At 39.2% G+C, this 72089-nt stretch overlaps 3 long non-coding RNA genes across 8 annotated transcripts; all 3 read right to left on the bottom strand.

The window, feature by feature from the left end:
* Window positions 1–13865: 13865 nt before the first annotated feature.
* LOC124850527 lies at window positions 13866–14851 on the bottom strand. Its single transcript, XR_007031479.1, has 3 exons — window positions 14790–14851; window positions 14313–14441; window positions 13866–14115 (listed from the first exon to the last, which is right to left on the bottom strand). It is a non-coding gene; the product is annotated as an uncharacterized LOC124850527 (long non-coding RNA).
* Window positions 14852–15064: 213 nt separating this feature from the next.
* LOC124850551 lies at window positions 15065–64004 on the bottom strand. The gene is made up of 3 exons (XR_007031502.1): window positions 63787–64004; window positions 15640–15808; window positions 15065–15384 (listed from the first exon to the last, which is right to left on the bottom strand). It is a non-coding gene; the product is annotated as an uncharacterized LOC124850551 (long non-coding RNA).
* Window positions 30311–35351, bottom strand: LOC118319869. Of its 6 annotated transcripts, none has more exons than XR_004796133.2 (7): window positions 34219–35351; window positions 33693–33752; window positions 33538–33613; window positions 33364–33440; window positions 32893–33263; window positions 32599–32695; window positions 30311–32504 (listed from the first exon to the last, which is right to left on the bottom strand). It is a non-coding gene; the product is annotated as an uncharacterized LOC118319869 (long non-coding RNA). The 6 variants fall into 6 exon arrangements; XR_007031501.1 differs by having other exon boundaries at window positions 30311–33263; window positions 34219–34695; window positions 34929–34990; window positions 35222–35343; XR_004796131.2 differs by having other exon boundaries at window positions 32599–33263.
* Window positions 64005–72089: the final 8085 nt, after the last annotated feature.

The raw sequence follows: 72089 nt of genomic DNA, 5'->3' as shown, positions 1-72089 counted from the left end.
GGGCAAAATGCAGGAACAGACCGGGGGAAAATAACAGTAACAGACTGAGGGAAAATAACAGGAACAGACATCTCAGGAACAGACTTGGGAAAAACAACAGGGACAGACTAGGAGTATAACAGATGAACCAACACCGACAAAGGGAAGCACAGAGACTTAATACACACAAGAAGGGCAGGGCAAATTGAACACAGGTGAGACACATTAGGAACAGGTGCGGACAATCCCAGGGGCAGGAGACACAGGAAAAACAAGACACCAGAAAACAAGACACAGGAAAGGAAGTGAAGCAACACAAGGAAAAAAATGAAAAAGGAAACAACAAGGGATCAAGAAAGCAATACAACCGACACAAGGAAAAGTACAACAAGGGGAACAACAAAACAAACCATAGAGTCCTCCACAACTCAACAGTCCATGATCCCTGCGGATCATGACAGTACCCCCCTCTTAAGGGCCTACTTCCAGACGGCCTAACAAAACAAACAGGTTACACTGAGCATGGTGGGCTGAGGGGATCCGGAGGAGGGATCCATGAGCCAATACCAACAAAAAAACAAAAACCTCTGGAAAACTGGGCATGGGCTTTGCTCGGGGGTTCAGGGCGACCTGGAGGGGCCCGCCAGGTAGGCAGGCGTATCAGTTCTGGGGGAAGGCCCGGAGGCCGGGTAGGCAGGCAAGGCAGTTCTGGAGGAGGCCCGGAGGCCGGTTAGGCAGGCAAGGCAGTTCTGGAGGAGGCCCGGAGGCCTTGCAGGCAGGCATAACAGTTGTGGGGGAAGGCGAGGAGATCTTGCAGGCAGGTATAACAGTTCTGGGGGAACACCCCAGAGGAACGCGTCGATCGGCCCGCCGACTGGCGATGAGGAGCAGGCGTTGGTCGGATCAGCGATGAGGAACGTGTCGATCGGCCCACCGACTGGCGACGAGGAGGGGGGGATCGGCCAGACCACTGACGAGGAACGTGTTGATCGGCCAACCGACTGGCGACGAGAAGGGCTCGGCCAGACCACTGACGAGCAACATGACGATCGGCCCACCGACTGGAGACGAGGAGCAGGTGTCGGCAGGAACACCCACGAGGGACGTGTCAATCGGCCCACCAACTGGCGACAAGGAGGGGGTATAAGGCCCATTGAATTCGCGAGACTCCGGCTCAACAGGTAGATCACAAGATATAACACGAAGGTCCACCTTGAGGTCATGAGTGGAATTGCACATTTAATCTACAGAGCAAGAAAACACAGTTACAGAGGGGGATCGGTCAGACCACCGACTGGTGAGGAGGAGCAGGCGTAGGCAGGACCACCGACGAGGAACGTGTCGATTGGTCCTCCAACTGGAGACGTGGAGCAGGTGTCGGCCGGACAACCGACGAGGGATGTGTCGATTGGCCCACCGACTGGCAACGTGGAGCAGGTGTCGGCTGGACCACCGACGAGGGACGTGTCGATCGGCCCATGTACTGGAGATGAGGAGGGTTCGGCCGGACCACTGACGGGGAACGTGTCGATCGGCCCTCAGATTGGCAGTGTGGAGCAGGCGTCAGCAAGGACCTCCGACGCAGGAACAGGGGTTGGCAGGAGGTTAGCAGGCCCGATGCTAGCCAACGTGGAGGACAGCTGGAGGCAAGCAAGCCGCAGGCCTGCCGACGTGGAGACCAGCTGCACACTAGGAACCCTGATGCTAGCCGACGTGGAGGTCGACTGGAGGCTACCAGCAGCAGAGGTCTCCCAACTCCTTAATTGATGGTACCACTCCAATAGCCAAGGTTTTGACTGGACCATACACTGCATCAAAGTCCTTATGGTGACTTTCTGTTCAATGCTTTTGGCCAGCTGTAGATATTTAAAAAGTCCCTCTACCTGTCCTGCTACCTCGAAAAACTCCTTCACCAGAATGCCACTCTCTGCTTGGTCCATCCTTTTGGTTTGTTCGTTCTGTCACGTTTTGCAGGAAGCAGGACCCAAATGCAGGTGGTGAAAAAGGATATTTAATAATAAAACGAAAAGTCAAAATCCAAACAAGGGTGTCCACAACATGAAACTTGAAAGCCCTCTTAAAAAACTGACTGAATTTGAGAACGAGTTAAGTGAAAAAAAATCCCAGAGAAAATTTCAGCTACCATGGATGAATAATAATATTAGAAGGCCCGGAGGTCTTGCAGGCAGGCATAACAGTTCTGGGGGAAGACCCGGAGGTGTTACAGACAGGCATAACAGTTCTGGGGGAACAGCCCAGAGGAACGCGTCGATCGGCCCGCCGACTGGCGATGAGTAGGGGGGATCGGAACAAATTAATGAAAAGGAGGGACCATGCCCTGAAATTTTTTATCAAGACTCACAGGTACATTGCTTTGAAACTATTTAAAGGTTTGTGTAACCAAGTCGTTATAGAACCCAAATCAAATTATTATATTCAAGCTCTATCAGAGGCCAAACGGAATGGCAAAATTATTTGGAACCAACTAAACAGCCTATTAAATCCAAAGGTTAACGCTACACAAAACAAATATGAACTTAAAATGGGTGAAAACATCATCACTGATAGTGCAGAAAAATTCAATAACTTCTTCATTCAATCTTTTAACAACCTTGCATCCAGCTTTCCAAGCAGGAACAATATAGGCCTAATAACAATAGACCTGCTTGAAGATCAAGACAACTCATTTCAGCTCAGGGAGGTTTGTCAGACAGCAGTTCTGAAAGCTATACAGGACTTAAACACCACCTTCTCAAAAGATATTTATAATTTAGACACAGCTCTTCTTAAAAAATATAGTAGCATTCTGGTCCAGCCTCTCACCAATCTTATTAATATTTTCATTAAACCCGGGCAATTCCCAGATGGGTGGAAAAATGCTCTGGTAATACCTCTTTTTAAATCTGGAGATGATAAAATGTCTTGTAATTATAGACCTATTAGTCTTCTTCCAGTTTTGTCTAAAGTCCTGGAGAAGATCGTCTCAGAACAACTGATGCACTACCTTGAGACAAACCATTATCTGAGTCCTCTGCAATTTGGATTCAGGCACAATCATTCCACAGAATCCGCTACTTGTTTATTAACCCACAAGGGAAAGGTAGTTGGTGCAGTTTTTCTAGATCTAAAAAAAGCATTTGATACAGTAAATCACAACACCTTAATTTCAAAATTAGCTAAATTCAATTTAGCCAAACCTTCTTTGTCCTGGTTTGAATCATATTTAAAAAGCCGTGAACAGTGTGTTATAATTAATAATGTGAGATCAACCTCAAAATTGAAACAGGGATCCCTCAGGGCACTGTCTTGGGACCCATACTCTTCAGCCTCTACATTAATGATTTGCCAGATGTATGTCCAGATATAGGTGTACAGATGTATGCAGATGACACAGTGGTATATGCATCTGGTAAAACCTGTACTTCTGTGGCTGACAAACTAAATGCCAACCTAGACAAAATATCATCTTGGCTGGCCTCATCTTGTTTACTTTAAACGCTAAAAAAAACAAACTCCGTCTGCTTTTCCATTAAAAAACTACCTCTAACACAATTGTTGAATGTACAAATTAATGGGGAGCTTATTGAAGTACCTGAAGTGAAGTATCTGGGAATAATTACAGATTATCAGTTGAATTTTAAAAGTCATATCAAGAAAATCTGTAAAACCATTAAGGCCAACTTGGGCTGTTTTATGATGATAAGAAACTGCCTGACTCTTGACTGTGCTTTTATTTTTATAAATTCTATGATTCTCTCACACATATCGTATGGCTTAACCACATGGTCCCAAGCTCACCAGTCATCAGTTAAGACCATAGAGTATCTTTATAACCAAGCCTTGAAAGTCCTGGACAAGAAGAGAATAAGGTACCATCACTGCCAAACATAAGTTTTTAAGTTTTGCTAATTTTATCTTATTTTTAATAATGTTAATCTGTATTTCTATTTTGAAACAAAAGCCCTACTAGGGACAAATGTCGTGAATTAGCTTCAGCTAAAACACTATGATACATACATCAGATGACTGTTTAAGCTTATCTTTGTTTTTTATATATTTCCCTATCTAAATAAACCTTTAGAACATGTAGCAACAATTAAAACTGAAACACTGGAGCCAGGGGAGAAATCACAGGGACAGACTCGGGCAAAACGCAGGAACAGACCGGGGGGAAAATAGCGGGAACAGACCGAGGGAAAATAACAGGAACAGACGTCTCAGGAACAGACTGGGGAGAAACAGCAGGAACAGACCAGGAGAATAACAGACGATCTGACACAGACAAAGGGAAGCATAGAGACTAAATACACACAAGGAGGGCAGGGCAAATTGAACACAGGTGAGACACATTAGGAACAGGTGCAGGAGACACAGGAAAAACAAGACACCAGAAACAAGACATAGGAAAGGAAGTGAAGAAACACAAGGAAAATGACTTCAAAATAAAAGTGAAAAAGTACAACAACGGGAACAACAAAACAAACCATAGAGTCTTCCACAACTCAACAGTCTATGATCCCCGTGGATCATGACAATATCCAATTAATCATCTATTAGAAAATACTAAAAACTAAGCCACAGTGATGAATACAAAATTAGAATCAGCCCAAATGTTGTTTTTAGCACCTTAAGAAGTACAGGGTAGCAATTTAATTTGACTGAATTATTTAAAACATTATTCAAATGTAACAAATGTGCAGTAACTTTAGCTTGCTAACTTTAGCTTGCTAACTTTAGCTTGCTAACGCTAGTTTGCTTGCTAACATTAGCTATTATGCAAGATTAATGGAGACTGGGCCCTCAACTCCTTAACGGTAAGACATGTGTAAATTAGACACTGCATGAAAGTAGGATTTAAGGAATAGTCGAATTGGGTTAAAGGAAAAAAGGGAGTGACAACTCTGGGCCCAGGGAAAATTTGGCTTGAATAAAAGAGGAAATAAGGAAATAAGGAAAAAAGGAATAGGACGCTGCTGATTTGGACAAAGCCCTCTGGGAGGTGGTTTTAGACCGGCCACAAATCCTGGGAAGTCACTAGGTGAATTTCAGGTCAGTTCAAGGAACTGGAAGGTGTAGAATAAAAATTCAATTGCAAGTTCCCACTCAATACACTAGTTGACGAACGGTGTCTGAAGCAGCCTCTCATTGAATATCTACACCTCAAGGTAGCAAAAATTTAGAAAAAGATAAAGGAAAAAGGAAAAAGGAGCGGTGAAAGCATGCTATAGGAACTGTATGAATGAATTGATTTAGAGTTAAATGCTGTTTGTGCTTTTGGGATGATGTTGTATTGGCTGTGACCTTACTATGCACTTTTCTGCTGCACGCTTGGTTCTTGTGTGTGTGTATGAGAGACAGCTTGTGTGTGTGTGTGAAGCTTATCTCTGATGTGTTCCAGCTGTGTGTGATAGGCTGTGTAGGGGTTGAGAATAGGAGATTTACTTATTTGTACGGAAAGATATTTTGTTTATTACTGTTAAAAACTTGTGAGCTTCCTTGAGAAGACATTTTTAAATAAAAAGAAAATAATAGAAATTAAAATGCTATGAGCCCCTTCTGTTGGACGTTTTTGAGTATGTTAAAAATGTATGAGCTTCTTTGAGAGGACGTTTTCAATAAATGAGTAAAAAATTCATGAGCCCCCAGAAGACGTTATGATAGAGTAGTGAAGATACCAGATAAGACTGAGGAGAGGAGAGTTGCGGCCACAGCTCTGTTCTTTCCACAGCTCTGTTCTTTCCACAGTCACACTGGTAAATGAACTGCGCATGTGTGGTTTTTTTTAGGGGTATAAGATTACACAGATAGTATAGCCACTCTCCTGTCTGCATAGAGGAGCTCCAGCCTGCAGCTTTGGAGTTGCAAGAAGGGGGAGCAGGGTGAAGCCCAATAAAACATTATGTTTGTTAGTGGCCGTTGCTCGATTATAAAATTATTTGATTGAGATCCATTATCTTTATATATAAGAGTTATGTTGACAGATAAAAAGGTAAATGTTATTGTGACAATTACAAGTATTCCTGTATTAAGCTGATTGATTATTCCTTAGCTTGAAAACACAGGTATGCATAAAATAGATATAACGTTTGTATATTGATAAAATTGCAACTTTATACCGCCTGAGGTTGTAATTTGGTACTTAAAGGATGAAAACATTTGTTTTAGATACAAATGACCTATGTGTTGGCAGATAATGTGCGCAGATTATATTAAATTACATATTGTATAGTTGAAATGACCTAGTGGGTACATAAAAAGCTAAATTCTTGTCTGTTTCTTTTGTACTCCTGTGGTCTGTGAGAGACGGAGAAGGAGGAGACGGAGAGAGAGAGGAGGTACTGGCCAGTGCGTCACACGGATTGAGGCTTACTGCAGACAGCGTGTGCAGCTCCTGAATCCAGTCTGATCAAGGCCAGTGTTGTTTTATCCACAAAGTCTTTCTAACAAAAACCTGCATTTTTGACATATATTTGTTCACTCATTCATAGTTATTATTGCATATACATTTAGTTTGCTTTCATTTATAGGTTATTATAAACACATTTCTCAATTTGGGGTTAATAGAGGACATCTATCTGCTTGTGTATGCCTAAAATATTTCATGTTGTGAACATTTAGCAAGAGACTTGGCAACGGACTGATCAATTAATGTATTTGAGTAATTAACGTAGTATGATTACTTGGTTTGAATACTGCCGAGAATTTGCAAATTGTAGTTTTTGCTGGTGCAAAGGTTTGTTTTGATTGGAGTTGCATTGGAGATTTAGTATTGAGATTATTCTGTGAATTAAGGTGATTGGGTGATAATTAGGCGATTGTTTTGCTGCAAATAACACCACACTTGGTGATAGTTGCTTCCTTGTGGTAGTGTGTGATCTTTTGAGTTTCACGTAGGATTGAATTCGAATCTCTAATTTGCAGGATATTTGTGGACATTTTATTCATGGAAGTTGCTAGACTGCTGGTGCATTTGGTCAATAGTATATTACTATAACACCAATATCCACATGGTGTTGTAATTTTGCTGATTGACAAGTACTTTGATTTCTCTGAAGTTGACAAATTTTTTTCGCTTTGTTTTGTTGATTGTGGTATATTGTGGCCTATAAACAATTTGGTTGAAAAAAAAAAGAGGGAAAGATAAGCTAAATAGATTTAAGTGTTCTTAGTTTAAGAATTACTTTTAATCTACCACTAATAATAATAATTTACAATAAGGGAACATAGAAGGGTTGTTATGATGCCGAAAAAGGACAATAAAATTCCAAAAGTAATTACTCCTGTTGATGTAGTAAAAAAGAATAATCCTTTAGTTTGTGATATCACAAAGTTATCGGGAAAATGGCACAAGCGTTGGCCTGACATTGAACAACCATGGCCAGTGGAAGGGACTCTTAACCCAGATGTAATTAAAACAATGCAAGTGCTTGTGTCCACCTATAAGGTGAATCTGTCATGATCTTGTGTTCTCATTTCCTGTTTTATTTTGAATTACTTCATTGTGTTGTTTCACTTCCTGTCCTCTGTCTAGTTTCTGGTGTCTTCTTTTTTCCTGTGTCTCCAGCCCCTGTGATTGTCTGCACCTGTTCCTAATGTGTCTCACCTGTGTTCTAATTGCCCTGTCCTCCTTGTGTGTATTTAGTCTCTGTGCTTCCCTTTGTCTGTTGTTGGATCGTCTGTTTTTTCATGTTGTCTGGCCCGGTCTGTTCTGCAATCTGTTTCTGCATTTTTCCCCCGGTCTGCTTCTGCATTTTTCCCCCTGGCTCCAGTGTTTGGATTGCCTTTGTTTGCTGCATTTTGTGGACACCTTTAGTTGGTTTTCTTTTATTATTAAATTTCTTTTCATCACCCTTGCATTTGGGTCCTGCTTCCTGTTCAGCCGTGACAGATTCAAAAGAAGGGAAAAAAATGGGAAAAACGCAGAGAAAAGAGACAAATAGAGCTTGGCATTCTCCAATTGTTTGACAATGAGGGACAGAAACTGATAAAAATAGCAAAAGATAACAGAGATAGAGGTGCAGAAGAAATAGCAAAAGATGCAAAAATAACAGAAAAACTAATACACCTTTCTCACATACGGATCCAGTGAAGAAACCCCCACCTTATGAGAAGGAGGTGAAGTTTAAGGACATCTATCCTCAGCTTCCAGTGATCAGCCAGGAGGGCGATTACTGCATCAGAGATGAGGATGACCAAATAATAGAAATAGGACAAGCGGAAACAACTATAAAGATGAATCCAAGCTCCAAAAGTAAGAAGAAAATGACACGCCTGGAAACCAAAGGTAGACTGAGGATCAGGAAGATGGAATTCAGAGATGATGATGATCGTGATTCAGAGGAGATCATGGGTGGATATGATCCTGTGGTCAGACGGAAACTGGAAAGAGCAGAAAGGAGAGGTGATGAAATATGGAAGAAAAAGAACAGAGGAGATAATACCTCTGATGAAAGTGAAAATGGAGACGGCGATGGAGATTTGGTGAATAAAGGTGCTTTATGTTCAAGAGGATTTTATCCTGCGACGTACAGTACCAGAATAGAAGAGGTTGAAAGAAGCATAGACCGATGTTGTTTGGATTTGGATAAGTCGACCAAACCAGAAGAAATAAGAGAATTGGTAGACCAGTTGAGAAGCTGAAGAGACAGAAGGAAAAATTGAGGGAAAAAGAGTCCCGAAAGTCGGACAGGAAGTATACATTGCGTCCAAGAAAAGGGGAGACACTCGAGAAGATGCTTCCAGTGATCATCCGAGGACAGAATTTGGAGTACAAACCTTGGCAGAGCACAGATGTTAGATATACTTGAGAAATTGCCTACTCTTCAAGATGGAGCGCATCCTTGGATTTCAAAGTTGGACGAAATTACGGTGGGAACACAGTCTGCCATAGGAGATATTAAGAGACTTTTGGCTAATCTCCTTGGGGTTCCAGCTATGGAAGAGATCCTACAGAAAGCAGGACTTAATCGATATGTGGGGACTGCTGTGAATGATCCTGAGCTGTTTGCCGCAAGTAGAGGTCGAATGTGGAGAGCATTGAGAGAAACGTTTCCAACAAATGTGCATCCTTACAATATTCTTATTGAGTCCCTGGGACAGGACGAAAATCCGAGAGCTTATGTGTCAAGAGTTCATCAGGTGTGGAGAAATGTCACGGGAAATGACCCGGATTTGAGTCAAATGGAGCAGTCAATTTTGCAAGCCAAACTACAGAAGGGGCTGCCCCTACCAGTAAGGAGCAAACTGGCAGAGGTGGTTGGACTTGGAAGAATGGCAAAAGGTGTCTATACGGATCATATAGCCCATCAAGTGGAGCTATATAGCAAAAAGGAGCATGATCAGAAAGTGCAGGACCAAGAGATCCTCAGAAAACTCAATCAAATACAACTGGTGGAGAATAAGAGGAAGAAGGGGTCCTTTGCGTGAGTTGGTTGTGGACTATGTTGACATGATAAAACTAGTTGAAGGCAAGATGCTCAGTCAATTGCCAAGTTTTCAAGTTTTTGTGTAGAGAAGTCATAAGCCGGTGGGGACTTCCAAATCGGATATCCTCAGATAATGGGAAAGAGTTCGTGGATAAGACAGTGAAATTGATTTTGCAAAAATTGGGAATAAAACAACGTCCTGGAGCAGTTTATCACCCGCAAAGTCAAGGGATGTGTGAAAGAATGAATGGTGTTTTGAAAAATCGCATTGTCAAGATTTGCCAGCACACGGGTTTAAACTGGATAGCAGCGCTTCCTTTGGCGCTAATGGTGTGTCGCTCGAGTGAGCTGTGTGATGTGCATATGACACCCCATGAATTGGTCACGGGAAGACTGATGCCTACGCCTTGTTTGCGAACAAGCGGCAAAGATCCAAGTTTGGCCCTTTTGGAGGATGACATGAGAGCATATGTTACATATTATAAGCAATTAAGAGGTGCAGGAGAGGCTCAATGAGCAAACAGTGCAAAAGGGGGGAAATGGAATATGACTCATTATTAAATATAAATTTGTATTTCATATTTTAATTTTCATGTGTTGTTTGCAAAAGATACTTTTTGGTGTTTTCTTTTCTTCCAGAGCATATTGAGGGGGATTCAGATAATCGAATATGGACCATAAGAATGGACTGGAGAACTCTGAACAAGGATCTTGTGATGGAATGTTCAGATTCGACACATCATCGACACTACACTGAGAGTCGACACTGCTGAGGAGCTGCAGTTTGATAAATTCTTATGTCTTTTCTGATATATATAAATGTTTGGATGAGTAATGTTTAAATTTTGATCATTTTGATGGTTTCTGTTATCAAGTAAATGTATGGGACCTCAGATGTTTTCTTTTTGTTCTTGATGCTTAGGGATATTGGGGACTAGGCAGGGACAGGTCCGGAGGAAGGTTCGATGGGTCGACCAGCCTGAATTTGGACATTGTTTTGATTTTATTTCCTGAGGTTTCCACATGTATTTGCTTAATACAAGATTCCTCTTTTCTTTTTTTAATTGGTCTGGAGTACTAAATGTGGTCGCCTGAGGCAGAGGGGCCGTGAGAGAATTTTCCTGTCTAGATTGTTTGAGGGACATTTCCGGAAAGAAAGCTGCCGGACAGGTTTTTCACTCTCACACTTCATGACGTTTGTTGTATGATTGAGGTTATGCTGCAAGAAGCATGTTTTGAAGGAATTGTTATTTTTTGTCATAATTTTCCGAACTATGTATGTTTACTCTTTTGATTTTCGAGACTCTTCTAGTCTCGAAGGGGGGAAATATGTAGTGTCTTTTTGTCCATATATGGAATGAGAGGGGAATATGTGTTTACATCTCTTTCTTTGGAATGTTATGCAAGGGGCCTTTTGAGGACCCTTACCACTCATTTACTTGACCCTTTAAGTTCCACATCTCACATAGCATACCTTGATTCGAACCAGATGTTCCTACTCAAGCCAACAATGGGCCTATAAATGTAACCCCCAAGAAGAGTCGGGAGGGTTGTCTTTTTGGCCAGACACTCTCCAAGCTCTGCAGTGCTTGTAATCGATGCTGGTCTTTTTGTAAAAAAACCTTTATATACAATCAAGACAGTGTTGGCGGACTTCTCTTCAATACATCTTCACATCATCGCTACTTAGTATACAACACCAGTACGTTAGGATTCTTCCAGCCATTGCCCCCAACAACTTTTATAGTGAATAAGGGCCTTTGCCCGTGGTAAGTTCTGGTTCGTGAGTGTTTTTTTTTCTTCTTGCTGGACTTTTTAGAACACACCATGTTGAAAAGTTTAGCTTCCTCAAGATCTCTTTAATACTTCTTAGCAGAGTGCTTCATGTCCATCAAGTCTTTATTAATTTTCTCATGTCATTATATTTTTTTTCTTCAGTGCGGTATGTACCCTTGGAGAACCCTGGGAAAATCTGTGGTTGTCCAACAGAGTCATTGAAGCTCAATACAGGAAAAGAGGTGGCTGTGATCACAATGAATGGTAAAGACGTGAAGAACTTCTTTCCTGTTTGAAAAGTTTATTTGAATAATATCTATCCCTTCTCAAAAACTCCCACATGTCTGTTAGCTTTGTATATGCAATTACTATTAAGTGATGCATACCGCATTCTAAAAAAAAAAAACATGAATATGTGTGGGGTGGGTAAGGGAAATTTTACATTAGTGTTTTTTGTTGTTTGTTTTTCAAGGACGACATGAGCTCAGCATGCCTGAGTTGGCTTGTGAAGCATGCAAAGCCACATGGACTGCTAGAGTGGAGGACCTCCTTCGCAGTGACTACTGGCCAGCTACCCTTCACTTTGCCACTATTTATGCAACGGATGTTTTCTTCTCATTTGAAGAAATTAAAATGGCTGCACCTGGACTGTCCTGTCAATCTTATTAAAGAATGCTAGATCAATGAACTGTCCGCTTAGGCTGTGTGAGTATTGAAGTTATCTGTCCTTTTTTATCTATTTGTATTGTGCCTTGAATAGCTGTGTCCTTATAAGTTTTTTTTAAAAATATAAGTTTCTGTTGATGTCCTTTTTGTGATAAACTGGGAAGATCTCAGCTGACAGCTTCCAAATGTTGATGGTATCATATGCTGTGTGTAGATTCATATGACAATGACATCCTCAAATTGTCTTTCAAACTCCTTATCGGCTGTATGTTATTGACTGATGCAGGTTCATGGCACATTGCATAAGCCTCAAATAGTCAACTTTGTCATATGAGATCACAAAATACATAGTTGGAAAGGTCTCAATCTGGTGAACATAATGTCAGTCAGAAGACTGTAAGTAGCCCTTGCTCTGAACTGCTGACCTTTTTACCTTGACGACAGGGAATTTTTGAATGCTTGTCATTAAGCCACAGAAGGGGCTACATACTTGGGAGCAATTATCATAGAGCTCTAGACGTCAGCTATGTCAGTCATTTAAGAATTAGATATTGAAATTGTTATCATATAGATGTGTTTCCCACTATCTAACCCCCCGACTTTACTCTAAATTCAGTATTTACATATTTTAATTTAAAAAAAAGGGGTTAGGGTAAGGGTTATATGTATATTTTTTTTTTTTAAATATTAGAAACTACAATTCCCATGAGACCAGTGGTGCAGGGTAATACAAAACAAAACCATATTTGTAGTCTTTCATGTATGCAAAGATGCGTGTGATTAGGGTTTTACAAAGAAATATCTACTGAGTTGATCAATAAAATGCACAGCTGATTTTAAATTACCCTGTAAATGAGATGTTTTATCTGAAAAGAAATTAAACATGTTTTATTCCGATATATTTTTAGATTCGTGCCAGCAGTCAATTTCGTAGTAGAAGTTTTCCCGGTTTGTCAAACAAAAGTCGTAATTAGGGTTCAAAAATATAGATCTACGGAACATATAAAATATTTAGTGCAGGCAAAACATTTATAACAATGCATTTAAGTGATAATTATGAAAGAGAAAGGCAAACACGCTGATTAAGGTATGTTTTTTTTTTATAAATATTCTACAAACGTTTTGAGGCTTGCTTTCAATGGCTGCGCGAAATTATGCAACGGATTCAAGTGTTACAAGTACCGGCCTATTTCATAGTTTTCAAATGTCTGTTCAGCTACCTTACCACTTTATTAAAATGCATCAGTGTGATTACAAACGGTAGTATAAGCAAATTAGCTTTAGCTACGCTAGTAAAACAAATTGTTAGGAAAGATGAAGGTCCTATGGGTATGTAGACACACGTCGCTGTTATTTCTGGGCAAGAATGTGAACAGACTAAAAATATGTTATGTCACATGTTATTGTATAAATATGACAATGTATTTAGTCCCTGACAGTTAATATATCAATGTCCCCATATTTACTTTCAAAAACTCCATAGACGGGTTAGCATGTTAACTATTCGTCTTTGATTGATGGCCTACGTTATGATTGGGGATTTACTGAATGTATAAAAGTACAACTGGAGATTAAAACTCTGTTCTTGTGTAAACCAGATACGTCATTTGTTGCCCAACTTCATGATAGAGAAATATAACAATTCAAATATTACACTTACAGAAAAATATAATTTTTTTTCAGGTTATTACTTTTACATGGGGTTACTACTATAACATTTCCGTGCTGTAATGCTAGAAAAAACAATATTTTTCTCACAATGTCCATAGCTGCATGACTGTCTTTGCCCTCTGTCAGAGAGCTCTGTTTCGATCCTGTCAGTAAATAAGGTCTGCTCTGATTGCACGGTGATGGGATTACTCAGATTGGAAGCAATATTATTTGAATAAAGGCCGATTTATACTTTTCTATCAGGTCGCTGGTGTAGCCTTAGTAAAGGGTTAAAAAAAAGGAAGAAACAACAACTTTTTAAAATTTATTTTTTAGAAATTGTTACTCATTTTCAACTCCTGGTGACTCCCTGCAGGCAACCTTGTGTCTGTGTGTGTACTAAAATTTGCGTGATGCCCAATTATAACGGGTTCCCAAGAGGAGGCCTATGTTTCAAAATAACACAAAACACAAATAAATAAAATAATCTTAGCATTTGTAAATAACAAACTGCCATTATTATTTTATTTTATACTTTCCTGTTTAGTTCAGTTCAGTTATTTATTTATAGCAGCTGTACTGTTGGGCTGGCTCCCATGTATCGTCCCACTCCTTGCCACTGCCATGAAATGAAAGAAAAAACATAAACAGGATATAAAGGTTAAAGGATGACCTTGCTTCTTACATATGCATTTTTTTGTCAATAATTTCTATATTACACATGTCTTATATATTAATAAATAATATTCATATTATATTATATTATATATTGTATTCATATGTCATGCTATAGAACTTCTCAAAAGCAACACTTACTCAGACAAAAAAGTGAATTTAAAATTGTAGGGCGACTAATGTATCACTATATAAATCCTTTTCTTTCCAGTCCAACACAGGTTTATATTTGGAGCATGGTGTCCAACTTATTATGCCTTCTTCTTTTCCCTGAATGGCATGACATCACAAGAAATAGACACAAGTAGTTATGAGAGAAACAAGCATTTCTTACTGAGACATATCCTAAATATATGTGCACTATGAAATAGCTGAATATGTATAATTTATCTATTTCTAAAAAGCTACATCTATACATAAGTTTAAAACTCTTGTGTCTACAATGCTTTCAAACAAGAACACCCTCTGGCTCCTGTGTTTTCTGCATTATAAAAAAAAAGATTAATACAAATCAAATTAAGTATTAAGTGTTCTTAAACAGCAACCCTACCAATCTGATTTGAAATATAAAATAATTATAATTTTAATACATTTATGTACAGTAAGAGTAAATCTTACCTTTCATTTTGGGTTTTAATTTTTTTGGTAGAGGAGACTGGAGATGAAGGAGGAGGATGAGAGGAAGAGGAGGAAGATGGAGGATAAGGAATGAGGAGGCTGACAGGAGGAGGAGGAAGATGGAATGAGAAGGAAGGAGGAGAAAGAGGCAGAGAGGAGTAGAAGGAAGGACGGTCTGAGAAGAGATGGAGGAGGATGAAGGAGAAGGCTGAGAGGAGGAGGAAGATGGATGAGGAGGCCGAGAGGAGGAGAAGGATGATGGAGGAGGCTGAGAAGAGATGGAGGAAGACGAAGGAGGAGAAAGAAGGAGAAGGAGGCGGAGAGGAGGAGAAAGGACAAGGAGGCTGAGAAGAGGTGGAGGAAGATGAAGCAGGGGGCTGAGAGAAGGTGGAGGACGATGGAAGAGGCTGAGACGGGGGAGATGGAAAAACAACAGGAAGAAGATGTAGAACAAATTCTTCTTCTGGTTCTGGTCCTGCTTCAGATTGATTGTCCACAGAGGGGGACTGGTGGACAGTTGTTTACCAGGGGCACAGGACCAGCCGGTGTTTCAGCAGCAGCTGTAGGTCCCCAGCTACTTGTGGAACAAACAACTCTGCAAATATTGAAAACAAAATATTGAAAAAAGTTAAAGGAACAGTCACACTCATTTTAAAGAAGACTTTAAGGCTACAACAAATGTACTTTTTAAAAAGGTGGTTGAGGATTCAATGCTGCAATGGGCTGGATGTAAAATGTATATTTACATTTGTGGACTTTTTTTGTAGTGACAGTGTTTTTTAGGCCATGAACAAATAAACTATGGGATGATAAAGTATGATGTATTTATCCTGAACAAGGATGATCTTACTTTTCATGAGGTGCTCATACAGTTTTCTCATTTTTTTTTTTACTATCTCCTGGACAACCCCATCAGTCAGAGAGATGTGGTGGACCATGTCCCTGTAAATCTCCCTGTTCCAGCCCAGATGTCCAAGAAAAAGAATCGGGCAGCAGCCAAGGGCATTTACTTTTAAAACCTGCAAGAAACACAGTGAAGAAAAATGTATACATTTACACCTTGGCTTGACACATTAGCACAACAGGAGTATAGGCATGTACAAACGAGGCTAATCAGCACCAACTCAAGAACTTCAACTGCACTTAATTGGCACATAATGTTAAACTATTTTTTTTTGCTCTGCTCTTAGCAGCTAAGTTGTGTGCCTTCTGTTGCATTATTTAGATATTTCATACATTATGTTATTAAGTGAAAGTGTAACAGGCATATTGATCAATGATAAAAATCATGGTTTGATACAGCCATTAATGGTGGTTTCACATTCACTAAAAGCAAGACAGATTGAGAAATAAGATCATTATGTAATTATCTGAGTGAACAAAACCCCTTGTTAAATTAGAGTGAATAAAACTCACAGATAGCTGGGCCGACTTAATGGTCCTGCTGGAGTTTCTGTGAGACTTCACCAAAGTTGCCCAGCTACAGTCCTTCAGCTTCTATTGTTTTTTTTTTTTTTAATTCTTCAATAATTTGAGGAGAGCAGACACACTAAACACGTCTTCCTCCCAAGGGAATTTCTGGCCTGGCAGGAGGGGCACGGCTTTTTTGGCGGCTTCGTCGTTCTGCAAATGAACGTGAAACATAGAGGGTTTATCTTTGATATGTTTGCTGTCAGTTTAATACAGTATCAAATACACTATGTTGTTTCGCAATGTTTACCTGTTGAGCTGTGATTCTGTCAATGGCACACATTGTCCTATGCTTAGAGTATGATTAGGCTACAGGAAATGAAAAGGGTCAAGGTATAGAGTATGTACAACATACTTTGTCCATGCTGTTCAGTACTATACATTTGTTTCACTATAGCTTGCTTTATACAATCTAAATATATATGGGACTATCAATGATTTGAATGGAAACTGTGGTGTAAATTTCTCATATAATCATGTATTAACATTTCCTCTTTTTAAATTGTGTTTCTGGTATGTGGGAAAGACTGTTTACGAGAGGTAATAATTAGTTGAGCCTGGTGTAGAAATGCAGATGAGGGAAGTGTGGTTTAGAAGGGGTTAATGAACAGCTGGTTTTGTTAGGGGTAGTAAGACATTTGGGGCAGGAAGAAGGATTCAGGGAGATGATAAGGCCAACATTCTTGGTGACCAGGCCGCCTTGGCCTGGCTATTTAAGATATCTTTTCCGTGTGATCTGGGTCAGACCTCTGAACCATTCCATGGTGAAGGAACCAGCTGAACATACTCTGTTGTACTCTTGACTTTGATTCAATTAAATATGACTTGTATTCAAACTTGTTATATTTGAATGATTATTTGTTAATTTCTCGAGGAAATCAAGATTTCCGCCACAAAAACCAGGAGAATATTTTATTAAACGGTTACTTTTTGCTAAATTCACATGCAATGCTGCAATGGGCCGAAACAGACAATAAAAGCAGCAGAAAATCAGCAAGAAATCATCAGATGCTAGTATTACGTGTACTGTAGACAAACTGCAATGCGTGCAATCCTCTCTGGATGTACTGTAAGGGCTGCCAGTGGCAGGGGCACCACTGGTATCCTCAATTAAATTCAAATCTTGGAGACAAAATAATTAGAAGTGTCTATCAGGATTAGTGGACATTTCTTTTGTTAGACCTTTAAAAAAAAATCAGCTTAATATGAAATGACAAATATACAGTATATAATATATAATACTATATAATATACAAATATATATTATAATACTAATACATTTTCGTTTTCTGTTTATTTTGTCGCATGGGAACTTGTTGTTGTTGTTACCTTATTATGAGACTTTTTGAGAGTTATTGTTTTAGTGTTTATCTTTATATTGTCAGTCATTTTTGTTTTGATAAGAGATGCAACTATCAAGTGCAATTAAACTTTAACAATGCTGGCCCTTCTGCTGGAGCTACTTCGGGTAACCACTACATTCTAATAACAGTAGTAAGCTAGCTAGCAAGAAGCTTTCAAATTAACACACGTTGCAAAAGAAAAAATGTTAGGGAGGAAGTTCTCTTGAAGTTTCTTCCTCTCTGTCTCTCACACAAACTGCTCTTTTGAGATATTTCATTTCTATTCTGCTTTTATTTTTGTCGACATTAAATGATCAAGTGAGTTTATAACGACTTGCCTTGGTCTAGTGTGGGCCAATTATTGATCCTCCTAAGAGTTTTTTCTTCTTTTTTAAATTTTATTTATAACATAGCACACAGACAATTCAAAAAACTTTATTGTCTATCACATAGTGACAGAAAATTGCCTTCAGTTTGTGGTTCAAACTATATTAATAGAACATAAGACACATTTAGTTATTTATAAATCCACCACAAGATCACACCAAAACAATTTATACATTAAATATTAATAACGCTTTACAAACCGACCGAAAATAATTAATCCAAAAACAGATCCTCCTGAGAATCCCGACATGAATCGTGGCTACTACGACTCCCAAAAAGCACTGTAGCTAAAACATCCAATCACCGAACTTGAGCTTGACCTATCGTTTACAGCGAGCTGAAGCTAAATGTAAATGTTTTGAGTTTTAATTATAAATCACTTTGAATCAGTTCACATTCATATTCTGAATAATTTAGAAATAAAATGTGTGAAAACGGATATGTAAAGGAAAGCGGACTGGTGTCATCTCTTTAGCAACGACAGCTGAGGATTATGGTTAGTGTAGTGACTTCGCTATTCAACTGACAAAAAAAATCATTGTTTCTCAGAATCGAAGGGGACAACATGAAAACCAATGTCCATAACAGCAACCCATTACATTTTTGTAATTAACAATGACTCAGTGGTGTTTTTATGTTGAGAGATGTTGCAGAAATCATTGTAAAATCACCGTTAACGTAAAAAGGACAATACTACAGATCCTCCGTTATCCAATGGGATGGATGGGTGAAGCGCTCGCTCTGAGCGTCAAATGTTGCCGTGGATGGAATTACATTGGAATTAGTTGAAAGCGCCCTGCGTCTGCATGATACTCTAAAAGAGTAGTCAGTAACCAATGGCAAAGGTCCCTGACCAAGCGTCGGTTTTTGATACGCTGGGATTGAGACTGTGTTGGAATTTCAACAGAAAAGCAGTAATCAACAACACTGACGGTTTTGTAAATTGTTGTCCTGACAAAACCATCTAAAATGTGTCAGTCAGTTTAATGGTGATATGCCTGAAACACTCATTAAAGAAAAAACAGAATCTCCAAATGCATTTTCCTACGAAGTGCTCAGCTTTCCTTTAATCATTATAAAAGGGATCACTCAAAGTACAGATATAAAAATGTCAAATTCATTTTTTAAAATCTGCACGGAAGTTCCAACTAACTCTGACAGTCAGCTTGAAGGGTCAGGCCGTTGTGCACATGCCATGTGAGCAGCGGCTAGCACAGGTTGTGTGTTTGCTGTGAAAAAAGTAGGGCGGCTGGAATGAGCTGACTTCTGCAACTAATTCCGTTGTGCTCCGTAGTTTGCTGGTGGTAAAACCCACTGCCAGCTGATTAATGCAGTGTTTTCTCTCCCAATCCCCTGCCCCACTTTCTTTATTTCATTTCCCTTTATTGCCCATAGGCAGTCTGTGTTTTTTCTGCTGCCAGATTCCACACTGCTTTCTAGAAATATATTTTTGCAGTGAGAGTGAAAGTAAATTAATATATTAATGAAGCAGCTCCAGAGCAAACATTCATTCAGATATTCAAGGCACATCTATCACCTTCACTGTATACGCACGTCATCAGATGACTATGTGGTCTGTGTGATGGAGGAGGGTTGCCAGTGTCTATTGTGATTTGGATTTAAATGCCAAATTACAGTGTTTACATTTGTTGGTTTTTATTATAATCGTGTTCACATCTGAAGCTTTGTAGTATAAAAAAAAGATTAAAAACAATTTCATTTTTTAAAGTGAAAAACAATTATACACTGCACCCAAAAAATGAAGGGAACATTCAAAATCACATCAGATTTTGATGAATGAATGATTTAAGTTAAAAATATTTACTGATGTATATTGTAAAATGTATTGAGAACTCATGTTACAACAATCAATATCAAACCAAACCAAAATCATCAACGCATTGAGGGATGGATTAAAAAAAATCACAACCAAAAATCAAAGTAAAAAATTTTGTAGTGTGTATGGACGGCGCATGCCTGTATGACCTCCTGACAAAGTCTGGGCTCCTGATGAGTCTGAGCAGATTGTGTCCCTGGAGATCTCCTCCCAGACCTGAATCAGGGCATCAGTGAGCTCCTGGCCAGTCTGTGGCGATACATGGTGGCGTCGGATGCACAAAAACTGCTAAGGGGGAAGGAGCAGGACCGCAATGCAGAGTGCAACAGGATTTTCTTTAAACAAAAGGACAGGTTTACAATATATAGAAATTTCTAATAGATCAGGCAGGCAAAAAAACAGGAAATTCAAATTACAAACACGGGATAAACAAAGGTAAATTAAACCATAAACATAATGTCTACAAACAATACGCAAAGTCTCTCAAAATGTTTGTTAAGGTCATAAAGAGTTCATGACCCTGGCGAATCATGACAAATACAAGACGTAGTTGATCCGTTGGATTTAGGTCAGGGGAACGAGAGAGCCAGTCAATGGCATCACTGCCTTCGTCACCCAGGAAATGCCTACACAATCAGGCAGGGCATTGTCCTGCACCAGTGTAAGGTCTGACAATCGCTCTAGTATCTAACAGCAGTCAAGGTACAGTTGGCTATGACATGGAGGTCTGTGCAACCCTCCAAGGATTTGCCTCCCCAGACCATCACTGACCCACCACCAAACCGATCAAGCTGGATGATGTTACAAGCAGCATAACATTCACCATGACTTTTTCAAGACTCTTTAACGCCTGTCACATGCGCTCCGTGTGAACCTGCTCTCATCTGTGAGGAGAAGAGAGTAGTTTAACTGACTGGTTACACTGTGCTCCAAAAATTACGGGAACACTTAATGGTGAGTTTTATATCCACCCTGCTCTGGAACATATTTTCAGCAGATTTGTAGTTTGACTCAGTCTGGTATGGGAAAGTTATACTCTTATTATTATTTCCCATATCAATATTATTTTTTATATGGAATCCTGGAAACCACAGTTAAGGCTTCCACTGCAACTCTGACCACAGTTCAGACTGTGTAATTAGCTTGAGAAGCATTAGAAATACCGACAGTAAAGGTTGCTGTAATCAGTCCTTCCATAATTCTTCTCCTGCCACTTTCTCCTGATTATTTTCTCTCTGGCCAGTGTTTTATCGTATTAAACCCAACAGGGAAGAAGGAACAAATTTGTTTTCAATGGTGTATATATGTTTCCTCAGAGACAGTGAAGGCGCTTAACATATTTTTTTTGTTTATTTTTTTGGGGTTGTTCACTTATTTTCCCACGCATGGCAAATCACATGCTCTATGCCTCTACCTCCCAAATTGACTTTTAAATAAAAAATGAGAGAGCCAGAGAGACTCATTCACAATAAGTGCTTGTGTGACTTACTCTGACGTTACATCCCACTCTGCTGTTCCTGTCACCCACAACACCCTTCATCACAGATGGGTCAGTGTTCTTGCATATTTATTTAAATATATATTGTTAGTTATATTGTTTTACTGACATCATGTCATTAAGGAGCTGTCAAGAAGTGATTCACTATGTTGCAATATGAATGTCAGTGGAATGCTGCCGGTTGGTTGGTTAAACTGCAAATACATGTATGTACAATACAATGTATGAATTGGTGGCTGCTGCACCATATATATATCTAAAGGAAAGGGAGTGGAAATATTGACAACATTCCCAGGGTTAGTTTCATGATTAATTAAGTAAGTAGACGGACAGAAAACACACAAATTGGTCTCAGTGCTGTGCTGGATCAATCTGAATCGACACACTGCCAGGGATCCTGGAGGCTTGAGCTGTCTTTCAAAGTAACTTTACATCCTAGATATTATAAACTAATGCAAAAAAAAAAAAATACTCTCTACCACTGCAGCTGATCTCTGGTCTCCTGACTGCATGTGAAACATTGTGGAGTGTTTCAAGCCTATTTGTCTCTTGAGAGTGATCTGCTGGTGGCGCCAGCACCGATGGTGTAACCCACCAACGTTGGCGATCAGTGGGATTCATCCTATAGCCAACATGTATGTCTGGTCCAGTGTGGTTCACATTGTAGCAGTGCCATGAATGGCTTTTGAAGTGTTGGACCAACTTGACGACTCACATTGTCATCTCCAAAGCCAAGCCACTTGAATATCCAAAACAAGTAAGGCTGGGATGATACGCTTATCCCCCGATTTGATACCATTGCATTACTCGGGTACTGATCCAATATGCATTAGGATTTTTAGGTTTCACAACAACAATTTATTTGAAATGTTACTTTTTTTAAACGCTAGATTATGGGCGAAAGTTACATGTTACACTTCTAGAGACTATGAGTATATCATTAGTCAACGTTTCAAAGAAATGCACATCACATGTCTGTCAGTGTTATTTATGCAGAATCATCACTATAAATCCGTGAGCACTGTCTTAAAGCCATGCTAATGAAAATTGTAATTTAATTGGGATTACCATCTAAGAGGTGTCAGGCCATAGGCCGAGAAAAAAATATTTTACCTGTTACTTGAAGAAAATCTTGTAATGAAGTAAAATAAATAACTGATACAATAGTTCAAAATCACTGTTAAATAAAGTAAATGCAGTAATGTTTTGATACATTCAAATACAGTTAAATACAGTGTTGTTTTGATAAAGTTAAATATAACACTATTATAATACAATTTGTAATTGCAGAGCCACTGGTGCTTTTATTCTGAAGCACCTGGCTCATAGTGGGCAGGAAGTGCTCATGTAGTTGCAGGGAACTTAGCTGTTAGCAGAGAGCTAAACGGTTATAGGTCAATGTTAAATTTAGAAGAACTTGAAATTGAATATCTTGTCCATAATTATGTTTTCATATATGTATAATCACCTGCAACATTGGCAACTTTGAATAAGTTACAATAGGTGGACCCGACTTCCGTGTAAGTCGCCATGTTTGCTACGTCGTGTTAATTGCGGTCGCACAAAATGGTCCAGAATACGTCGCATTCGTGTTGAATTGTCAGCGCTGCCAGAAACCGGTAATGGAATCGGCGGTGTGCCGCCATAAAGTGTCCCTGTCGGGTGCTCAATTAGCTGCAGTTTGCAACTTTACCACCAGATGCTGCTAGCGAATTCCAAGAATTACACACTGGGGCTTTAAATGTGAGCTGATTTACTTTATACAGTAAATCAGCTGAAATATAAATATTTTTTCTCTTTTATTATTCCGTATGGGCACAATTTGCTGCTCTTGTCACAATGTTATTGTTATTCTAATTGGGAAAAAGTGGTTACCGTATGAAATGGTGTCTGGGAAGGATCTGGTCATGGATTCCATAATGTTATGCTTGAATTTTTTTCCACACATGTATTCACAGACTTTGAGGTGTGTTCCTGTTAAGTCCGTGAGGGCTTAGAGCTGTCCCGCTGTCAAATCATCAAGTGCATGAGGGCTCACTTGAGGACTTTTTGAGCCCTTTATGCCCACTTTCCTTAAATTGGCATTGATGCAGACTTTGGCTGAATTACCCACAGTTCATACTGTTGTGACGTGGAACATGGGGTTACCAAGGGGAAGACCGTAAATGTATAAAAAAAGTAAACAATCACCATGCTGGTTAAAATATTTTTTTTTAATATAATTTGCAAAAAACCTCTCGTCTACTCTGTAAGGCAAGACCCTGGAACATGTTGTCCAGTTGGTTCTTCAAGTGCCTCTTCCTCGGCCAGGAAGAAAGTAAAGTTCGGAAAATAAAAAGTCGTAAACCCATCATAGTCAAAAACTGTTTTTTAGTTGTCAAGGTGATGTCAAGTTTTTGCATTTCCTACCTTTTCGGGACCAGACTGTCCCACTATCACTTACCAGGTGACATCAATTAAGTCTGTGAGGGTTCAGGGCTCAGGGGTTTTGGGGGACATTGAGATTGAGCCACTGTCTCTGTGACAAACCAGTGACTACCAGCAGGCTAGCTCCAGAGCGAACTATCAGCTTCTAGCTGTCATTATTATAATACATATCGATTCACGGATCAAGGTGTCTCATCTAAAAAATAAACAAATAAAATAAACAAATAAAATAATTGCTATTCTTAAGTCAATTATGTTTTTTTGCCCCACCTCTAAAACTTAGTCATGAATACATCTCCAGTAGGCAACAGTAAGAAAGTCTATTCGCTAAGCATTCTTGGAAAGATGCTTTGAACTTCTACAGACAATCATTCAGGCTGCACGGTGGTGTAGTTAGCACCTTCGCCTCACAGCAAGAAGGTTCTGGGTTCGAATCCCGGTTCAACCAGAGCCTTTCTGTGTGGAGTTTGCATGTTCTCCCCGTGTATGTGTGGGTTCTCTCCAGGTTCTCCGGCTTCCTCCCACAGTCCAGAGACATGCAGAATGGGGTTAGGTTCATTGGAGACTATAAATTGACCGTAGGTGTGAATGTGAGAATGAATGGTTGTCCGTCTCTGTATGTGGCCCTGTGATAGGCTGGCGTCCTGTCCAGGGTGTACCCCGCCTCTCGCCCAATGTTAGCTAGGATTGGCTCCAGCGACCCTTAAATGGATGAAGCGGTAGACGATGAATGAATGAAGACAATCATTCAGCTCTTTAAGGTTCAATCTCAAAAAGTTGTAAGACTAGTGTAAAAACAGGGGTGTTGGTCGCACAAGGGGTGTTGGTCGTCCCAAGGTGAAGATGATAAGGCCATGTTGAAGTGACTCCTCAAACTCAGAGGAGTTTTGCTGTGACAATATACAGGTACAGTCATTACAAAAATACGAACACACTGCTGCTGCTGTTAGACGTGAACAGAGAAATCAAATTGCAGACATTAAAAAGCGTAATTATTGTTTGATCGATTACTCTTAGTCATATCCAACAATAAGCATACAGATGCTGAACAGTCTCATGGTGCTAAAATAGACAAGTTAGAGAAAGACGCTCATTCAATCACATTAAAAAATTATGTGTTCATGTAGCATTTAAAAAACAATGCTTGAACTGCTTCATAATAAAAAGTTAAGACAATTACTGTGTAATCAAAATAAGTTGTCACGAGTTATATTTCCTCCAAAATATCATCTCCCCATAAAAGGTTGGAGGCATCGAGACAGCAAAACAGAGAAAGTGTAAAAGTGATCTAGAGTCTACATTCCTGATACAAGTCATTTGCAGACAGTCTTCAAAGATTTGAAAGGCATTTACCAGGCAAGAATGGTTTTTCAAAAGTTCCATTATTTATTTATTCAATTTTTTATCTGTCCCCTGTGAGTACCTCACCTCAGAGGCTCCATGAAATGAAAACTACACTTATTTCCACTTTTTATCCTTTTATCAAATACATGTCAAATAATTGTAATCGCTTCATTTTATCTTTCTGTAAAATTGTTTGATGACTCATCCTGCACTCAGGGGAATTTCAGATATTTCGCATCAAATGATGTAGCTTTCTAAAATTGAATTGTCCACTATGACTATTAATTCGGCCAGTTACCGACCAGTGCGTATAGACCTACACTGTTCAATTCATTGCTTAAATCCACAGGCGTAGGCGAAAGTGGTGGTGAAAAGTGACTATTGAAGCCGCTAGTTATTGACAACTGTGCCAGAGTTATGATGCACATCCAGTACTATTGGCTACTGTAAATGCCAATCCAAGTCCAAGACAGGTCGCTGCATATCTTTCTATTTTCACAGGACACACTTAAATATTTGCAATTAAATAGCTGCCTGACATCAATTTCACAGGGTCCTTAATGAAAGATTAATGCTTAATCCCGCGAGTACCCCTGTGAGTTTACAGGCTGATTTTTTTAATCATTTAAAGAAGAGAAAAAGAGCAACTTAGTTCAATCTGATTTCAAACTGCCCACGTGATGATTTGTGTTTCATAAGTATACTATTAAAGAGATACTGTGATCTACCCCTGAAATGAGAGGAGGTTAATATGCGAGTTGCCTGAAAATAAGTAGAAAAATCCCCTGTGCATTTAATTACTACATGCATGATTTTAAGATTGGCTATAACCATGATCTCCTAGGATTCAGGTACAGTTGTTATTAATGAAAAGGTTCATAACAGCATGTGAGCTGTATGGCTGAAATATAGTTTTTCAACGTTTTGATCAGTGCACAGACACTGGGTGCCTCCCCCGCCTTCTGTGACCCTGAATTGGTATGAGGCAGAAAATGAAATGGAGGATGCAAGCATGGGTTTTTTGATCATATGCCTGCATCCCAGTGTTGTTTTCTTTGCAGCGCTTTGCACTAGCACACAACACACTAACAATCACCCTGCGGGAGCAAGTACAATCCTCTACTATTGAACCACAAGCACAAGATACGAAACAAAAGAAGACATAAAAAGCACTGAACTTGGTTATTCATTGGAACTAAATCCAATCCATGTTGCAGGTTTTTGTTGTCTTACAATAGGAGACAAATTATGATACAGTTTCATATCCGTATATCGTGTTGATAAATAAATGTTGATCATTCTGTACTTACATGCTCATTTAGAGGCACTGCGCATCTTTGAACAATTTGTTATGCATGTTGTTGGCACCAATAAAAATAGATTCACATTTTTCAAATAATCTTAAAAAGGGCACTGTTAGACACATTAAGCTCAGATAGCAGATTGTCTCATCCTGTGGTATATTAAAACCTCGGAAAGTAACTTGAACAAAGGATGCATATTGGTTAAATTATGGTAAATGCAGGCTCAAGCATTTTTGGAAAATAGAAACCTATGATGAAAAGTGAGTCTGCTTCTGAGCCACTGGGTTTGTTGAAATGGTACGACATCTTTGTGAATAAGAAAACTGTTAGCTTAGCATGAAGAGGAACATGTCTATGTTCATTCAGACCTATGTTCCTCAGCCCTATGTTCCCTCAGCCCTGTGTTCCCTCAACCCTATGTTCCCCTTATTTCTATAAAAAAAAATGTCCCTATCATTATTAGGCCCTATATCCCTAAAGCTAACCCAATGGATACAAGGTCACATATTTAAAACATTTATTTAATAGAAATGAGGGAACATAGGACCTAATTTTGATAGGGGGAAAAGGATGACCCCCAATAAAACTGGAAATGGGTATACAGATAGCCTGATGAAATGTATCTACCAGCACACCTGGAGCTCACTAAACAGTGTGTTAATTCATAGGAAAACATCAAGATGTTATGCTGAGCTAGGCTAACTTTCACCTGGTTGTAGTCAACAGTTAGAAATGAGTGTCTACATCTTATGCATTTCCTTTTTGAGTCTGGATCCCTATCGATAAAAAATAAATAAATAATCTAAGACCACATTAATGGAAGTGTGTTTTCTGTGTCTCTGCGGGACACACTTTCAGAAAACAACTTTATGTTTCTCATGTGGAAAATAGTTATTGATAAATTGCACAGCACACAAAATGTAAATAATCGCCGGAAAGGGCAGCAACTGCTGACCGAGTTTGTTTGTATCCTGTGCACTAACAAACTCGTGCCCTGCATTACAGGAGACAGTCAGGGAGACTGATAGAAATAAAGCAATTTCACAGTAATTGCCTGAAGTGCAGCAGTAAGTAACTGTGGCATAATTAAATAAAAGGAAAACAGCTATGTAGGACAGAGAGTCTCAAAGCCCGCAAAGACTTGAGCTTCTAGCAAAAGAAAAGATAACAGAGGTGTGATTCAATGTTGGTGGAATTCTTCTAAAGTGTAAAATCCTTTTATCCTCCCTGTAATACATCTTCATTGAAATGTGTACAACACACAATGAGAACTACCTCAGGGGGATACAACATTATATCTTCCTTCCATAAGGCAAGAGACAAGAAAATGCTAACCATTACATTAAGATATATTGTACAGAGTAACAGAGTTACTCTTCTGTTCATAACATAACATCCCACCATTTCCATGATTTACAAGCTGAAAGCAACCTGATTACCTCAAGGTCACAGCCAGTGCACAAAAGATGTAATATCACCGCCCCGTACCCACAGAATCACAAGATGAGAGTTTGGAATGCTGAGTGCAACATATGAGGCAGAATGGCATTTTGGAGACACGCCGAGTGTAGTTCTAAATTCAGAACAATGTGGGTTTCACCGGTTTCTAATCCTAAGTAATGAGCTCTGGGGAAGTGATTTCTTTTCCCCTTGACTTGACATCTTCATACACTTGCAGAAAGCACAGGCAGCTAGGCTCTTTCATATTGGCTTTACACACACACACACAAACACATCTCCCTCGCCTCATCATACTGGGGGGAAAAAGAAATCAGACTCTCTCTCACAAACACACACACACACAGTTTGATATTTACTCCTAAGCAGCTTGTATTAAAGCAGTTCTGCCTTCCTTTCCTCTCTGACTCAGCTTTGCTCTTGCCTTGCTGCAGCCATCAGTCACGGAGTGTGTTGCAAGTGTGTGTGCCCCACTGTGCGTGTGTGTCTACTTTGAAACAAACTTCTGATGTCTTCTCACATCTGTGCTCGTCCCTAAAGTTGTCAAAAAGTGACCTGGAGGAAATATCAGCTTCTGTTCAAGTCTGACACAAAGCAAGATAAATGTTACACAATCACGTGGGCATGCACGCACACGCACACACCACACACACACACTCTTTTTGTATTATATTCATGTACACTAACAAACTATTCTGTTGACTTTACAGATGCCAAAAAACAAGGCATTCTAGTCCTGCTGATGTGTGGTCAGCAACACCACATATAACATGTATATATAATTGAAATCACATGATTCTTGCATTTTTTGGGTAGTATCTTCATGGTTGATGTAAGTCGCTTTGTACAAAAGTGAAAACTAAATGTATGTAATGAAATGTAATGTTGAACAGGTCAACATTACATGACTGCTCCACTGAAAACATATGTATAACTTTGTAGGTTTATTCAGACTAAAAAATGCAATAGATTCTAAATGGTAGAATGCAAAATTAAATCACCAAATAAAACAATCCTAATTTGGTTCAGAAGGTTCTCTGTTTACACAAAAGATGAAGTAATGTCTCAAAGGCAATAACTAATGTGAGCTGTCCTGGAACAATGAAGCACCAATATTTTATAGGGCTGTCAGTTTTTATATGAAACTCAAACATTCATTTTAAACATGGGTAAGGGGGAGGGGGGTCATGTTTGAACTCTAATGACCTGTTCAAATTCAAAATATACAGTCTAGAAGCTTGGTGTCACGGTGGTTAGCACTGTCGCCTCACTGCATGAATGTTCTTGGTACAAATACCAGTTCGAACCATCTAAGGCCTTTCTGTGTCGAGTTTGCGGGTTCTCTCTGGGTTCTCCGGCTTCCTCCCACAGTCCAAAGACATGATTGATTGGAGACAAAAATGTGAGAGTGAATGATTGTTTGTCTCTGTATGTTGCCCTGCGATGGGCTGCCTCTCACCCAATGTCAGGTGGGATTGGCTCCAGCCCCCTGCGACTTTTAAAGGATAAAGCGGTTTAAATAATGGATGGAATGGATGGATAGTCTAGAAGTGCACCAGTTGGTCTGAAGTGGTTTGCCTTATGTCCCAGCAGAGGGCGCTCACTATTAGATTCACCTATCACACGGGCTATTGACAAATCAGTAACGTAAGTGAGAAATGTTATGTTGTTTTGCTACCAAAACGGAGGACACTAGCAAGCAAAGCCGCCCTGACAACACCAATGCATCAGAGAAAAGGTGTGTGGTAGTGTGTTGGCTTCTACACAACGGCTCCCTGAATAAAGGCAGAGCACAGAAGACTTGGGGAAGTAAGTCAAAATTCAAGGCTTCAAAAAAATGGCAGTTCACAAACCAATGGTTGACGTCACAGTGGGTTGCCACTTGGCCTCGTTGCCTTGCTGTGTCATTCACACATTCATCCAAAGTGTTAAAACTCTTAAAAGAGAAAAACAAGATAAAATGTGTGCTCTCTTACAATCTTCTCATACATTGTGCGCCATTTGGGTACAAATCTGTTTTCTTGAATGATCTGTATACGTTGTCTTACGTGTTCACAAACCATGATTTAAACCATTGCATCACCACAGTTGTGCCTTCAAGCAGTGTACCACAGCTCTATGACTATGTTGAGCTGGGTACATACATTCCCGGTCATTACCTGCAAAATTCAAGTACTGTAATCACCCAAGGATTTACTCCGCCAGTGCTCAAATGTTCTGTCGGGCAGAGGAAATGAGCAATATTGAAAACCTACAATACCCAGGTGGACTCTTCCAGAACTCAATTGCAAATGGAAGGGGAACACATCACATCATTAAGCAATCCACTTGCAATAGAACACAACAAAAGGGCCAAGAGTGATGATCAAAAGCATTGGGGGGGATCCCTTGAGAATTACATGGCATGTGTGAAAACTGAAGAGAATAATCAGGCATGTTTGCCAAACAGTGAAGTGAATATTTAATTATAGTCCCATGAACATAATTTAGTCCCTTTCTAGAGCAAAATTTCTTTCAGGATACCTATTGTGGACTGGATTCAGGCAGTACCAGCTTGATCTTTCCCTCTGAATACCTCTGATGACATTGGCCTTTTTATTTTACGGTTTCCACACTGCAACACATTGTCGGGGATCTCATTAATCTTTTCTTCTCTCTCTTTTATTTATTTATTTTTTTAATCATGGATTTCGACACTCAGGAACAGCTCAGTGAGTGAGTGGAAGGGCTTGCCATATCAACAGGGACCACCTATTCAATCACCTGAGACAGAAATACATTAGGCTGCTGACTTGGAGAGAGTCAAAACCTGGATTACCTCGATTATGTTTCGATTTTAGCTGCTGCTACCTTGAGATATCGGGATTTGATTTTTTTCCTGTGGAAAAAAAAGGAAAGAAAAAAATAGCAGATATGTTCAATGAAAGGTCCTGAAGCCAAATGTGCATCGGGCAGAAAATGTAATGTTGTATCAGGAACCTTAATATGGAAATACTTTAATAACAATTATAATAATATTAGAACACATTTTTTCCCTTCTGTGATCAATGCTTTTTTTTCACGGAGCCCCGAGGAGGACATGGAGAAAAAAAAAGAGATATGTAGTTTTTGCGAGAGATCAATAAACTTTCAATGTGCTTCTGGGTCAGTTCAGCATGGAACAGAAACCAAACAGTTTAACAGAGTTACTTGGTTGACATTTCTTAAATTTGTATACCAAACCGAATAAGCTTCTTGATGAAGGTGTAACGTCTTCAAGAAATTACAACCAAGTCCAATTGCTCATAATTCAACAGCCTCGCAGAAAACTTTTACCTGGATGAATGAGAATCTCCACAGACAAAACAGTGGAACGCACACACCCGTGGGAGAGGTGTATAGAGTTTGATTTTGAGATTGACAACAAATATAAAGAAATAAGAAAACAAGAAATAAGACAATAAGAAAAGTGCTTGGCAGTAGACACGGTTTTAACATAAGTGAGAGACATCTGAACTATTGATGCAACAGGATACTCGTTGCAAAGTGTATTGACTTGGCAGTCCTGTTTAAAATTATTAGCAGTTAGCATTAGCTACATTAGAGCTTTTGCGAGATCTTGCAAAAGTACACTTCTTTCTACATAGAATGTAACAGAATTGGCCTCTGAATTAAAAACACAATGGACCCTGGTACATAATACCTATTGCCTTCATCAAGATTTTTTTATGGAGAATAAAACTTTAACCTGAATACGAGTATAACTACAGGTGGCAGCGGGCTGCCATAAATTTCAAGTATTTGTCATCAAAACCCTCAAATTTTCAATAAGAAAAAACTATATACATTCAGCCTCATAGAGGAAGTCCTGAATGAAGTTCATAATCTCCATCTCAACCTGATGCCTGGTAGTACCTTTGGCACTCAGTTGAGGGACAATGGATATCATGACAAACTTTGCATTGACCTATGATGAGATAAAATCAAGATGTTAATCAAATGACCCTTTAATTATGAAATTTCTTAGCATGTAAGTGTTTGTTGTTATTGAGTATATAATAAATGTTCACTCTTGTTTTTCTCACTTTTGCATCTTCCTGAGGAACAAACAGGGGCTAGCAGATTTCTGGGTAATGCCTCATTAGCAAAAGAAGGTCATAGAGCTGCAGGCCTTCCCTTAGTTGTTCCAACATAGGCTGCAACCTCAGCACTGCGTGGTAAGTAGAAAGGAAAACATTTCCTACAAAACCTTACTCGTGAATTATATTTTTCAATATGAACAGAAATACTTGTCCTTGCATGCCGAATAATGGCTCCAGTATATCCGCAATTTAAGATTTCATCTGACAGGCCTTGAATGGAATCCTCAGTTGACAAATCAACCAGAAATTTTTTAAGAAATTGGAAGACAACGTTCCATATTCCATGTAAACTTACTACAGTATCATTTGACAAGATAGGTTTTTTTCATTAACCCAGCATTTCCATCTTAAAGAGGTCATACCTGGTCAATTAACCCTCCCTCGCATCTGGACATCTGCCACTGCATCACTTTTGAGAACGGTCGGATTTATCTGCCCATTACAGAGGTAACTGTAAGTCCATGGGCTAAAAAAGGTAGGGGCCGGGCCACCTTGTGCCAAACTAACAAAAATCTCTCCAACAGTCCTGTTTACACGAATTGAACATGACAGTATGAGATACAATGGATTAAAAAATGTGACAAAAAAATAGTCTGCCATTTACTTGAAAAAAAAAATACCTGTAGAGGCCACTGTCAAAGTCAGTCAGAGAGTATCGTGGGGTCTTCTGGTGTTCTGGTCCCTAAAAGAAGCAACCCTCAATTCCTGCCACCATTTCTACACAGAAGTGAAAAACAGCATTTACTGTGTGTGTAAAATGTCTTCATACATTATGACAGATCATTCATAAGCTGAAATCTGAAACTGTTTCAATGATGATTTGCCACTTGTTTTATAATAGTCTATACTGTATTATAATGCAATTGGTGTATATGTTAGTATTCATTTTATGAGAAATTATTTTCGGAAAGCACCTGTGTCCACTCCTGCCCCCCGAAAGAAGGTCACTCTCAGAGTAGCAGTGGGTGAATTTTTCTTTTGACGTTGCCACTGCAGAAGGGCTCTCTCCAGAATGTTTGTTCTTGAGATTTGGATGTTAAACTGTTTCTCTACGTCTACTCTTCAATAAATTGTGTCCAATACATCATCAACATGCCAAACAAAACTCATAATTAAGACATGTAAATGACTCAAACTGAATACAAAAGCTCTGTAGAATGAAGATCCTTGTAGGAAGAAGAAATGTATGTATTATCTACAACACAGTATTAACCCTTTGATCTGCTCTTCTCCATTGCCCTGGCTCATGGCAGTTGTCTCAGCCATCCTACAATCTTCCTTTCCCCTACAAAAGCACAAGGAAGACATGTATTGTTACTAATAGTAAAATAAAATACTGTACACATTTTAAATTAACATATGTAGATGTCCACAATCTCAAATACCTGTCTCCACACATGCTAGCATGGATCTCTAGGAACTGTGGTGTGAATTTCACGAAACAGATAGGACATGGAAACTTCTGATGGAGATAAAACAGTTAGAGTACTAGCGATTGTCCCTTTCAAAAAATATAAGTAGGAATTTCACAGTGGATTACAAAACATGAAATACCGTACCTCATCAACAGATGTCTCTGTGTCACAGTGCACAGGGGGGTGTCACATTAACTATCTGGACCTCACTTTGGCATGTCTAAGATATTGCAAATAACAATCAAAATAAGTTACATTGAAAAATGCAACATCACATATTCCATAGCCTCATTATCTACCTCAATATTTTCAGATCCTGCTTGAGACTACATGCACTCCTGAACATGGAGGGCCAAGATCTGCAAAGGAAAATTCACATTGCACGTTTGGCATTGTGCTCTTGGCATACTTTGGAACTCAATGGTATCTGGAGGTAACGGAGAGAGGTTAAACTCATGCTGCAAAGGTACAATATACAGGGTGATTTTCCATGCCGTTGTAGCACTGCGAATAAGGGTCCCAGTGTATCCATCTTATCAGAATCAGGAGGAATCATAATCAGTTTCCTTTTACCCTGGCCACTTGTAAATGGGAAAAAGTTAAGATCATTTCAGTTGTTTGTTTGTGTCAAAAGTAATGTATTAAGGATTTCATTTAGCTGGTTTACTCCACCTGTAGCTTTGTATAGGAGCCATCCTCCTTTTACTAAGAAAAAGATTTAAAATTTCAAATGTGTTGTCTACATATTTGAAGAAAGGCCTAACACTTGGAAAAGGTGTTATGTGAAGTGAAGTTAGGAACTAGTATGTTTTCTTTATGCAATACCTCTTCATGGCTAATATCCCTGGACATGGTGAGCTGTCTTTTCCCAAGTCCTGCCTGGGTAAGATCAAACTCTTCAGAGGAGGTTGGGGTTGTCTCTGAATTAATGTTCAGCAGGTAAGTATAGAAAACAAAAGGCTTCCAGGTTTTCGTATATGGTGTGCCATTGGTCTTTAGAGTCTGAATCTTTCGCTTTCCCAAGAAACTTTTTTTTACGAAAAACCCAGGGAAAGATCTGTGTGATCAAAAAACAACAACATATGCATTTATTTATGTACATTTTAACATAAGTCAAACTATGAATATGAATCATGCAAAATAAAATCTCATCAAATCTAAAACTTGGCCATCTCCTGTTCTACAGAGGACGATCACTGTTCTGGCTTTTTTTCTTTATCTTGCTGTCCCTGAGAGAGGTTCTGTGTGAGCACATTTATAAGACTGTGCAGCTGCAGCCACTGTAGAATTATAGTCGACATTCTGGCAAACAAAGATATTCACAAAGTCAAAACTTGAGCTGGACACTGAGGAGTAAAATTCTCTGACATTAGCTAATAGCATAAAGTTTGTTGATGCTATTTGTTTCCACTTTCTGCAAATCCCAAACCTATCACGTCTTTTCCCTTATATATGTCCCTGTGATGTGGTACCAATCACTTTAATCATTATAACAATTTACAAGAGCATGTTAAAAAAACGCAAACGTTTCTTACCTGAGTGCTGGTGCCAGCAGGTTGTCTCGGTGGAGCGGACGCCATAGCTAAATTCTACTGCGCTGCGATCACAGTCATGCGGGAAAGTGGGAAATGGCAAAACTGAAGGTATGGCTGTTTAACTGCACAAACTGGCATAGTTTATTGCAATTATGCTGCTGATTAGTACCAAGCCCGGCCTAAAACAGCTTGCTACATGCAATATTGTCACTGGCATCAGTTTTTTAAATGAAATGAAATCACATAAAAATGGTGTGTATGAATGGTCCAGCTGTACTTCTTGCAGTACCTACGTTTCCTGAAGGCAACGTGATTGAGGAACGTCCCCAGCCTTCTTTGTTATGCTCTCATCCATGATGCCACGCCCCTTCAGTTGACACCACCAGCCCACGCCACATTTGTGCCAAAAGTCTGAACTGAAAAAAATCGACCTGAAACCGATCTCAAAGTTAAAAAAAAGGGTGAAATGTGAAAAATTTGATTTGAGACAGAAAAAAGTGATTTGAATCTGAAAACATAAAATTTGCAACTGAAAAAAATAAGACCACAAATATCAAAATATTTTTGAAAGTGAAAAATTTAAATAAACGATTCTTTCAAAAGAATTCCATTCTAATATTTGATTTGAAGAAACTTATCCTACACTTATTTTTATTCTGAACACTGTTTTATTTTTTTCAAAGTTCAAGATCAAAACGTGAACTTTCAGTTGAAAATATTTTTTTCGCATTAACAAAACATATGGCCCTGATTTAGGTCCAAAATGTTTCCCCCTCTGCCTTCAACATTACCACATTTTTTTTGTCATCCCAGCTTTACTGTTTTATATCTACATCACACTGATTCCTGGATTACAATTTTTTTTTGATTTTGCAATGTAAACTGTGATTGTTTGAGATGTTTGTTTGAGGAACTGCTGTCAAGGAGAAATATAAAACATTTATTTGAATTGTTGAACAAATTGGAGATGGAGCAAATTGAAGATATGGAGCAGACTTGAGTCTAAAAAGATTATGGATTCATCAAGTTGCAATATTTGATAATCCACATGATTAACACCTCCCTCTCAACCAGACTACATAGGATTGAATTATCTTGGCACAAGTGTCGATAGTGTTGGAGAGTACACCTTGCTGTAAAACCAGCATGGAGCAGCACAGCAAATATATAAATAAAGTAAAAATAAGCACACAAAAAAAGCGATATAAATTTCAGGCGAAGAGGTAGTGGTGGTGTGTGTGTACAGACTGTCCATCATTGCATGGTTTGTCGTCCAATTACAAGTTCCCTCTGTATGACCCATGCTGAGGGTCATTTGTCAGCTCTGAACTCAGTGTTCGCCAACACGAAAACACACAAATGTAACTGAGTTTCAGAACCCGCGAGAAGCTGAGACAGTGAGCCGAGCAGACACCTCACTTCCAGGGAGACAACAACAACAACAAACACATTGAATCCCTTACACTGGGTTAATGCAACTTGTATAAATAAAATCCTTCAAACCAACCACACAAGCCTTAACTGAGGCACTTAAACATTTACCAGTCAGTTGAAAAAAAAGTTTAAAAAATCATACACAGACAACAGCATTGTACAGCTGAATTTTACTCCTACGTCAGACAGATTTTATTTAATTTTGTCATAAATTTAAGTCAAAACATCAACTGCGGTAGCAGCTAATATTAAATCTTACTCTCTAACTCCGGTCCCTAGTTCACACCTTCATACTGCTAAACATAACTGGACATTTTCAAACATGCCTCAGTCAAAATCAAAATCTCCACATCTGATTCTGAGTTATGTCATTAAATAATGGTCGAAAATTGGTTATTTTTCTAAGAACTTTATGTCACATTAAAGCTGGAAACCAAACATCCTCCATGTGTAAGAGAAATTGTTCAAAACTGCAGCTTATCTTTGTTTTAATTTGCAGCTTCGAAATAGGAGCTACAACACGACCACTGATGATTCAGACTATTTTCTCATGTGCATTTGGAAGTCACAAATGTTCGTGTGATCACCTGGATTTAAAACCATACATCTCTGCTCTAACCTGTCAACTGAAATCAGACAAATTGTCTCATATGTAAATATATAAAGCCACAACCTTGTGATAAATGTAAGGATGCATCTGTTTGATGCTTCCTGAAAAGTCCAGCAATTTCTGTTCTCCCTTCTGTAGGAATGAATGTTACATCCTCACTTTTCATCAGCTTAGCTTTGCTAAACAGCACCTTCATCTATAACCAAGGCCATAGTGTTTGTTTGTCTGAGCCAGTCCTTTAGGCACCACTCTCTGATGCACTATTAGTTCATCTGGTGAATATTTTTGTGCAGACACGAAAGCACGCTCATCATCATATGACTCTGTCATCCTGCCATTATAATTATGTGAAAGTCTTTGATCTTTGGTTTATTTGTCAGTTCCAAAGAGAACTCCTTCACTTGCCCACAGAGTGGTATTGCTCTGTGCAACAGGAAATTGTTTTCGGTCTGCAGAGCTACATGCTTTGTACCGTAAACCAGTTTCAACAGACCATGTTTACATTTTCAATAGCAAATGCTGAGTGGGTCCACAGTTTAAATTACTTCACTTCTGTCTCCACTACAGTACCAGGATGCAAACAGATGCCACAACCAGAACATTGCCTTTGAGTCTACACAACAACAGAATGCAACAACTTTGCCGTTAATTTACATTTATAAAAAAACTGATGCAAATGTTGTGGCTTGATCAGCAAACGGTCTGAGAAAAATGGACATCAGCACCAACCCCACCCTGAAAAAACTAAAAACAAGCAGGGCAAGATGTCAGCTCCCATATCTTGGGAATGTTGGCATCATTTTTGTTCAGTGGGAGAAAGAGGAGACGCCATCCATCCAAGGAAGCCACCGCCAGTGAAGGAGCGTCTGACGGAGTGGAGGACATGGAATGCGTGCCTCATAATGTCACGGGTCTTTGCCCTGACCTGGTGCCCATAAAATGAGGGCAGACTATGAAGGGGCACTCCACTGAGTTTGGAACTGACCTAATGCTTGGTACCTGCAATAGCTTTTACCTTGTCTCCATGTCCACTCTCATCAGCAACCCAGTACCAGTAAGAAACAAATTATGAGGGGAAAAAGGGAGGAAGGGATGCAGACAAGCAACAAAGGCAACTGTTACACATAGGCCGTTAGTGATTAGGAGCTCGGGACAATGTGTCCACCACTACATTTTCCGTCATTGATATGCTGAATAATCATTTTGGTTCTAGCCAGTCACTCCACCCACTGTGATAACCATGACCTGTGGACACTGCAGATAGTTGAGAAATGTCAAGTTGTGGACTTTAATAGTAATCTTTCCCTTTGAGTATATTGAATACAAACAAAACATCAGTACTGGCACTATAACGCGAGTATCAGAGCAGTGCTATTTATTTTTATATTGTCATCCTTTTTGCCATTCTGTGGGCAACACAGAGCAAAGAAAATATACTGTTCTCAAAGGTCGCCTTAAGATAAAAGCCTCTCCTAGCTTTGTCATAGAAAACAAAGCAGCCAGTTCACGGGGCCCCGTCTCTTTGGTTCCCTTGATATTGACCAGTCAGCAAAGCTCATTGACGCCTTCATGATTCCAAACAAGGAGGGGACTTATTGCCTTTTGACCTTTGACTTTTCAACTTGGAACCTGTGCAGCTGCCTAATGACTTCCTCCTCCTGTGTATTTGATGTGCTGGAGCGGCACAATCATTTCCCTGGTTTGAGCTGAACAACAAGAGCAGTACTGTTATTCATAGCTTCAGATTCACATGAGGGTGCTTACGGTCTCTTGTTAAGCCTTGTTGGAGGTATTGAACATTATTGGTTTTGGAAATAATCATTGCAGGTTATAAATTTTTTCATTCATGTCTCGTGGCCGTGCAGTTGCACCGACCTGTGGAATCCTTTCTGTCTAGCAGTAAGCATCTGTGTGACTTATTTCAGCCACTTTCTGTTCTGGAATTGGTAAAGCAACATCAAATAGGCTAGTGATTTCCTATATTGTAAAACAAGGTAGGAGTAAATGTTTGATACTATTGAAGGTTGGAAATTATTTTTGATAAAGAACAAGGAGGCATCGGTGGTGTATACGATAGAGATGCTCTTCCACTTTTCCCCTCTGCAGAATACACTGTGGTAAGTGAGACAGAGGCGATGACATTCAGCAAAGAGCTACGTCCAAATTCCAAATTCCAAAACTGCAGGCACTGTGGGCAGTGGTTAGGACTTAGCCTGGATATGTAATACATGTCTACCTGGTGAACATCTCTACCTTGTTTATGCTTTTGATCTAGACTCATCATAAATATGCAAGGTTTAGTACATAAATACACCAAACAGTGACATTCAGTGCAGACTCCTCCCTTCTTTGTTCTGAACTCACAGGCATGTAACTGACATTACAAGTCATCACCAAAAACAGGGAGGCCCTGGTGACTGCTGTCACATCTGGTTTCTAAAGGTGTATAATGAAAAAGACACACTTAAAGATTATGAAGTATTCATAAGTTACAGTACAATTTAATATTTATGCATCAACTGTCCTCATGTGTTTTGTTTGACAGTGAACAGTGGATGATGAATAAATATGCAAAACTAAAGATGCAAACTGTTAACAGCAATTAACTCTTTACCCTGCACTGCAGCTTAGCCATGAGCATGTATGGATGCGTATGGACATATTGATTGAATTACTCCATTGGAATAATACAGTGCAGGATTTAATGTATTCACATAACTGGCAGCGAAATGCAACTGTAGTTTTACTTTTCTTGCCCAATATGTAATTCAGATTGCCAAATATAGATGAGGGCATTACAAGCTGTCAAAGGTATCAAGCAATCCATATATCAAAACAACAACAAGCCTCCATATTTTTGCAAACAATGTTTTAATAACTGTCTGTGGATCCACTGCATCTGCAAAAACACCACCGACATCTTAAGTAGAGTTTCTAAGTTGGGATAGTCACCAAAATTAATTTTAATTAAAGTGTGGTGTAGTGAACATTTTGTAGATAATTGCTTCATTGCTTGCTGTAACTCCATAAGCTGAAATATCCTCCTAACTATGGCATCTCACCTCAAGGCCCCCATTGACAAAGCAGCAGGTCAGTGAAAGGCCCTCAGGGAGTTGCCACAAGCACTTGTCCTAAAAGGACAAAGACTTCTTTGATCAGAAGGACTTTCCACTGATTGTGTTTGGGTTTGTAGATCAGAGACATTCATTCATTTTACATGCTTTAAATTTTTTGCATCCACAACTTGTCGCCCTTCAGTCTGGTGGAAAGAAAAGTCCAAATTATACATATAGGTTTTGTTTTTTTTACAACACTATTTCTGTTTGCGTCTGTAGATTTCAATTACAGCACAAATCTTACAGGGCTGTTTTATCCAACAACAAAAAATGTCTCATACTCTAAAGCCAGAAATCCCCACTTCAGTAGCACTCATAAACTTTACATCTTTATCCCTGCCTCTATTCTGACGGTTTTTACAGAGGGGTTTGTTCATATATCATTCATAGCCATATTACAGAACATTTTATATGTTCCAATAACTTTTTTTTCCCAGTATTTTCTGATGTATGAACTATTAAAAAGAGATATCTATTCAGAAAAGCAAGAATTTTCTACCAGGCATCATCCAGTGTTCAGAATTCTGTAATTCTGGAAATTATGTAGCACTTCATTAGATAATGCCTGATTTCCATAGTTACGGAATATTTTCCTCCAGTGTCTGGCTTGACTGAGGTGCTAGAGTGTAAATAAATCAATTTTCAGTATCTTCTGTAACCAACCATCAAAGCCACTGAAGCCCCAGCTCTTTGAGACAATGGAACGTCTACCACAGCCAGCACTTGGGAGCTGCAGGGTATAATGTGGGGCGAAATTTTTCAAGTTAATCGTTTCTAGCAGGGAAGTTGGATCACTTTGGTGCAAATAAATCAATGAATACTATTTTTGTTCTTTTGTATAAACAAAACGAAGCAGCATAAAAACTTGATTTGTACAATAAAACTAGATACGTTTACCTTTATATTACAAACTTCACATGCAGTATGAGCAGCATAGGCAAGGGTGAGTTTGATCATGTTCATATTCATCTTCAGTCAAGATAACCAGTCTGTCCTATACTGTAGCTTGCTCTTTAGCTATAGCTTGACATTTCTTATAAGGAAAAAGTTTAATGCAAATATATGTTTGGCATTTAGTGATGCTGAAGAGAAGTAAATGTGTGGTGGTAATAACTGGCTACCTTAATTCTTGCGTTCAATGACACACCACCACTGGGACTGAGGACAAGTCTTTGTTTGACACTACCATTTTAACATGTTTTATTTACAAATGCATTCCTTTTCATTCATTTTTGCTTTTTATGCTAAAATTTAGAAAACAATGGTTCATCTCTCTTTTTGTTTTCCTACAGATGCTCATGCCAACACAAGTCCTAGGTAGTTGATATAATGATATTTTTTTTCAGCAAAAAACAAACTTTTACTTGTACGTGCAGTGCTCTTTTAAAATGTAATTTGCTTAATCCTCCCCCATTTTTCTATTTTTTATTGACTATGTTTATTATGCACCAGTCACCAAAGAAAATTCTGAAAAATGTAAAAAACCTACCTGACAAAAAACACTGATTTTGTTTTTTTGCTCATGCACAAGTTTTAAAACTATAATTTCTTGCTCATTTTGGATTTGAATTTGGAGGCCAATTACAATTCGGTTTACAAGCCATGTGCATGTGATTGATGCATAATTAATTACCAAGGTGTTTCCATATCCGCTGGAAACCACAGCGGCAGCCGTCTTGTCTATAATTGGACAGCGTCCCAATTCTAGGTCATTGTTTGCATGCTTATCTCAATCTAGGTTTGCGCTAATTGTCAACAGTCATGTGGTTTGCAAATGGTGGCAAAACGTTGCCACAATCAGTAGCCAGTTTGTGAGGAACTACATAATATGATCATAATTCAGGAAAAAAATGCTGCATTTCTTCCATCATACTGATTAAAATTTCGACAAACTGTGGCCTGATTATCGCCTCATGTTTAGAAGCCAGCAGTCAACACCATGTGTCACTCATGTCCACTGGAGTTCACTTGGTTTCTTGGTTATTTGGTTGAATTCCTGTGTCTTGCTCAGAGGACACAGGGGTTCCATTAACATTGTCAGGAACACCCATGTAACTTCTCAGTGGGACAGCAGATTCTCTAAATCCACGCAAAGATATGTATTGCAGTTTCCCCCGAGTGTGTCCGAAGCGCAAACATTTGAATAAATTTAGACCTTGTTTGTTCCTTCAAAACCACATCTCAGGCCTAGTACCACTTAAATTATCCAGTACGCAAGGACATCTCCATTATACGCTGCCAGATGAAGATCATGTTTTCTCAACAGATCAGCCACTGATCTTCTGTGATAAGCAAAGAACAGAGGAAACATGACTGAATTCGTATGTGATCTAAATTAGAAATTCTCTGAAGACTGAGTCCTCTTAGCTGTGCAAAGCAACCCCTAGCGACTGTAGTGGTAATGTTTAGGTTTCCATTGAGAAGAGAGAGATCTGATCCTCTGATTAAAATGGCTCTGATGATCTGCAATGCGATATAAAACATAAATATGTTTCCTTTTTCCTACATTATCACCTTTTCTTTTAACATGACGGGGATGATTGAATCTATTATTGCAAACATGCAGAAAAAGTTTAAAAATGCTATGACCTTCCTGGAGATCGCAACACAACAGAGCAGTTAGATATAAAGCATCACTCTGAGAAATAGTAGTTTTTAAACATAAACTATGTTTCTATTTCCAAATGTTGCATATTTAAGTAAGTTCAGCAGCCTAGAGAATACATCCACATGCGGGCCGAGAGACTTCATTATAAAATGTATGTCTTAGAATGTTGCTAATGAGAAGGTAAGATGAGCCATATCTCAGTTTTTTGTTGTTGTTCACGTCACAGTAGTTAATGGGAAGCTAATCCAGGTTAATTGTTGTTTCTTCCGCACATTTTCAATTCAGACAGATACACACTGAGGGGTGTGTCTGCCTAATCCCAGGGGGAAGAGTGAAATAATCTTATTATACCAGATTTGTTCAGAGGAAAAAAAAGATTAAAAGGGAAAGAAAGCATCATCATAACCATCCTTAAGTGGAAAAATACACTTGGGCCGGTTTAAGAGAGATTTACCAATGAATCCAGTAATCAGCCTTCACCAATGATGGCACATATGCTGTGATTATTAAATCACATGATTATCAGAGCCCAACATGAAAAAATACTATATATTAGGGAGTATATGTTTTGCTGCGAACATAGTGTATGAGCAGCAATGTAAAGTTATATATGTACACCATAGGTGAGCAGTTTCTCCACAACTCTTTTGCCACCACATAAACCCCTTCAACAGGAGTAATGTGGATCTTGTCAGACCAATTATTTCTAATGTTTAATGCCAAATAAAAATAAATAGTTTATTAAAAATTGAATTAAAAAAAGCTACAGATAAAGCAAACATAAAAGTGACAACACTAGAGCTGTGATATGAACTCCGCAGGCTTTACTTTCGGTCAAATGATTTTACTGGCAAATCCTGGTTGAATGTTTAGTGTTGTCAGCATTTTTTTATACAATTGGTACAGTTGAGTTTTTTGGCAATCCAATAAATAGTTTTTTCGGCCTGGGCTAGAATGTTGGAAAAATGCACCAACCACTTGCGGAACCAGAGTTGCTGTTCCCACAGTTGTTAAACCTGTGTGGCTTTGCTTCAGGGCTATGAAGGGAGGCCAGTCTCCTACACTTCTCTCTGCATTTACTATGAATGTTGGCATACAGTATAACGTGTGCACTGCAGAATGAATATATATACAATAGGAATGCAATCATTACACATACTCTGCTTCAATACAGAGGTTGTTATCATTTGTTCCCCACCCCATATATAATAGAATGCTTTTCTTTCATGAATGACACTTAAGCTTTTATCCCATGACAGTGGCAACCTAAAGCGTATCTCAAGCTCAAACATGACTGCCACTTTGTTGCATTTCTTTGACTTTATTTAACTGTCTTTATCAGTCATGTATCGAATCGTGCAATTTCATAAAAGACTTTTCCTTGCCTAATAAATATTTGTTTGCAAGTTTGGACTGTATATAAATGCCGTCACCTGTATTTCAGACTACCTATTAACAAAGGGTTAACAACTAACTCTTGTTTCCCTTCACTTGCTCCCAAGTTCATAATAATTGCCACGTTCAATATGAATCAACAGCAGGAAGCTGCTACAGCCATCACAAGCAGGATAAATAAACTGAGGCAATCGCATTGTATATGAACTAGGATGGCATGCAGTGGTGCGCATACCTCTAATATTCCTGACTTTGTACAACAAGGTTATTTCCAGAGAAACTGACCCCCAAAAGTTGAAAATTGCAGTTAAAAAAGTTTAGGAAAGTGTTCAAACAAATCCAGTGTCTCACAACTGAATTTAATAAGTGTGTCCCTGGCACCTTTTGTGCATATTAGTACTGTACTTCTGCTGACACATAAACAAACTAAAATGGTACTGAGTCGAGCACATACCACCACCAGGGCCCAACAGTTCTCTTAAATTTAATCAAGCAGCACCAAAACCGCCGACAGAAAGTTTGTCAAAATGACAAAAGACACAATCACAATCTCGCAGTGTTAAAGACATTGAGCAGAGATTCCTGGATCAGAACCTTTGTCCGGATCTGCACCAAGATTGAATTGGTTCTTTGTTAGCCGGTGCCCCTTCCTTCCTCCAAGTTTCATGGAAATCTGTTCAGTAGTTTAATCCTGTTGACAAACAAACGGACAGGGATGAAACCAAAACCTCCTTGGCAGAGGTAACAAACGGGGTGAAAACTTTTTCGGTTGATGTAACTCAAGACAAGTAGTTTCCTAAGAACAGAGCTGAAAATGTATAGGGGGTAGGCACAGTGAGGATCTCAGTTACATGATTAACATGGGCTCTGACAGAATAAAACAGCTTCAGCAGGTTCCTATCACCTCCCTCTGCACCTTTCAAATTAAGTCCTTTCTTATTCCCTGTTGGAATCACCACATCAGCAAGACATCTACAGCAACTATCAATTTTAAAGGATAACAAGCTGAGCAGAGCAAAGAAGTGGGACACGTTATTCCATGACTCTTTTCCAGACTCAGGAGGGGAATCCGCAGGAGCATCCTGACAGACCAGGTAGGGGGTGATTTGTGGGAAAACAGATGCTCTTCCTTTAGTGCGCTAACTGAACCTTCCCGAACCATTATTTCTGCACACCATTGTTAAATTCTTGCAGAACACCTGCTGAGAGCAGGATGAGAGGAAGAAAGGGAAACTCCTTCAGGAGTTCACAGCTTAACAGTTACCAGTTTCAGATGTTGGTTTCTTCTAACACAACTACGACACACCTAGTTAGAGTCGTACAACAAGTGAAACTGTAAGTAGAAAGCCCACAATCTATTGTGAGTTTTTGAGCAGGACCTGTGTTGATATGACTGTTCTGACCTTCTGCCCCTGTACAGGTCACAACTGCACTTCATCTCTTTGTGTGGAGTGTCAACAGAAAGAATGATCAAGAGATTGTACTTAGGAATGTATGTGTCACCAAGTAAACCACAAGTGTTTGGCTCCCTGTGGTCTTTCAAGTGTGAACTGTTGATTCTTTCCATCTCCATTTTCATAAAAATATCCCCCATTTAGAATATTTTCTTTTGGCATCCTCTCACAAGCCAGTTTATTGGTAAACTGGTTCTTCTTCTGTTGAAGTTAAAACTCCTCTTCTAACTGTACTCATTAAATGAAGCATGGTTTCTGTTAGCCGATGTCTACTCATTTATTGGACATGCTAGTAGCATGTTTCTCGAGCTGTCCATATTGGTCCTTTGTTCTCCACTTTAGCCCACACTAAAATAAATATTAATAGGCTGGGAAAATATTTGGTATACACATTAATCGCCCCCAGGACATGACTCTTCCTGACATTTCATCAGCGACTTCACAAGGTCAAAAGCCAGAATAGATTATTGTCCATAGTACAAGTGAATAATTGTTGTTTTACTGTTAGCCCACTCTGTCTCCTCATCTTAGAATTTTATTTTATTTTATACTAGTAGTGAAGTCAATGGCATCACTTCTTTGAATATTAATAAACGATACATCAAATGTCCATATCTGGTCCTAAGACTTCTACTTCTGTACCCTTATGTAATTGAAAGGTAATTGGTGGACATATTACCTTTGAGTTAAGATTCTTTTTGTCAAACTGAGTGTTGCCTAAAATATTTAGCTTTCTCTTTGTGAAGAATAATTGGCATTGGTATATCAAAGTCAAGGTTTGCCAAAATTAAGTTAATCATTGATATGATTGTATGTGACCTTGAGCTACTATGAAAATTATTATATGAAACTGGACTGCGGCATTAGTTGCTAATTATTAGTTCCTTGAATACTTGAAAAGGGTTCCGTTGACGAAAAAGGGGGCTTGTAAATAGTAATTTATCATTTGTCCAATAGACAGTTGTCTACAAGATACATCTTGGCTATGATTAAAACATTTTATCCATTATATGCAAAACAAATAAGACTGCCAATTACCATTTTCCTACTTTTTAATTTTTTTTGCATTGCATTTAAAACGTACAGTTTATAAATTAATTTTAACACTACATGTAAAAGAATAAACTGACAAAAGGTTAAAAGTCAATTCAGATTCAATCATTTTCAGTGAGCTTTGTATTGCCCCCTTTGCAAGCAAGGACATCATTTATTCATAGCAAGCGCCATGTTTAAGTACATCACAATGTTGGTCCCTTAGAGCTATACATTTCATTAAATTGACCCACCTGAAGCATTAGCCTTGCTAATAATAATATATAATTATATATAATAATATAATCATTAGGAGAAAAAAAATGGAACCATCAGGGGCCAACTTTAAGTGGGCAATTTGGTTGACTGACTCAACTCATGTTCATGAGTTAAACAATGGCAAATTGGTAACATTGGTAACAAGAGTCCCAAAGCCCTTAAGTCAGTAACATTATAGGCCTACAGTATGAGAGAAATTTGCACTGACATGTAAGCTAGCTAAAGTGAGGGTCCATGGAAATACTATTACTCAATTTATTCCCAGTGAAAATGATCTGTCCATATATGTTTATGTCAATGTAGGACTGCATATCATTACAACCAAGCATTCCAATACAAACAGAGAACGGTAGTGCCTCTGAGTCGCTGTCTTGCTTCATTATCAGATCTCCTTCCTCGGAGATCTCTGGCCATCCTTTAGAACTATTACCAAGCTAATGACTGGAAGGCAGCATCGGAACATGAGGCAATGGCGCACTGTAGCACAAAGAAGCCATATATTCAGGTAATTTGGTCGTTTAATGTGGCTTTGATGTTTTTTTCATGAGCACTGGAAAAAACGACGTGCAGCAAAACAAGTAAAACCCTTGTGTGCAGCCATTTGGCCGTGATGTTCACTAATGCGATTAACTTGAGGAGTGTAGTTGTTTAATATCATCAGCTCTTCAGCCAATTTGTGATGTGTGGGTCTGCATGTTTGCCTGAGGTTGATGCAAGGCTTGGCAGCCATATCTCTATAGCCAATGGAAAAGATAGAAATCACTTACCACTTAAAGATACAGTAACACATCAGCGTTTTCTGCATATGTGAACATTGTCACATTCAACATAATATAACATTCGGAGCTCTTTGAGGCTTACAATTACGTATAGTCAGAGGGAAACAAGATGTGGAGTCTATCCCATGCCTGATATCTCTTTAGGTGGTGATGTTAAATACACAGTTTGAATAACATGCTGACAATTTAGCTTTTCTTGGCACCTTGCTATAGTGGCGTTCAAAATGCGACCTAGCGGTAAGACTCAAGCTTTGCAGTAGGTCCCCATCCCCGCTCTCTATGGGTCTGTTTAAAGAGTTACTGCACCTAGGTATTTTTTTTTTTATCACTTGTTTGACATACAAAAAAATATCCCTTGCTCCCATCTTAAGTGGAACAAAAGCTGACACCACTGGTTAAAATAGTGTTTTGTGACGCTTTGATATATAACTATCACTTTCACAATTTTTTTAATGCGTTTCTTAGATTTTTAAAAATGATAAAAATGCATGTTACATGCCACAATATGGTTGATTTAGCATTAAGATACGAGCAACTGGTTACTTGGCAATAGTACCAATAGGCACAAAGGAACCAGCAAAGAAACGCTCAAACACAAATCCATGGAGTAAAGATTTGCACGATTGGCTGCATGATTTGACCGACATGACAACCTTTGGCTTTGGTCTTTTTACAGGCTGCTCAGTGGGAGTTGGAAGCTACCTTCCTCTGGAGATGCTTGGATGAATACAATGACCAAATGGCTCCTTGTCAGCAGGCAGCTTCAGAGAGCTTGGTACTGGAGAAAACCCAATGTGCAAGAATCACTGGGCACCCATTATGAGACCTCATTTTGTTTCACCGCACAATATGAGACTATCACATCTAATTTGTGTCTAAAGAGCCCATTTCTTTGAAATGATTAAATCTTTGAGGCCACACAAAACAGCAATTTGCCAGTACTGTTCTAAGTGGTTCACCAGTGTATATGCTGCATTTTACCACCTGTCAGTCTTTACATCTTCTGCATGCATTATAAGCTTATTTGCTTTGCCTAAAGCACAACTCACAGTGTAATGGGCACAGAATAAGTATAGTATAATGGGTCTAAATTGGTATGCAGTTGTTAAAAGTCAACATTTTAAAACTTTGAACACTAAAGAAATTTCATAAAAACCCTACATAATGTATGCATGAGAGATAATCAATTACACATCAGACCTAACTTATTATTAGATAGTAATGGACCTCATTGCTTTATCACATCTGAGAAGGAAGTTTCACAAAAAAAAAGAAAGATAGCAGAATTATGCAGGATTCAATTCAATTATTATTTCCCACTGGATATTCTAGCAAACATTAGTCCCCTGTGACAAAAGCCGCTGTCTATATAGCAAGGCAGCCAAGGGGAGTTTGGCAGTGAGAGAATCACCATGTGGCTCGGTCTCGAGATGCCCATTGTCAGAGTGATGATGATGATGATGCTAGTGATTGTAGAGAAAACGGACTCTCACTGAACATTAATGCCACCATTTGATTCGGGAGGGGAATCAAACTCTGTTCAGCTTTGTAATGGCAAAAACCCAAGACATACATATATTTACAATATTTGTTTGACTATCCTAAGATTGATCGATTGATTGTTGTAGAAACTACCAGCAAAATTAAAATAATTCTGCCAGTATTTACAAGCAATTGCTTGGGTGTACGTGTGTGTTAGTGTAAGAGTGACATGGCCTCAATGTAGTTTACTCACTCTACCATCCCGCACCTCTCCATGCCCTAAGTAGCAGACCTCTAAGAGCCTCAAACAGGATAAAACACCAGAAAAGGGGTCCATTTATTTTTTCCATCTCAATAGACTCTTAAGCATTCTTGTTACGACATAAGAAAAAAGCTTGCTCTCTTTTCTTTCCTTGAAGCGCCTCAAATTTGTTTGTTGTCTATCCTGCATATCCTCAGCCGTGTGTCACATCAGCAGAGCCCTTGAGCAGCCAAATGTTACTGTGGTCGGGTCAAGTGCCCCATAGTCAGCAGAAATGCCCCTGCTTGACAGTTGTTGAGCCAAGTGCCTGCATTGGTTTATTCAAATACCACTAAAATGTGACCCCAGGACAAGAATGAACCAAACCAAAACCCTGCATGGTATTTTAAATCAGGTTTTCTAATCTCCTTTTTACTCTCTAGAGAAACTGTATTTTGCTCAGTCCTTCATCTATTTTGCATTTTTGGTCTGTGGGTACGATTTTGTCTTATCTTGTCTTATGTAAGTAGATATCTTTGAAACTACCAACCAAGTGGATGTGTTTATACCCCATTTAAGAATATGTTGATCCACCAAGGCCACCACACAAGCCTTTAATATTTAGTGTTGGTTTATATGTACTTCAAAGGTTTGTTTATGTTCTTTACTTAGAAAAATAACATTCTGTTCTTCAAAAAAGCCACTTCATAAGATGTGTTATCTGTTGCAACCAAAGAAAGAGTGGCTGGACAGGTACACCAGTATCTCTATGAAGCTTCTTTCAGAGACCACAGGGACAGTCGAATGGCATTTACCTCATGTCTAATAGCCATGAAAACTAAAAGTCATCGTAGCACTAAGGAGCTGTAGGCTAGAGCTCACAGCCTTGTTTGGTCAATCATGTTCTCCCGGTAACATATGATTTCATGATTTTACATTTTATTTGTACACCCCCCTAACATTTCAGAGATTCTTGCAAAGGAGAAAGCAATTGAGAACAAATGCCTCTGTGGATGGTAATGTCAACGTATCTCGCACAAGCATAAACAAAGCACAGGACTGTTCACGGACGAACTCAAAAACAATTCCATGTAGACCATTTAGGCTCTGCAAGCAAGACCGGTGGGTCTCACAGTACACAGGAATTCAACCCGTGGATGACAGCATCAACTTATAGAGGGTTTCAAATTACTTTCCAATAACTGGACAACATAATGGAGAGGAAGCAGCTCAGGATGAGAGAAGGGCTCCACCATTGACTGGGCTTTACTGAAACACTATAATTGTTTATATAAAGAACTAGTTTCTACAGTGATGGTTCAAGGAGTGCTATAAGAATCATCGATGAATAGGCAGCAGAGAAATACCACATTTTGTACTCAGTTTACGAGCCTGTTTCTTTTCCTCAGGGTTGACTTCCAAAGCAGCATGAGCTGGCAATCAACATTCAGCCCTGTATATTGAGACAGTTCCAAGTCAAATGGCCAAACAATGAGCATTTTGGCTTTGGATCAACCAACATGTTTTTACTGACTCCAGCAGCAACTCCCAAACCTCATGTTGGAATCTCACAGAGTACGCTTAGGGATTGATTCCTTGGCAGAAGACACATTTCATACAGCAATTCCTCTGTGTCTATAAACGGGTCCCTGCTCTCTCACGTGGATAATTAAATAAGACTGGCTTCTGTACAGCGATCCCTCCATGTCTGTAAGCCTTCACACTTACCTTACGCCTAATGAAGGAATAAATCCGATTGCTTTGTAAACTCAAACCTTTTATGGTATCTGGTTCATCCTCTTACCATTCCCGGAATGGTGAAAAGGTGTGTGTGTGTGTTTGAGCGCGTGCACGGCGTGTGCGTTTAAGGAGTTATAATAAAATAAACTTGACCTCAAGTCATCACAGGGCTTGGGGTTTGAGATCATGTACTGGATCTTTCTACCAGAAAAGGGTGATTTATGTCCCTGAATTAATCTTAGATTTATTGCTGTAGAAGTAAGTAAATTGAAGTTTTGACTGATAGGCCTCTTATAGAAATAAGAAGGAAAATAAATAACTGGGCTCTGAAGTAAATTGTTCTTCAAATACTCTAGCAAGAATACTCCACTAAAAACCTAGTTTTGATCGATAACATTACATCTGAAAGTGAAGTTAATCCTCTGTTAAGGAACCACATGAATCTATATAAGGACATTCTTGTATCAAGGCATTCTCACTCATTCTACATCAGTCAGGGCCATTGCCTGCCCTTGGCAACTTTTAACAAATACGACAAGTGAGACTGCTAAGTGTGTATTTCATGACAAGATTGTAATTTCCCCTCAGCGCCCCCACAGCTCTTGTAATTACAAAGCATGTGATGGATTGTACCCCCCTCCCCAATGCGTTATTTTACCATACATTAATCCTTATAAGGTGTTCATTTGTTCAGTCAAACTGTGACATTTCAACGTGCCGATTGTGCTTTCTGCCTTCATTAGATAAACAGAGAAAAATAGGTTGGCATAGTTGACAGCCTGCAGAAACTGCGGCAGGGGTAGGACCCATGTCTGTGCAGCACTTATTATCCCACACTGTTCAACTGGCCTGGGAGCTCTGCTTCTCCTGATGTAATGGCCTTTATTTGGCTTGAGGTTCAATTTTGCTACTGCTATTACACACACACACACACACACACACACATACACGTTGAGCACCTAAGGCTGAGCCAAAAGAACTGATGCATAATTAAGTTTTGTTATTATTTCAATTTATTTTTATTGGGGGGTGGTTGTTAAGGCAAGCTTGGTAGTTAGATAGAAAGATAGGGTGAACAAGGATAATGAAGAGAAAAAACTACAAATTAGGTTATTTTTAGGCAACACTAAGCCTTACTATGCAAATTCAACCTTTACTATTGTATATAAGTATTTTTGGTCTCAGGAATTAGCAAGTCAGACCAGCATCAGCAGGTCCTCTGCTCATTTTCATGTAAATTCCATGTGCTTGTACAGTTTACACTGTGGGATGTAAGGGCCAGGTGCCTGTGAATCTGTGGTATATGTGATATTCAGTGTATCATTGGTGCTGATTTCACCGGAGGGGATTAAGCGCATGAGCAAAAATGTCTTCCAGAGGCCAAAGCTGAAGGGTGCATTGTTCCAAAGTGCTGTTAACATACAGCACGTTGTCTCACAGTTTGGCAGATTAAATGCTTAATCTCAACATGCGCCACACAGCAGATATTCTATTTAAAGATTAAGACTTTGAATTGCCTCAGGAGCTATTATTGGGAATATTCAAAGACTCCTCCAGGAACTGTTTCTTCTGATTATTAGTCTCAACAAGAATCGACCAAGGAGACGTCTGACCTGACTAGCTTGGAACAGCAGGCTCAGCAGTTCAGACATGAATAGTATCAGCAAACACTCAGTTTAGTATTATCTACAATGATGGAGAGAGAGCCATGTTTAACTGTCTGCCCTTAATCCAATATCAGGGCTGACCACATGAGTGTATATATATATATATATATATATATATATATATATATATATATATATATATATATATATATATATATATATAGCATGCATACAGTGTATGTGTGTTTGTCTATATATAGACAAACACACATACACTGTATGCATGCTTGTGTTCAATAAGCGCCACTCTATTTTCCTTTACAGACACATTTACTGGCTGACTGTTGGTATTTTCAGCTCCCAACTTTCCCAACATTAACACCTAAAAGTTAAAAGTGGTAATTTTGTATGGGCAACACAAAATAGTTGTTTCTATTGTGTGTATAGTGTAAACATCTGTCTTTAGTTGTTTAGTTGTAAGGGCAAATGTTTGGTTCAAAACCAACGTTGTGAGCACAGTTTGGCAGATCCTCACCCAATTGAGGGTTAAGATTATGTTTTAGGGTCAATGAGTATCCTCACAAATATAGAAAGACAAACATATTTGTGTGTGTGTGTGTCAGGTCTCCTGTGGACGGCCTCCACATGTGGCCTCCAACTCTATCCATCCTATTTAGGCCTCATCCTGAGCTACAAACTCGCAACAGGGTGACATAGACAGACACACAGGGCATGCTATAAGAACCCACACACAACAAGTCTGTACAGTACACACACAAACATTTCAGTGTACGGTAACAACCTCTCTATATAAATTGAAGAGCTGAAAATTTTACCACCAGTTCTGCTGATATATATTTGGTTCAACACTGTTCAAGAGGAGGCAAACTTCTTCACTATACTTTACTTGAAATGGAAGCACACAGATGTTACTATTATTAGTAACTAGTGTGAGATTAATGCTTGTGCACAGAAAAAGCCACAGATCCCTAGAAATAATGTGCTGTGCATGAGAAGTTGTTAAACATTAAAAAACTGGAGATACAGTATAGTTAATGTAAGAGTGAAAATCTTGAATTAATATGTAGAGATTTACATATCTGTAGCATGGTGGGAAAGAAAGGACATTCTACAACCAAATTTTGAGACAGATAAACCCAACTACTGGAGAAAATGTGTTTATGACCTGATGATTGCACTGCATTAAAGGTCAGGTAATGAGGTTATCAGTGACCATAAATGTCTGGCCTCACATTTTATGGGTAATGCATCCAGCAGTTGTCGGGTCTGAATATCAGCCTGTTGGCGGCACTAGGGGACAAGTAAGAGGGTCACCAAAGTTATTCATTCTCTGTAAACCATGAATGTCTGTATATAAAACTGCTGCAATACGGGTGATGATGTTTCACTGTTCACAGTGGAATCTTTAAGATGCTTGTGGTGTTAGGTAGTGATGATCATCAGTCAGTGGGGTTTGGCGGGAACAAGTAGTACACACAAAATGTAATCGTATCCCATCCAGTGGGTGTATAGTTAACTAATTAGCAAACAAAATGGTAGAACAGCTAACATTACTTATTAACATGTGCTAATAGTGTTTTCTCATTGCTGAATCCTAATCCCATCCTATTGTAAATCCAAGCACATAATTTACAATTTGATGCTCATAATTCATGGATTTATACAAGTTGAACTTCAGATTTTAGTGTTTTAAGCTCCCTAGTATTAACTAGAAAAAGATTGGATTTAAATAGTTAAATCAAGTCTACAGTTTCAGCCACATTATGTGTTAATTCATACACGTTTCTTTCTGGAGCTAAAAGCTTAACTTACATTTAACTACCCCTGCCAAGGAGGTTATGATTTTTTCCAGTCTTTTTATGTGTTTGTTTGTTTGTTTGTCAGGCAGCAGGATTACACAAAAACTCCATAACAGCTTTCGGCAAAACTTGAGGTGGAATGGGCCAAGAAAGAATCCATTTAATGTTGGCACTGATACAGGATTTTTGTTTCTTAATTTTCTTTAACATTGTGAGATGCGTTTTTGTGGCATGGATCCTGATGAAAAAACTGCATATTTAGGGGAATGATATCTATGAGTGTGTGCCAATTTAGTGGAGATCCAAATAAAAGTCCTCTTAGCAGATTTAAATGAGGTTTAATTAGGGGACACAATTCAATATTATAAATTTACACACATGAACGAATGATTTGAATGAACACAACGAATCAATTAATCCTGAAAATAATCATTAGTTGTAGCCCTAGTTGAAACTTTTGATTTACATTCGGTGTCGTCGAGTGACCACCCTTGTTTTACAATTAGACCCAGTATAGTGACTTTGTTTAAACAAGTGTATTACAAACAGTTAGGAAAGTATAAAAAAAGTTGATATTTAGCATTTTAAGGGTTGACTGCACACTGAATTACAGATAAGTGCAACTACACAGCAACTGTTTTTGCTGCGCAGAAAATATGAGGAGATGCTATAAACATGCCAAAGGTTTTTATGTTTGAGCTTTTCACCACACCATGAAAAATCCTGAATCAGACTACCAACAGAATCTAGCTGTCCGTTGTATCCCAGCGCGGCTGCCGAGAGAAACTCTACTGTATCCCGTCCAGCTGAGGCAACGTACAGCCGTGAATAACCCAGATCTGCTTTACGAGAGACAGCTCATTGAATCAATGACTGCAAGAACTGCCAGCTTGGCTGCACATTCAAGGGGTCATGGAAATTGATGGGGGCAAAGAGAAGCATGTGAAGGTTCAGTGCACAAGAGAAAACAGCTGACAAAAAGGGAAGAGGCATGAAACCACTGGCTTCCCCGATGCCCTTACACTGGGACGTGTCTTTGTCTCATTTGTTAGCAAACACATGAATGTTTGTGCCAGTGTAGGTCAGATTTCTAAATGCTGAGTATTTCTTTTGGCAGCTCCCTGCTTTATTTAGCTGTCAGTGCACTGGAGGTGTTGGCGAAAGCACTCTGCTGTGTCTAATTTGAATGCTTTCGAAGTGCCTGGCGTGGTTGAAAATAATCATGCCTCTTTCATTTTTGTTTCACCGGGTTGTACCCATCAGCGATTTGCGGTTATTTTGTCATTTAACTCACTTGAAAATAAAATTTAGAAAGGAAGAATTGGGTTTTTGGTGGGAGGGAGGAAGGACGACCTGATTGCTACTGCTGTCATTGGATGGGATGCCTGTGTATTTGGATATATCGGGCCTTCAGAGCAACGACATAACTGTTGATGTTCAAGTGCCTGGAGTGTTGGAACTAGTTGTAGTTTCATCTCATGTTCGAGGCCCGGTCTGGCTGCGAGAGTCCCTGGAGTTTATAAGCGGAAATTTCCAATCATATTAAAATTAATAGCCTTGCCAGTGAGAGAGAGAGAATCCGTGAGAGGGAGACTGGATGAGAGGTTTGATTTATCTCATATTTTACCCTGAAGTTGCTCAAGTGCCTAGTGTACCATTTTTATTTTGTATTTTTTTGATTCAGACAACATTTAAAAACATTGTTTTTAGTTATTTCTGCCCACTATTGACTGCAACGTTCAAAGGTAGCATCAAATGTGTTCACACGACTGAAAAGCCAGAACATTTAATTTTAAAATGCAACTGTCTGAAGTCACATTTTAAAGTTCAACTGAACATCACCTTTTAAAGTCATTCCAGAGTTATTAAATCCAATGCATTTAAATGACTAGTTCGGGTTATTTCAAGTGTATCTTAATACAACCCCAGTATTGAGTCCCAGCAGCAAGCATGTTTGCCACCACCAGGATGCATCTAGCAAGGAAACATTGCTCGAAGAAACGTAAAGAAGGAATTTTTTAACAGACTGTAACTTTGTATATAGTGTGTTCTACATTTATCTAACTTGGACTGCTAAACCTTCATAGCACATGCTATAACCCGCTGAACGGGGAACGTTGCACCACGCCATAATCATTCATGAGTCACAAAAGACTCTTTGCTTATTAATCTGTAAGCCTGCAACAGATATTACTCCTGATTCCTGCTGTCTATTGTCCACAGAGAGACATGTTGCTCCAGTTAGGTTAATGTTAAACCAAACCGTCATACAAGTTTTTGCTAAATATTGCACTGTATTATTTCTTTTTCCTTTTTAAGACAGACTTGAAACAACACAGTAGCTGTCAAAAATCACTCCCTTGTGCTCTTGCCCACCCATCACAATATAATTATCACGCAGCAGTTAAGTTCTCGACAGCAAACAGTACACTGATATTTCTGAAAATTATTAATCACTGTCATTTTGTGTTGTCACTGACAAATGCAGTGTTTTCACATCAGGAAAATATGAAACATTACACACAGCTGAATGGTTAGCAGAAAAATGTGTTTAAAATGTAATTTCAATATGATGGCAAAGCTATACCAGGGTCAAGATCACAAATAGCAATACCAATATTGATATATTTTTTAATTGATAAAAGCAGCGGATGATGTTGCATGTAAGGACGAGCAAAACAACATGATTGCAGCTGTCCTGAAGCACTAGTGGAGGATCAGTATCTCTGGCACCATGACCGAGTGCTGAAGGTAATTTGCTGAGTCCTTCTGCACCATAATCAACCAAATTAAGCGCCTCACGCCACCAAAGCACGGAATCACATTTGTGAGATCAGGACAACGTCCAAATTCCCCAAACCAAAGCAAAAGCATGACTGGCAGATGGGGGGTGAACCTGGCAACGCAGGTTCCCTGAAGACATTGCAGAGACCACCACTAATCAGACATTGTGCTGGCATCCAAACTGGAGGTTATGCTGGAACTTAAAGCATCCTGGGAGGAGAGGATTGAGGAGGCAAGTGAGGTTAAATGCCACAAAGGGCATATACTGTCTATGCCCATTGAGGGGCAGGGTGTCACAGGAAAATAACAATACAAAGCCTACATCCTCCTAAGTACAAAAAAAAGCCATCAGCAGAGCTTCAGAAGCCTGGTGGATCAGTAGCAACAAGGCGTGATCTAACGTTTTTTGGAACCAGGCCGGGAACTGATCACCCTGAGTTGCTGCACCAGGGCGACCATGTCTTTGGTTGAAAGACCTGATACACCCGCTGAATCCAGAACTATCACTGATGATGTGTCCAAGTGAAACAAAAAATGCATTTATAGACAACCTTGAACGGAAAGAGGGAACAAGCATGGCAAAGAGCTCCGCACACTACACACTTCAATGAAGCACAATGCAAAATAAGTTAGAGACAATTCATGTTGTGAAAAAGTATAATTTTGAAACTTTCAAGACAGTGTATATATAGTGTAGTTTTAGCAGTCTATATACAACGCACATAAAATACAATGAAAAAGAAGTCTTGGATTATATGGTACCTAGACCCCAAATACCTCAGTCACATGTCAGGAGGTTTTCTGTGAACAAGTGGCGACACAGCGTGACATCACCCATGGGCTTGCGAACTGCCGTTTTGAAGCCTTAAGTTGAGCATTTTGGCCAGCGCCTTGTTTCAAACCAGAAGTAACCATATTTGAAGGAGAAGGGTTGGGGGTCTGACTGAGGATGCTGCACACCCACCTACACCTGCACCCATTGGACAGTACTAACTGTCAGTCACACTGCATTCTCTTGCTGATTGTGCATCCCGGATTTTTTTTTGCACAGGACACCTGTCTATACTGATGAAAAAAAACACTGTTTGCCAAAACCCCTCTGAAGTGTTCGACTTATTAATATTTTAAACGTGCAGCTTTGTGGCCCATTTTATAGCACTTTACATAACATAATTGTCCTCCTAATTCAAAACATCCTACATCATACATACTGTATTTTACATCCAAATTTGAAGCAGGAAGCTGCATTGCAAGCAGCTTTCTATTACTTCAGTTCAGCCCTTATGCGTAAACAAGAACAGAGCTTCCAACTGTTTACTCCACTGCCAGGGTCTATTAAATCAATGAACCCTGTGGTTCACACACACACACACACACACACACACACACACATTTCTGAATATGTGTGAGTATGACACCTTACACTCACAAAACCTCATACATATACAAATTAATTCACACCCCTCTCTCTACTCTCTCTCTCTCACACACACACACACACACACACACACACACACGCCCCCACCTCCTCCTCCTCCCTAGTTCCTTGCAAGTTTGGCTGGGCCAGAGAGGACTTAATTTGTCCTGCCTCTAGATGAAAACGCCTCTCCTTTGTAAACAGACTGGGCAATAGAGTAGAAAGAGGAACTTAGGCTTTATAGAGACACAACAGTGATCAGCACTGAATACCAACAGAGATTACAAAGCCGGAATACAAGAGCTGAATTTAAAATGGTACTGTACACAGCAGCTGAATATAAGAGTGGGTATGACCATAAAGGGGAAGGAAGCATAAATCACCAGGACAGAGAGTGAATGAAGTTTCACTGGGAGAGAAAAGGAATGCAGCAGGAAGAGCAAGTGGGGATTACTGAATTTACATGATGTTGTACATTTATTATTACAGAGACAGAGAAGGAAGAGTGCATCTTCATGAGGTTATGCATTGTTTATAACAAAGTTTTGGCACGAGGAGAAGAAGGTGGAAGAAAAAGAAAAGCATAAAAGCAAGTCATTCATTGTCCTCTTTAGATGCTGGGTGGCAGTGATCAAAGAAAAATGACCAGAAAAGAGGAGCTCCACCCAGTCTGAGGAAAAGATCTGAAGCAGGGAAACCCTGGGACCAGGTGCCGAAGGGATGAGTATGTTTGCGCACACACAAAGACTTTGGATCTGGCTAGTGATGGGAACAACAACTCCTTAGAAGGATCCAGATCTTATGGCTCCGTACCTTTCAAGGAACCGTTCCAAAAAATCATTGTTCTTTGTCTCTTTTTTGGGAGGCAGGCGTAACTGGGATCACAAAGGGTTCAAATGACAGCTCATTGTTCTTTTTTTTCACATAGTGACACGCGCAGCAGACAGGCCATATAGCGGACACGATGAAACAGACCTACTGCGGCTGCATTGCATACACAAAAGTCCTATCATGTGCAGAGATGTCAGTTTTTGTTGCTGCTTAACAACATAATCACCATGAAACTATCAGATATAAAAAAAATAATAAAAGTTCCCTGATTCAATTATTTGTCCCCAATGACGCCGCTACCTCTCTGCATTCACTCAGTAGCTTGCTTGACCACCGTCTCTCTCTCTCTCGACATGGAGGAGGGAGATACTGATGGCTGAATCTCAACAACATATAGCTCTCATGACTGACTGATTCTCTCTGCTCGCGCCAAGGGGAGTAGATTGATTAGGACAGATGAGAATTGGGCAGAGCATGATAGCAAAATAAATAGAACGGCTCCCAAGTGGGACTCAGGTCCCTCCGTTCTTCCTGAAGAACTGATCAATAGAATCGAATCGGTCGTGAATGTCACACTAGTTCTGGCACTTGATGACTTTCGTGAAATACAATGCAAAAGACACAAACAATGTACAGATTATATAAAAAGGAAAGCAGTGTACATAAAGTGAGTACAAAGTACAAAAGTAAAAATGACCAAATCAACACTTTCCTAAAATAGTGTGTGCCATCTTGAAAGAGTCTGATGACTGTAGTGTTGTGTGTTCTTGGGAGACACAGATTTTAAATATATGAAATGGTTCATAGGTCAAAATTCAAATTGATCTTTTTACGGATCTCAAACCTTTAAATAAGTATAAAATATGGCAACATAAATAGATAAAAGAACAGTGGCAAAAAATATGAAACATGTATTTTGCCTGTGTAAGTGAGATCCCAACAGGTCCTCCAACTCATACGACAAACTATGTTGCATGTGGTAAAAACAACCAAATGGACAGTTTCCTAAAATAGCTCCTCTACCAGTGACAGGAGGTACGCCACAAATACCTTCTTCGCATCTTGTTATTTGCCTTACCAACTTATGGTTAATGAGCTTGTCAAGGTTAAGATGACAAGCTCATGATTATGACCACATCGTGATATGTCGTAAAACACTGCATGCTTAAAAAATCTGGTAATATTTGGGGGGAGGACAGTCTCGACAGTGACATGTTGTGCAGCTAAGTCACTCTCCTAACAGAATATGTTGCTTTCCATTGCCATACAGCTCTATAGTTTGGAATTAACAAATAATTTATTTAATATAACTCTCACATTTTAAATGCGTCGCTATCTATGTTACCTGTTGTGCACTGACCACGGACTTTCTTCTTTTGTGAACTTTGTGTGTCCTTTCTCTGTACTCAGTCTGTGATCACTGAGTCTGGATCTGGTGAGGATCAGTCTCTGCTTTGAATTTATGTCAGTTAAGAGATAGTCTGCCAATGCTATTAATGGTTTAGGGCCAGAGAGCATTTGAGTTTATTTAAGTTTTGGTTTGATTCGACCATGGTTTCAGATAGGCATCTTTGATTAATTTCATTACGTGGTTTACTCTGATTAGCGTTTGGAGAGCTGCGCTGGTCTGAGGTTGAACAGTGCTGGGAGTTATTTGATTAGCGAGTGAAAGGACCATAACAGAAATCAGCTCTCTCTCTTTCTCCCGCTGTCGCCCCCTCTCTCTCTAGCCCCTTTTAAACCATGATCCCGCTGTGTTACTATTGAGATGGTCCTCCATTATGCTGGCTTTGCCTGCCTATCGCTGCCCCGGTATTGTATGATTTTATGTTAGGATGCTGACATTTTGGAGTCTGAGGTGTGACTAGTAACACAACGGCGTCTGTGTCTTTCAAGCCTTACTGGCTCTCCTCTTTTCCAAGGACGTTGATTCGCCTCCACATTCCGTTTTCATACCTTAGATAGAGTCATCAACTAACAGAACCGCCATAGAGTGTCAAGGCGGAAGAAAGAAATAAATTCCCATCATGAACAGGTGAGTGAAAGGGGCTTGTCATGCTCTCTCAGAGCCGCCCACCCAGAAATGGATTCTGCTCAGCGTTTCTTCACAACCCCATTTACCTTCCCACTGTCGTCAAGTGCTTGGGGAATGTTGGGTCTCTATAAATCAAACTGTGTAGTAAAGGTTGCTGTCTTGGTCTGCTCTATATGAAAAGTCCACAGAGATTACTTCTAATATGATTTGGTGCTTATTTTCAATGTCTTAGAAATGAAATTGGTAAAGGTTGCATTTTGCATCTTCAGGATGCCTATTGTGTCTCCAGCTCAAACTGACGGTGGTTGTTGACAATTCTAAAGAAGGGAGGGGTATTCTAGGAAGGCGCTTACCTTGTAACCTGTTATTCTAAAAAAAAAAAAATCAGTATTGGACCTATACAGCATAAACAAAACAATATTAGCAATTGTATGTCTATTAGTGACAACGGAACAAAAAAGGGGAAAAAAACATCAAGAACAGTATATTGGATTTTTTGTGTGTTTATTTTTGGCTTTTTCTAAGGGCTATGTACCTTTCCTTATTCAGTAGGGCGTATACATCAGCCCTTCTTTTTGAAGTTCAAAAAACCTGAGAAAATAAAAAACAAAATAATTTTACACATTTTTTGCATATGTAAGCCATGAACAGCATGTTCTCAAACAACATTATACATAATGTATAGTAGTACAGTATATACAGAGAGTTTAGAGCTGCAAAACCTACAGTGCAGAATTTCAGCGTAAATATTCATTTTGCTCTATTAGTTCTGCTTACTCATACACATATGTACCAGGTCTAAAACAAATTATTAATATCATTGTTAATTTATCTGACGACTATTATTTTTTTTATAATATTTTGTTTTTTAAGAGTGAAAATTGCAGATTTGTCTTCCTCAAAACCCAGGATGATGTCCTCATGTGTTTGTTTTGTCAACAAGCCTTAAAGGGGCAAAGAAAGCAGATTAAGTCACATTAGAGAAACAGATTTCAGAGAATTTTGACTTTTTTCCCCTAAAAATAAATTTGTCAGAACGATCAAATGAGCGGCCCAAAAAATTATTTAAAAAAAACATATATTTCAATCATTAATTTTGCTCATTTCATGATGGTTTTTGGAAAATATATAGCAAAGCAACACCAAGCAACTACTAAGCAGCAGCAGTAGGGCTGAACGATCAATTGTTTCAAATCGAAATCGCGATTTGAAACAGTACGATTTGCAAACCACAAAAGGCTGCGATGCGCATCTGACCCAGGGTTAATACTGACAGTGTGACAGTCATGCCCACCAATCAGAAATGCCGTGCTGCACACTTACTAGTCATTCTCAACAATCAGAAGTTGCCCAGGGCGACTCTGTATCTGCCCACCAACAACACACAGGTGAAACCAAAGAAAAACAATGCATTAGCGGAGCGGCCTCTGCGAAACCAGGAGCAACGTTTGACAATTTAGTCAGAAGAAAAGCTGCAATCCAGGGATACGGGAGTGTTTCGGGTTTGAGCTGACAGATGTGCAACAAAAGAGGTATTGTGCAAAGCATTCAGTTGCTACATCCCCAGGCAACACCACCAACCTGTATCAGTGCTTGACACAGCACCACAGGCAGCTACACCATGACCATTCCCTCATTAAAGAAACATGTCAGACATAAAACTTGGACTGAGCAAGAACTTTAATGAAAGTAACCAATAAAATAGTCCAACAAAATGTATGTCAATTGGCGCAAGCTACAAGCATCTACTGTCAGATCACCATTACTTTCAAGCCCAAAGTCACAAAATTACCTATAGGTTGATCCTGACGTAACTTAAGTTAATTCTGCTCACTAAAAAATGCGGTATGAATGCAGCATCTTGCCATCTGGTCCTACAGGAGCAGAAAAAAGTGATTGGTGACAGCACTCTGTCTCTCTTCATACCAATCTGTGTAGCTACAACACATCAGAAAAAAATGTATGTTTGTATACAGCCAAAACTATTGTTATAAAGAATAAAAAAATAAACTATTTAATAAACAAAAGTATTTGACGCCTGAATCATTCAGCGACAGCTCTGGCAGATGTGAGAGTGCACCATCCAGCAAAACCCCCTCCATTTGGGAATTTCACTGTCAAGTAATATATGTGAAGTACTATATTATATTTTTAGCTGCCATCAAAATCTTGCTGTGCCTAAATGTTTTCTGACCTGGTGAAGAGGTGTTGATGCCTGGTCTTAACCTTGTCTGGCCTCAGTCGTTTCAGATGTAGTGTTGAAAAGCGAGAAAATGAAAAATGCCAGCCGTGCCTCTTTCATCCTTTTATCAAATAATAATAATAATAAATTTCATTTATAAAGCACTTTTCATTGCTAAAAGCAATCTCAAAGTGCTAAGATCAAAGGCACCTGGGAGGTTGTGCCACTGTTGGGCTTGCTATCACTAAGCAACCAAAACTATTCATTTAGGTAGTAGTTAGTCTCACTGACAACACTAAATTAATAAATTAATGAAGAAAAAAGTCAAATCTAAAAAAATCTAAACAAAACCTTGCTGTGTTTAACTTTAATAAAAATGGAGAATTCCACAAACTGATCCAGGAGATTAATCTGGACGATGGATGGTTTAAAGCTTATTTCAGGGTGCATAAAGACCAGTTTGACCTCAGTCTGAGAACCATTGACCCAAGTATTAAAAAAATGAAATGCTGTCTCATTTCTCTGTATTAATCAGCTGCCACATTTTCTGTGGTGCACTTTCTGCAATTGAATAAGCTGAGATTCTTTGCGCTTGAACGAACGGGCATCACAACAAATGCTTGCAACATCGACTTCGCTTTCGATTGTGAGCGTGCTTGAGGCAACGTCTCTGTTGAAAACAAATGGTTTTGTGCGAACAAAAAAGCGACATCTGAACCTGATACTCTCCGATCTCACACACTGCTGTGAGTAATTGTCACTGGCTGGCAGGCTGGACTTATTTTTGGCCAAAAAGCCGCTGAATTTCAGCTGATTCCTTTCTTTTCATGCTGACAACTGTGGCATGACCGAAACATTATTTCACAAATAAGTAATGTAATTCTGACAGTAAGCTTGTGGTTTAAGTTAAATGTGATTGATTATGCTCATATTCAGAATTTACTGAATTTGGGTTAACACTTGTAAAGGTTTACATGGTCTAATGTTCAGAAAAGGCATCAGTGTTCTCATACTGCCCATTCCACTCGCTCCTCTTTTCACCCTCTGTCTTAAAGAGTTTATTTTAGCTCTGCCTCCTAATAAACCCCAGTCTGCTCTGATTGGCTAACTGGCCCACTCTGTTGTGATTGGTCAACCAATTTCAAAATGTGTAGGAAATGTCACATCCTTTGACCAGAGGAGTGGAGATTCTCAGATTGCAGGCGGGGTTACCCCAAAAGAGTCCAACTGTGACATCAGAGTGGGAGAGAAATCTGAACCAGTTGTTCAGAGCCAGGCTGTAGGGTTCCTCAGATACACATATGTATGTGCACAAACACTGAAAATTGGATTTTTGTATAAAATGTCACCTTTAAACAAAAAATCCATGTGGTGATTTGCTTTTGTTAAGTGCAGCGCAGTGTAATTTTTTTATTTGTAAGTGCCCCACTTACAAATACTATCTCCATCAATTGAAAAACTGCATCCAAGTTGTAAACATGGGAATATTTCCCATTACTACCTTCCCTCCAACATGACGTATGTGCAGGAGTTTGAATTGTTGTTTGAAATGCCATTGTTCACATATTTTCATTGAGTCCTGTAACTGCCAGTGCTGATGTTGTTGCTTCAATGTTAATGTTCTTTTATAAAATATCGGTAGACAAACTTGTAGATACACTGAGCATCTGCACTGGAGCTGTAAGCTGATCCTGCAAGAAGTCACTGACTGGGGTCATTCAGGGAAGAGTGAGTGCTTTTTTTCCCCCCACCAAGATTTTGCCCAGCAGTCTGAGAATGTAAATCAGAGTCGCTTAATGAGGCAGGTTTTAGATGACTGCTACTTTCATATGCTGTTTGCCACAAAATGTACTTACAGTGGGGTCCAAAAGTGTAAAACTACTTCCCCACAGTGTCAGACTTTTGGAGTTCTGTGGGCACAGCAGTCTTGGAACTATAGCTCATATCCAGGTCCAGCACAACCAAAAACATAATGTAATGTTGTCCTTAGGCCTGTTCTGAAGCCAGGGGGGTGAGAAGTTCTGTAACTTAAGACTATCAACAGAACAAGAACAGCCACTTCACACCTTAACTGTCTGGGTGAATTAAAGTAAGGACGGATCTTGAAAACAACTCTTTATTCTTTACATCCATGTGCATCACTTGCATTTAGAACCATGTGCAACACCACGAATGCCTTCAAGGGGAAAAACAAGTAGGTATTTGAGTTGCACATTTATACTGTACATAAAGGCAATTCAAAGCACTTTACGCTGTGCATTAATTATGTATAAAAAACATCATCATATAAATAGTGTAATCTCTTTTAAAGTGAAGGGCAGATGAATAAATACAGGGATGCAAGGTGGTTCATGGTGTGTGTTTTACATTGAGTCCAAGGCAGTGCTGAACATAAAGTGTTTTAACATGGTTTTTAATGACACCCCCTGTGAATGAGATTGTTTCCTGCATGCTAAACATGTCTATGTACAATGGGTCATATGAAGGTGAAATAAGAAGAAACACAGCCCCCCCAAAATGTTGACTGTAACACAACACCATCTGGCAATGCACTTGCAGTGTCTAAACAAATGCATGCAATGGAACGCTACGTAATATTTCTGTTGTGTCACCATAGTATTTCTACAAATTTATGTCCGAATGTTGAAATGAAAGATAACATAGAGCTATATATATATAAATAATATCACACACGGCAGTGCTGTGTTTTAACCAAGCAAGACCAGATGTAAATTAAGTGTGTATGTACCTTTAAGACCTAGTGTTATTTCTGCATGATCCTCCCTTTCCAGAACCAGATCAACACACTCCTGTATTTGCAACAAGTCCTCCAATTCATACGAAGGAAATTCACTTAAATACACATATTTGACATCAAATACTACAGGTCAGCGGTCCACCGCTGACCTGTAGTGCCCGTGTACGACCACATAAGTCGCAATACGTTGCTTCAACGTATTGAAGGTGGAGCACAGTCTCCTATTTGCATTCACGGCATTTAACGTGCTGGTGCCTGTGCTGCCGCTTAAAATTTGAGCTCTTCTCAATTTCTACCTTCTATGTTGTGCAACAAAAGGAACCAACAGAACCACAATGCATGACATCACCCCATTCAAAGTGAATGAGCTGCGTTTCTGTTGAAGCATCCAATGCATATGTGCAAGCGCTGTGTAAGGTTGAGAGACATTTGATGAGGAGCAGGATACAATGAGTATGTATATCCCTGCATGCCAGAGTAAAACCTTTATTTTTTTTTTTACCTCTAAAGTAAAAAAACAAAGGTTTTTTTTTAAATTGCATGTATCTGCTTCAAAGGCAGAGAAATAAAAAAAAAAATTCTCAAGAAAACCCTCAGGTTTCAGGAGCATCTGAGAAATATGTGTTTCGTCCGTAAGCCCTGAGATCAACTACCCGTCTGTCCGAGGTGCATCTATCAACCGACGTTAGCTGGAACACTATCCAACCCGCTGCAGTCTTTAACAGGATATGTGGCTGTAGAAAGTGAATGGATGGACCACGTATCACATAAAGTCCATTGTTTCCTTTTACAAAAAAGATCCTTCTTGATGTCCTCCCTGCCTTTCCCTGGCAGCATACCAAAGAGCTAATAAAATAAGTAAACCGCCAACACGCATTCAGATCGGTTAACTTGAAAAACTGCAGTGGGGTAAAGTTACTGTATGTCCTGAGAAGGAATCCTTCTGATTTGTGCTATGAAACAATCTGTTTTTGGTTCATAAAGAGAGAATTGCTGCCAAACTCGACTTGCTGGCAGGCATTTATTCAGTGTAAATACATTTCACTGCTAAAAATGGTTGTGATTAATTGGTTTTGAAATGCTAAAAGAGGCAATTTCAGGAAATATTAGTCTGTACCCAAAGACTTTTACTATCTCGCATTCTGCATCTCCTTCCATTATATTCCGATGTACAACTCTTTCTGTATTTTCTCTCAGCACAAAAATGTCATTACTGTTTTTATTTTATTTCTTACGCCTGTCATTCAGTGCATTTTATTTTCTATTTGATATTTATTTACAGTCACATTTCTCCTCTCTCTGTTTTTCTCTCTGCAGTATGAATTTATTCCGGGGACAACTAAAGAGCCTGGGAGTCGGAAATCTATTACTCTCTCAGGCAGAGAGTATGGACTCTGCTGATTTCACCCTCCTCCATTACCGACAATCCTCACTCTTCTTTTCCTGTCTCTAAACCTGTTAATCCATCCACATCTCTGGTTCTGTGTGTTTTAGATTTTTCACTCTCCTCATAATGTCACCTCTACAACCACTTTTTTTTTACACTATGTTTAAATGGCACACTAAAATTGTGGAACATTTCTTAACTTCACGCCCTATCAAGATTTAGAGAAAATCAATACTCATTCCATGTCTGTACCTTCAGTCAAGCACCTTCATGACACCTTTAGCTCAGCGCTAAAAGACAGACAGAGCTGATGAGGAAGCTCACTGCTTGAATGAGCAGCATCTTGCACCTTTAAGAGAGGTTGTAACATAATCATTCTCAATCAAACAAAGGTATCACAGGGTGGCTTTCGAAAGCCCAACCAAACAAAGGTATCACAGGGTGGCTTTTGAAAGCCCAACCACCGATATGGGATGCGACCAAGGGAGCTAAAACTTGTGACTGCGAGCATAAGTCGCTAACACGTCTCTTAACGTGCCCTTAACAGGCAAGATTTAAAACCCATTTCCAAATATTTGTGTTTGGTGACATTTTAAAAGGCCGTGCAGTGATCAAATGTAACGGAACCAGGCTCATTAGGTGAATTAGCCGCACTGTCATCTATTGTCTAACGAACGCGAGCGCTGACAGTGGGTGGTCCATTTCAGATTTTATCATTCTATAGCACTATAGACTGTTCACATTACGGCGATTTACTTAGTTTTAAAAAAAAAATTATTTTATATGGTCTATTGGTGAAGTGGCAATGATCTCTTTGTGGCTGAACTCCACAAGAATACATTTAAAATGTTTAATGCAAAAGTTGCCACTAAAAGACAACAGTTTCAGGTGGACAGGCAGATAACAGATTTTCCAAAAAGTAAAATAGAGGTTGGCTGAAGTGCTTTTACCACAAAGGTGAACAATAATCTAGTAGAGATACACTGCAGCGTCTTTGTGGGAGATCCAGCTCTGGTGTGTGGGAGAATTGGCGGTAGATTATTGAATTTGCCCATCCAGCCATCAGGAGCAGACTACAAATGGGGACAAAAAAAAACAACTGGGAATCCAAGAAGTAAAACTAAAATAATAAAGAGTACAGATTCTGAAAAGCATGATGAGATGAAAAAAAAAATGACTTTGCTCACAGGCAAACCCTTAGTGGTCTTTAATCCGTAATTTTATAGTATAAGGAAAGAAGTCTGGGACAGGGGGAGAAAATGAAAAAAAAAGAGAAAGAATGTTGATACAGTGAGGGTAAATACAAAATATGATAAATTACACAACCACAAAGGACCAATGGCCAACCACAGCTATTAACAAATATTTCCTCTTCAAAATAAATGGAAGGAGACATAATTGGTTGCTAACAATTGTCTGAGGAACCTGGTTGTCTAATCTGTCCCAGTCACTTTCCTGCTCCACAGTTCATTAACTGTAATGATTTCCCACAGCTAGCCGAGGGGCTGCAGTCTAGAATGGACCCGGGATCTAATCTGCTTCGAGTCACTGTCACGCTTCTCAAAGACTTTTAATTCTGTCAAATCTCTGTGGTCACAGGGACACAAAGCTGAGCTTCTAAAGGTCTTGAGCCATTCACTCCACGCTATGTCAGCTATATTGCCAGGCATTTTGACAACAATTTGCTGTCTGGCTTGAAATGAAAAAGAAATTCTCAAATTACCATGTTTAGACATACTTTACATATTGAACTAAGGAACTCAGAGTTCTGAGGTTAACAACAAGGTTTTTACTTCAAGGATTAACGCATGCGGGCCCTGAATATAATTGTTTTATTGCATCTAAATCACTCAGAGATATGGGAACTTAAAGTCAGGTTGCTAAAATAAACCAGTACATTTCAATGTATTTTATTTTTTTTTGAGCCCCAGACCTGTTTTGTTTTTAGATGGAGCATATTGCAATCTCTACAAATCAATTCAGCCAAATGCTTTTTTATATTTTACTTAAAGGGATTCTGGATTACTTTTGTAGAAAGAAACAACACAGTCTGGTGCCCACAAATGAAAAATTGCAATCATAAAAAAAAATGTATGTACTTGCTCAATTCAGTACACCATGCTGCATTCCGGATTCCATGTTGCAGCTTAACTTTCTACCTTGTGGTGTCCAAATATTAGCTAATTTAAAGATGATGCATTCCTTTTACATTATGCATACATTATGCAATTCTTTTGGATGTACACTGACTTGGAATAGGGAGTATGGCGTTGCTTTCACTGTGTGCATTTATACCACAAGCGTACTGTAAGAGCATACTGTCTTTACTTGTTCTACTCTTCCAATACACTTCAGTATGCACAGCTGAACATGTCAATGGTTTCATTTAGAAACCAAAACAAGAAATGAATCAGCAGGTGTAACATTTGTTCAGGCGTGTGATTTTATTAAACAGGCTGTCTATATTGTGACAGTGTTGTAAGAACAATCACCTCAAAAGCATTGTAGGGTATGGAGGGAAATACTTGACAATGTGCCTGTGTCATTTCCTGTAAGTCACAATGTCTGTCCATTCCAATGTGTGTCGAATCACATGATTAGTGTCTGGTAAATTGTAGTGCTGTGTTGTACACTGATCAGCCTCAACATTAAACAACTTCCAGGTTTTAAATGAATACGGAAGTGCAATGAAGCAAGTGGTGACTTGAATCAGACGTGTGTTAATTTCATGTTTTGGTAATACAATATAACAAACATTTAAATCCATTGGCCCCAGCCCTGGTGCTTTTATGCTCCACAAGGTTCCTCAATTTTCTTAAAAATGTTTGGTGGACATGTTGTACTTGTTTGTTTATATTATAAACTTTATTCAGAAATGGTTCTCCCACCCGCCAGTGTCATGGCACAGTGTCATTTCATACCTCATTCCATTTGCTTTTTTGTAGATACGGGTCACAGCAGCAGTCACACCGACTGAGTAGGAATGCAGTCTTACATTTCTGACACAGTCAGACTTTCGTTGCAGCCTGAATTTCTTCCCCCAAAGCTCAAAATCACACCTTAAATCCTCATTCCTGCCAGTACAACCATTCTTCCATATGAGGCAGAGTTAACATGTGTAGTGTCTTTTTGTCCATATATGGAATAAGAGGGGAATATGGGCTTACTTCTCTTCCTTTGGAATGTTATGCAAGGGGTCTTTCAAGGACCCTTACCACTCCTTTTCTTGGCCTTGAAAGTTACACGTCTCACAAAGCATAACTTGATTCGAACCAGGTGTTCCTTATCAAGCCAACTATAAATGTAACCCCCAAGAAGAGTTGGGAGGGTTGTCCTTTTGGCCGGACACTCTCCAAGCTCTGCAGGGCTTGAATCGATACTGGTCTTTTTGTAATAAACCTTAATATACAATCAAGACGGTGTCGGCGGAATTCTCTTCAATACATCTTCACATCATCGCTACTTAGTATACAACACATGGTAATGAGAAAATAGCTGAATCTACTTTCATCAAAAGCCATTTATTTTGTGCAATTGATAGTAATGCTCAGAATCAATACTGGGACCCCTCAGTTGCTGATGTTAATTACTTTATTTTGTAATTTGTCCTGTATTTTCTGTATTTTGTTGAATTCTACACGTACACACACAGTAGCAATGCATCAGAGCTGGGGATAAGTTCACCTGAAGTCCCATATCGCCTGTGCCTGCTGTGCCTTTTCTACCCCTTTATGTTGTTACTTTTTGTATCAGTTTGAAAAGCGAACAACGCCGCATTTAGTAGACACAAACAATAATTTATTTCCATTTAGCATAATACTTACCTCATACAAGGCAGTTGTAGCAGTTGAAGCAAACCATTAGCTTCCTGGGGAGTGACAGACAATTTGACAGAAATTTGATTTGGAATGGAACATCCTCCTCTGTGACTCATGATGTTGCAGGATAGTTACAGTAAATAAGGATGTGCACAGATTTCGGCGACTCAGATGACTCAGCTAATATCAGGCTGTGAGTAAATATAAGCTATAGAGAAGTGAGAAACCAATGAGATAAACAAAAGGAAAGCAGCAGCTGAGGGAGTTACTAGTTGTACTTTTTTCAGTACCATTTGCCTGCTGTATACAAGAATTTACTACTTGAGAGTCAGGGTAGGTTAAATAACAACAA

Source organism: Scophthalmus maximus, chromosome 9 (assembly GCF_022379125.1).
Source record: "Scophthalmus maximus strain ysfricsl-2021 chromosome 9, ASM2237912v1, whole genome shotgun sequence".
In the NCBI taxonomy this organism is placed as follows: Eukaryota; Metazoa; Chordata; class Actinopteri; order Pleuronectiformes; family Scophthalmidae; genus Scophthalmus; species Scophthalmus maximus.
This window is presented reverse-complemented; position numbering and strand designations above follow the sequence as displayed.